At 33.9% G+C, this 72,089-nt stretch overlaps 3 protein-coding genes across 9 annotated transcripts; all 3 read right to left on the reverse strand.

Annotated features, from left to right (window-relative positions):
• Positions 1-228: 228 nt before the first annotated feature.
• Positions 229-19,267, reverse strand: LOC100853689 (histone-lysine N-methyltransferase ASHH1). Of its 4 annotated transcripts, none has more exons than XM_010666866.3 (12): positions 19,156-19,267; positions 18,493-18,521; positions 18,244-18,393; positions 16,598-16,662; positions 14,654-14,810; positions 11,358-11,444; positions 6,276-6,360; positions 6,097-6,190; positions 5,766-5,964; positions 4,390-4,424; positions 2,454-2,961; positions 229-716 (listed from the first exon to the last, which is right to left on the reverse strand). In XM_010666866.3, the coding sequence occupies exons 3-12, from the start codon at positions 18,244-18,246 to the stop codon at positions 444-446; spliced, it is 1,506 nt and encodes a 501-aa protein (XP_010665168.1). In that variant the 5' UTR covers positions 18,247-18,393; positions 18,493-18,521; positions 19,156-19,267; the 3' UTR covers positions 229-443. The 4 variants fall into 4 exon arrangements, with proteins under 4 accessions (XP_010665168.1, XP_059590711.1, XP_059590712.1 ...); XM_059734728.1 differs by having other exon boundaries at positions 229-1,067; XM_059734729.1 differs by lacking the exon at positions 18,493-18,521 and having other exon boundaries at positions 229-1,067; positions 19,090-19,193.
• A 778-nt stretch (positions 19,268-20,045) lies between these two features.
• Positions 20,046-36,586, reverse strand: LOC100853651 (histone-lysine N-methyltransferase ASHH1). Of its 3 annotated transcripts, XM_019216750.2 has the most exons (11): positions 33,434-33,771; positions 32,600-32,664; positions 27,826-27,882; positions 26,377-26,533; positions 24,834-24,920; positions 23,902-23,986; positions 23,725-23,818; positions 23,402-23,600; positions 23,235-23,266; positions 22,170-22,347; positions 20,046-20,801 (listed from the first exon to the last, which is right to left on the reverse strand). In XM_019216750.2, the coding sequence occupies exons 1-11, from the start codon at positions 33,524-33,526 to the stop codon at positions 20,550-20,552; spliced, it is 1,299 nt and encodes a 432-aa protein (XP_019072295.1). In that variant the 5' UTR covers positions 33,527-33,771; the 3' UTR covers positions 20,046-20,549. The 3 variants fall into 3 exon arrangements, with proteins under 3 accessions (XP_019072295.1, XP_003634539.1, XP_019072296.1); XM_003634491.4 differs by lacking the exon at positions 27,826-27,882 and having other exon boundaries at positions 33,434-36,586; XM_019216751.2 differs by lacking the exon at positions 22,170-22,347 and having other exon boundaries at positions 33,434-33,793.
• Positions 36,587-39,206: 2,620 nt separating this feature from the next.
• On the reverse strand, positions 39,207-55,315 carry LOC100853610 (histone-lysine N-methyltransferase ASHH1). 2 transcript variants are annotated; one of them, XM_003634490.4, is made up of 10 exons: positions 53,657-55,314; positions 52,890-52,954; positions 47,855-48,011; positions 47,419-47,505; positions 46,152-46,236; positions 45,974-46,067; positions 45,653-45,851; positions 41,298-41,332; positions 40,245-40,410; positions 39,207-39,631 (listed from the first exon to the last, which is right to left on the reverse strand). In XM_003634490.4, exons 1-10 carry the CDS (start codon positions 53,750-53,752, stop codon positions 39,374-39,376), a joined length of 1,242 nt encoding a protein of 413 aa, XP_003634538.1. In that variant the 5' UTR covers positions 53,753-55,314; the 3' UTR covers positions 39,207-39,373. The 2 variants fall into 2 exon arrangements, with proteins under 2 accessions (XP_003634538.1, XP_019072297.1); XM_019216752.2 differs by lacking the exon at positions 47,419-47,505 and having other exon boundaries at positions 53,657-55,315.
• Positions 55,316-72,089: the final 16,774 nt, after the last annotated feature.

The raw sequence follows: 72,089 nt of genomic DNA on the forward strand, positions 1-72,089 counted from the left end.
AACCCATTTTGCAGTTCATCCACTAGCTTTGACATCCCCAAAACCTGAGATAAGAACTCATTTGACCTCAATCCACAGATCATGAAGTCACTTCAATACCACATAATACACTTTCCACCAAGCTGGAATCATGCTGACTTCCCTTCTTTATATTATAGTAATTGTAAAACCATTTCCTGCTTACATGTATATGTATAAGCAAAATGTTCCACAAATAGTAGAAAAAGGTAAACAATTTCAGACCAAGACATTTGAATTATGAAAACCCCAAGTATCAATGGTTATACATGAGAGTTGGGCAAATAACCTAACCTACAAAAGTTAGATAGCTAAGAAAAATGGAATTTTGGATCAATGATCAGTTCACTTGTTTGGATAACATACTTTGGGATCCCTTCAAGCTATGAAAAATTCAAATCACCTATACAGCCCATACAGGCATGTTAGGTTATCAAATCCTTTGTTTCATTCTCATTGTCTCCTCCTTCAGAAGCTTTTGCTTCACCTTGTGGTTTTCGGGGATTACAGACAATGTTTCTGATGATAGAGGAGTAAAGATTAAAGTCTGCCTTCATTTTACTGCAGTTGGCCCCTATCCACTTCCTAGCTACCTCAGTTGGGACACTATCTTGACTATCTCTCTCATGTTCTTCAATTGCAGGTCGAATTTCATCATATATGGAGTCAAGACGTGAAGAGGCCTGATTCTTTTCTTCCTGCATGATGAACAAAAATTTTCAACTTGGGTAATGGGTTGCAAAAATTAAATTAGACGATTCTCAAGAAACTGACACAAAGAAACCTGACAAGTTTTGAAGACTAAAGTTATGCAGGAAACAAAGACAAGAAAGGAGCATTTTCCAGGAAGTAATGCATCAAAAGAGATAAAGCTTGCATAGCAAGATTATTTTCTGGAAATGACATCTCACAATAAACTATTTTTTTCATTTTGCACAACCATGGAATTTGCTTTTCAACCATGTATTCTCCCTCTTGTGCTTCAAACATGACATGCAGCAGTCCTGGAAAAACAGTTCCCACATTTCCTTTTCCATAGCACTAAACACCTAATACCATAGAAAGAGTCAAATGGAAAATTATACAGGACAGGTAACTGATCTAACAGATTAGAAATGGATGGAGGCATATTTCTTATGGATAAAAACTTTAACAAGAAAAAATATACATGGAAGCAGAAAAGAAAAAAAGATTGAAACAAAACAGTTGTTTGTTTAATGCCGCGTTCAGTTTTTACTTTGAATTTGTTTCTTCAATTGTTAGTTCAGACAACTGAGCATTAACACAGATAACTGTAAAGTTCAACCAGATGGTATATTTACCAAGACGTTCGAAAATATTTCAACAATAGATAATTGGGGAATTACTAACAGCGACAAAATAGTATAATTTTGTAGCATTTTATGCATTACGTGCAGGTTACAAAAATTGGGAACTATAATGAGAAATATAAGGTCCAAAATTTTAGGAAGCATTCTTTCAATTTGCATAGCCAAATTATACCAAGGCAGGCTATAGTACACCATAACAAACACAACTTTCCTAGTTGATAATTTTTTATTCAACTCAATCCAACAAAGCCTTGTATCTAACATTACAACTACTTGGGATCAGCTGTGACAAAAAATATGGTCCAGAACAAAAATTTCAAGAGAAGAAAATGATTAAGCAAACACTAAGTTATGTTTGGTTCCAGAAAATTTGAGAGAATATGTGATGGAAAGAAAATAGAGAGGAAAAGAAGAAAGAAAATAGAGAAGAAAAGAAGAAAGAAAAAATTAAGGAAAATAAAAAATATATTTCAAGTCAATAAATTATTTTTATATGTTACTTTAATCTCATTTCACTTATTTTTCTTCTTCTATGTAAGGATTAAATAGTTTTAAAATGCATAAATTTTAAACTTATTTAATTATATTTGACTTTCTTTCGTATTTTCCATAGTGAACCAAAAATGAGAAAATAATTTTTCTTAACATTTTTTTTCTTCCCTTGGTACTTTTCGAGAAACAAACATAGTATAAAAGAAAATTGAAAGGCCAAACAAGCACTTGGAGAATAATACAAGATAAGATTGCCCTTTCACTAGGAGGGATGTCCCCAGTATGAAAAATTGGGTGTATCCAAATTAAGCCCCAGAACATGACTCAATTCGTGAACCCAAGGGCACTCCTTGTCATAGTTAACTCACATGAACCTTAACAAGCCTATCCACGTCAAGACAAACAAACAAACACCCATGCCACAAGCCAACCGAACCAAACCCATCCCATCCAAGCTTAACACAGAAAAGAAATATAAAGAGGGAAAGAGGAAAAAACAAAAATTGAAAGCCTCAGAAGGAGCCTTCAAGAAAATCATGCTGATGGACACCCAAAATGATCTTATCTTAGTTTTCATGCACCACTGAAATTACAGAAAAATGCAGATCATACCTCATATTTGAAGACCTCCTCACGAGCCTCCTCTGATCCTAAGAATTGGGCAACAAATTTTGCATCAACTTGCTTTTGGGCCACAGGTTTTGACCTTCCATTAGGAAAATGTTTCGATCTCTTTTTTGCCACATGCCCTGGCCCAATGTGATTGTTCTGGCTTGCACTATTACTTTGGATGTGAGGTATCATTGCATTCTTTTGAGGAAAGGCCTGTTGAGTACCATCGGTAAACAATTTTGTCTCTTCACTTACTTCAGTTTTTATCTCATTTATGACCAAGTCTACTGGAACTGAATCAACTGCCTCAACAACAAGTTCAGTGGATTCCAATTGATGCTCGTATCGCACACTTGTATCATATTCCACACTAGCATCCACTGCTGTGGTGTATTCAACTTTCCCATGAGAAATAAATTCAGGTTTAGAGTAATCCATGACTCTGGGGAGCTTGGAGGAAGGCTCATCCTCTGCAGAATCATAGAGTGGGATTTTCTCAACTGAGTATCTGTAAAAAAAAAAAACAGCATACAGACAGGTTTGAATCCAAAAAACTAAATACAAAATTGTACGAAATATATGTAGTAACAAGAATCATCACATGGCTAACAAAAAGTCGCAATGCAACAAAAGCATAACCTGGATAGTAGACTCAAGGGTGTAGTCTACCCAAGTTGACCACACATCAAATTGACCTACACAAATGATGAAGTGCCATAATAGAGGAGAGTGAGGGATGGGGAGGGTGGGAGATGGGGCATGGGGAATGCAAGGAGCGTCCATGTTGTGGAGTAGATCAAGTGTATCTAGAGAAATAAAGTTCCTCAAAAAATAATTCAGAAATAAGCATAGTAAGAAACAAAGATAGAACTATAGTTATGATAGCCACAATGGGAATCCATTCAATCATCACAGCCACAAATACTAAGCATATTAATTTACACCATGTATATTCCAATGAACATTTAAGAAAAAAGTAATTAAAAATCATTTGAGGTGTTAAAACTATAAGATGCATTTGTTTCATGGGTGTCTTAATTTGAAAATGAGTACCCTATTTCCCAATATAAGATTACTATGTTTGGTGTCAACATGCCTTAGGACTGTTGATATAGATAATATCTCCTCAAAATTGAAAAGTTCTCTTACCAAAGTAGGACTATATTAATTCTTCTAATTCGTAGAAATGAAAATAAAGGAAAAGTCGACAGTTCTCAATCAAAAAATAATTTTTGAACACAGTTCTCAATTGTTTTCAAAAAATAAATAAATAAATTCTGTTTAGGAACTCAAATATAAAAAACAATTTTCTGGCTTATTCTTTGTGAAGATACTGTGCACTCACGTACACTGCAAAAGTTCTCAAAGCATTCTCCATATTTTTAATTGTTTCTATAATACTCTACCAAAATACTAGAATATACCTCTACGTTGTTTCACATAACAACCTCTTTCAACAAAAATTTATCAAATGTGTTTTACAAGTTACAAAACTGTTTTTTGTTCTAATGAACAGAAAATCATTTTCAAGAACAGTTTCCAAATAGATCAATAATTTCCATTTCGAAGTTTAAATATTGGTGAACCAAACACACTCATAGAGTGTATATGTCCAATAAAGAATTAGATGAAGGGTTGAATGATAGTGTTTGTAGATTTGTGATTAAGTTCGCAATCAAAATCACAGGAAATTTCATTAGTCTCTTGAAGGCTTAGGTTACACATCACTATGCAGCCAGGTAATGGATCATTATATAACTAACTATGCTGGACTAGATTTGATATCTATAAAATGAACCCCAGATAAAGATGGAGTTGCCCCTAATGTGTATTTCAATTGCCACCAACATCCGAAACGTCCTCCAATAAACCAATACTAATTAGGAAACGGCAAAACTTCAAGCTGCATATGAGAATAATGTATGCATAACATTACCTGTCATCGCCATCCTCCCAAAGATAAGTATCCTCCTGCCAAAACAAAGTTGCACAATATAAGCAAGAAGGAATATAAGAACTATATAATAGACGAGAATTACATCACAAATAAAACAAGAAACACAATCTCAACAAACAAGGAAGTCAACTAAAGTTGAAATTGCAGAAGTAATAGAGAAACAGGAAATTCCTGGAACATCAATTATGGTTAGACAAGAAAACTGCATTTGATCAGATTAAAGTTGAAAAAAGAAATCTGTCAACAACACAGAAATCAAAAATTGGAAGACAGTATCCAACTTCATTAGCAAAGACACCATTATAGTTAGTGTTTTATTCCACCTTATTAAATACAAGATTGGAGAAACTTTAGGGAATTCCTTAAGTGCACGTTAGATATCAAATAGCTCTTAGTAACTCAGAACCAGGAAGTCTAAGAAAACAATTGGTTAAAGTAAGTTGTTAAGGCTACCTCCATAGCAGCACTTTTTAATCCTACATAGGCACTGTTGATTCAGATTAAGAGACCCCTGGTTGGTATCAACTTAATTGGATAGCATACTAAATCCTACCTAACTTTTTGACCTTTATTATTTCTTCATTCTTTATATACTTTCTAGTCCTAAATCATTGGGTCATATAAGACAGTCACAGACAGCCTGTTCAGCCTGTGATGGGACAAACTTAACGTTCAAATTGAGACAAAGTTTTCTTATAAGGAATAAACATTTGGTGAGGACTTATATTAGGCAAGGCAGGGGAGCTTGTTTATGCATGAAGGCCCCTGGACAAGCAGGGAGCAAAACTTGTCATTTAGTAAGTCTCATGGCTAAGTAAAAAGGCCAGTTGGAAACTATAACTTAAGAGGTTCCAGCAATATTATCAAGTATTCTGGATATGACAGGTTTTTATCTCTCTCAGTGCATGATCTGCCACAAACTTTAGAGACCTATCACAAATGTGCTCATGATCCCATCATGGGAAAAATATAAGATACAGCAAGCAAAAGGCCGACCTCTGGATAAACCAATATGCCATCTATTGCCATACAAAGACAGTTCCAACATCCAAAGGAAGATTCTTTTTTTTTTTTTCTTTTTTTTTTTATGTGAAGTACCAAAGGAAGATTCTTTAAACAGCAAGGAGAGTGAGAATCATGGGAGAGAGGAGAGGAGTTGGTTCAACAAAAAGGTTAAAAGGTGGGGGGGGAATCAAACTACCAAGAGCTATGCTGCATGTCAAAAACGATAAAAACCGTGCCGAAAGATCTAAAAAGCACAAACTCTTAGCAGTATTGAGGATATTCAATACATCCTTAAGCATGAATATATATGATATGTTTGATTGAAAATGGTGTAAGCATATGCTAATCACCTGGAATCCACGAGACTTTGCCCCAAGAAAACCAGAGCAGCTGATTGCCCCACAAAGGCAGCGAACCTTAGCCCCACCATACCATTCAAAATTATAATTATATGCAAGTTCTGTTCCAATAGATATGTCTTGCTTTGCAAATATGCCAACTCTAACTTCCCCCAAAACTGTCCACTTCCTTGTTTCACAATTAGGTTGGCTGAAAAGTTAAACAAAAGGAACTTAGTGGATGCCAATTAAGAGCAATTAAAATTGCATAATGAGCAACGGTAATAGAATTCCTAAATATCTCATTTTACATCAATTGCATTTGCCATCTGAAGTGGCCTACCATGAATGATTTATAAATCTGCCAAGGCTACCCTTTTTAGTGGCATCAATACATTCACTACCATTAAGAGAAATTATAAATGCATCCTTGAGACCTGCATCAAGCCAAACAAGAAGATAGTATGATTTCAGGAAAGTGGACTAGAGATTTATGATTTATCTAATAAGCATATACTTTACCTAGAGATGCATAAACTTGGGACCTTCCCCTTGCTTCTTTCCATGATATTACTTCTCCACAGTATTCAATAACAAATCGTCCAGCCTGTATCAGATAAAAATGAAAGAAAGTGCTTCCAGATAAGTGAGGACCAACAAATCATTACCTCTGATGCTGTGATGCATAAAATTAGGTAAAGAATGACCTTAAGGTCTAAGTTTTATACTTCATTCACAAATTCATCAACATTCAAGACTCTTAATAAAGTGGCTAATAAATTGGGCTTATACATGGGCTTAATAAATTGGACCCATAATACATATCATACACTCTAACACCCTCCCACACATGTAGCTGTTGTCTTCGGGCTTACATGTGGGCATAATAAATTGGGGAAATAAACATATAGTGAGGTCCAAACACATGACCTCCTGCCAAACAAGACTCTAATATCATGTGAGACAATCAATTTTTCTAAAATCTTAAGCTTGTAGGATTTAGGCCCAAAATGTATATCATGAATTCTAACCTCTTCCCTCACATGTAGTTACTTTGAGCTTACATGTGGACTTAATAAATTGGAGAAATAACCATGTGGTGAGATTTAAATACATGACCTCCTGCTAAATGAAGCTCCAATACTACATTGGACAAACAATTTTCTTAAAAGCTTAAGCTTGTAGGATTTGGAACCACAAGGTATATATCATGCCCTCTAACACCCTCCCTCATGTGTACTCTTAACACTAGTGTATAGGGACAAGAAAGGATTGTTAGAATTGTAGGGATTTTAGGAGAAACTGTAGAATTGTTGCTTGTGCTTCGAGGAGAAATGGCAAGAATTAGAGCCTGAGTTCGTTTCTTTCTCACAGCCAAACTTCCACTTTTTTGAAGGAAAAACTGGAGGTTACTGCAAAATCTGAGGATTACAGAGAAGCTGCTAGAATACACGATTCATTGAAATTCTTTGAGGAAGAGGAGACAGTTTTGCGTCTTCATGGATTGATTAAAGAGCCTTCAGTGATCAGAGGTTTGAGGATGCAGCTAGATACCATGATGAGCTAGAGGAAATTGCACCACATTCTCTCCTAAAATGTTCAAGTAACTCAACCATGGGGATCAGGGGTCAAGTTAGAAGTGTGCATTGACGGTCAAAGTCAGCCTTCAAAATGGTAGTTCATTTTTGCATATAGAATAAGAATTACCAACAACTCAGTCCATCCCATTCAACTTCTCAGAAGGCATTGGATTTTTATTTATTTTTTTCTCTTTCTCAGAAGGCATTGGATTATAACTGATGCAAATGGAAGAATCAAGAATGTCTAGAAGGTTGGAATCATAGGTGAAGAGCCAGTTATACTTCCTAGAACTGGTTTTGAATACTCATCTGCATGCCCATTAAGCACTCCAAATGGAAGAGTGGAGGCTGACTTTGAAATGAAACAATTGGCAAAGCGGGTTCTCAGACTTTCAATGTGGCAATTGCCTCATTTTCTCTGCCCACACTCAGAGATGAGTTTGATACATTTGAGATGTGAATCATGATAGAACAATGGAGAAGCAGAGGAGTTTCATCCTAAAGATACAGTAGAGTTTAGCCCAATATGGGCCCAAATCCTACAAGATTAAGCTTTTAAGAAAATTGGTTGTCCAACATGGTATCAGAGCTTCGTTTAGCAGGAGATCATGTGTAATCTCACTACATGTTTATTTCCCTACTTTATTAGGTCCATTGTGTAAAGCCCAAAGGAAGCTACACGTGAGGGTGTTAGAGTGTATGATATAGTCCAAATCATACAAATTTAAGATTTTAGGAAAATCAATTAGTCTAACAGAGTGGTTATGTTATGAAACTAATTTTTTTTTTGTTTGAACATAAAATATGTATTAAAAGTAACAGAAGGTACATTAGAAGGATGAAGGATCCTCCCCAAAAATACAAAAACTAATCAAAAAGCATATGATTGAACTCCACTATACTAAGTAGACCTCTATATCGGAATAGGAATATACAAATAAAGAATCTCATCACTCCATAAGCTTCATTGCATCTCTTTCCAATAGAGACATAATCAATGCTCCTCTCCTTGCTATCCATACAATTTTGTTCTGCACCAAGTTCCAATCAAGCTAAACAAATTTTAGAGGAATGCCTTTAAAAGCAGTGGTATAGGATGCCCAAAAAGAGGAATAGAAATTAATTAGGTTTCAGAGAGTTTCTAAAGTCCTCCACTTGTCCTCAAAAATGCTACTATTTCTTTTGCACCATACAATCCAAATCAAGATGCGGCAAGCTATTTTCCAAAGGACCTTGCCTCTCTTGGTACTCCCTAACCCCTATAAGAGATGGTTAATATGTTGCATATTACCCTTTAAGTCCCAATCCAAACTAGCAAGATTGAATAATCTGTGCCATATCCCCAAAGTCAACAAACAATATAGATCAATCGTCTCTACATTCTCTATTAATAAAATGCAACAATTAGAACTAAGGATTTGTAAGGTCTTCTTAACTGTAGCATGCATTGGTGTTTACCTTCTCATGTGCTACTAGCTAAGCAAAGGCCTTCACCTTAAATGAAGCTTTAGATTTCCAAAGAAATTTAGCAGGAAAGAAAGATACTATATTTAGTAGATCGGACAAGGCTCAAAGGAAAAACTTTAAAGTAAATAAGCATGACGAGAATAATGACCAAACTCTTGTATCTAGGTTAGATGGAGAAAGTATGCATGAAAGAAAGAGGACATGAGTCTTTTAAGGTCATCAATCTCCAAATAAATGACATTATGATGGAAATTAAGGCTTCAAGGAAAAAAGAAAAAAGAAAAAAAGAAAGAGAGGTGCCAAGGCTAAATGAATAGGGAGATTTTTAGTTGTGACAACTCTAAAAAAAATTGGGATATTGTGAACACAAAGGTTAGCCCCCCAACCACAAATATTCTCAAAAATGAATTCTTACCTTATCACCCATCACAAAGTGGGTGTGCCTAGAAAAATCTTTAAAAACCTGTGCAATGGATTTCCGGAGACTCAGATATGACCATCTAATTGTAATGTTTGCATCGTGCCTAGAAAAATCTTAAAAAACCTGTGCAATGGATTTCCAGAGACTCAGATATGACCATCTAATTGTAATGTTTGCATCCCAACCATTAGAATGTGTCTCATAAATACTCAAAATGACCTAATGCCAAAGAGCCGAAACTTTCCTAGGATACCTCCAAAGTCACTTCCCTAAGAGGGCTCGATTCATCAGAGAAATCTTCCCAAACCACAATCTCCCAACCTCCTTAAGCTTGCAAACTAGGTCCCAACTAATGAGGTGATCTCTCTTACCCTCACTAACCCTTGACCAAAGAACCCCTTGGCAATGTCTTAATCTTAGACACCATCACACCAGGAATCTTGAAAAGAGAGAGGAAATAGCTAAGAATGTGAGACAAACATGAATGAATTATAATTATTCTTCTAACCCCTAATGACAAAATGCTTTTTCCATCTATCCAATATTCGTGAGATTTTGTCAATCATTGGGTCCTAAAACACATTTGCCTTTGGGTTCTCCCCCAAAGAAAGACCCCGGTAGGTTAAACGACCAACCTAGTGAACTAACTCTAACTCATGTTGATACCTAAGACATCAACTGCAATGATGAAAAGAAACGAAGAGAGAGGATCTCCTTGTCTAAAACCTCTAGTTGCTTTAATCCATTCTTTCAGGATTCCATTCACTAATACCGCAAAACATATTGAGGACAAGCAACCCCTCATCCAAGACCTCCATCTTCCACTAAACCCCTTCATTCCGAGTGCATGGTCCAAAAAATCCTGATCCATATGAGCATTGGCCTTTTCAAAATCAATTTTGAAGAAAATCTTTCCTCTTTTGAACGTCTTTTCTCATCTACCACTTCATTGGCTATCAGAACTGCATCCAAAATTTGTCTTCCCTCAACAAAAGCTCCTTCGAAAGTATGAATGATTTCAGGAAGAACTCCTCTTATACACCTTGATAAAACTTTAGCAATGATCTTATATAGGCTAGCAATCAGAATTATAGGTCTGAAATCTGAGATCTTATTGGTCTGACTCTTTTTCAACACAAGAGCAATGAAGGTCGGATTTGTACTTTGATTTATTACTCCATGATTGTGAAACTCTAAGAAGACCCTTAGTAGATCCTCCCCAATCACATCCCAATACTCCTGAAATATTGCTATGGTGATGAATCCATTAGGTTTAAGAGTCTTTCCTTATCTAACTAAAAGACAACTTTGTGAATCTCCTATTCAAAAAAGGGGGTGGTCCAACTGTGTAGCACTCTATGTCAAGATAGCAGACAAATCCAATCCTTCTAACCTCCAAGAATCTCCAGGGCGGGGGAGCACAACTTTTCAAAAAGTGCATAATCTCCCCTAAAATGCTTTAAGAATTGCCCAAAATGGTCCCTTCTTCATTCACCAAGATTTGATGGGCTTCTTATTTCCCCTACCATTAGCACCCTATGGAAAAACTTACTGTAATCCCCTTCAATTGCCCTTTTCACCCTTGTTTTTTTTGCCTCCAATGCACCTCTTCCCTTAATAATAAATGCACCAGCTCCCCTTTCCTAAAGGCCTTCAACATTGAAAGCTCAAAAGACAATTCCCTTTTTTCTCACTTGCATCAATGCCAGCAATATCTGTAAGAATGTGTTTATTCTTCAGTTTTAAATCTTCAAAAGACACCCTTGTTTAACTCTTTCATTTTTTGTTTAACAAATTGTAACTTCTTCATAAATTTATGACCTTCCCACCCTTCAATCCGAAACTCTCCCTACCAAAAGCTAAATCTTTCCTTCAGATTTGGGTGGAGTAACCATATGTTCTCAAACATAAAAGGGGCTGCTCCCCATTTAAAGATCTGGTCATGATACTGATATTTTTCTCCTATAAATAAATATGAAGTGCAAAAAAGAAAAAAAAAAAACTAAACATCAAAATGCACACCACAGTCAATTTTAGTAGGAGTAAAGCACAATGAATATTAGGATAGTGCAGAAAGTAGGAAAGAAGTAACTCATGAAAGCTGGTTTTACAATTGAAAAGTTTCATAACCATTACCTTAATGTTTTCATCAGCTAGAAGACCCCATCCACGACCTTCCGTTCTGAACAACTTTGTTTTAGCATATTCACATTTCTGAAATCTCTTTAAATAGAAAAAACATGAAAAACCAAAATCAAAATATTAATATTAATACAAGGAATTTAAAGGTTAAAGATTCAATTAACATCATTAAGAGTCAATGTAGGCATTTAATTATCTCAATGACAAGGAAAAAAATAGTATAACTATTTTTTTTTTAAAATAAAACATCAAAACACAAAGGAGGAGAGAGAGTCCCTTAAATATAACAAGAGAGTCAAGGTAGAGAGTCCCAACTTCTTAACACAAAATTATGTTGTAATTGATTGAGCCACACACAGCTATCGACTTCTTGATCAATGGGTTGCCAAGCAAGACACACACACAGAGTCAAGGTCAAGAGAATCCAACTGCTCAACACAATATTATGTTCTACAACCATCAACTTCCTAATCAATGGATTAGAAAGTGACGAGGAACTGGAAATCATATCCAACTCACAACCATAGGAGAGAAAGGGAGCAAGTGAAGGAAACATAAGGGCCTGTTCGGTTGCAATTTTTGAAAACAGTTTCTAATGCTTTTAGAAACAAAATTGTGTTTGGGAACTAAATTCTAAAAAACAGTTTTTGTTCTCAAAAAAAAAAATCTCTATATATATATATATATTTAGTTAAGCTAATAAAAAAGGTTTTTTAGAACAAGTAAAACAAAAAAACATGTTTGGACTTTTTTTTTAAAATTTAGTGTTTTCTCCATAACTCCTCCCAATTTGTGGAAAAAGATATAAATAAAGAAAAGAACTTCAACAAAAGATAATAATAAGAGGGTGATGGATTTGAATGGGAAATCAAATTACATATTTTATTTTTTATTTTTTATTTTATTTTAAAATTTGATTTTGGTTTTTATTTTATTTTAATTATAATAAATAAGAAGATGGAATATTTTAATAATAAATAGTTAAACATCATACTAAATGGGGATTAACAATAAGATAATCCTTTTTAATAAATGGTTAGATTTTTTAATAAAAAAACAAATAAAAGGTTATAATTCAAATTTAAAACTTTTGTTAACACTCTAAATTGATTGTAAAAACATTGCATGAAAATATTTAAAGAAAATATTGACAATTATGTAAAATCAGGCATATTTTATTATTTTAAAAACTGGTGAGAAATATTATTTATTTAAGGATTTATGATTTATAAGGATATATTTATTTGAAATTTTCTTAACTATTTCTCCTCTTTTTCTCCTATTTTTTACCAAACCTTATCCTCCAACATCCTTTCTAATTATTCTAATTTTTAAAATAAAAATAATAAACATGTTTTAAACATAAAAATAATTTAACAATTATATTAATCTCAAAGTGTAAAGCCTTTTCAACATGTTTATTTTTTTATAAAATAATTTTTTTTAAATATATTTTTCTATCAACTTAATATTTTAAATATAAATAATTTTAGATAAATAATTTATATCCATTTTTCAATTAATTTTCATAATTTTAAAATTTTAAAAAAATATCCATTTTTTAATATAAAAATTGTTTTCTTTAAAATAACTTTTTTCTTTTCTATTTTTTTTAAACCTTTTGCATACCCACCCCTCACCCTGAAATTATTTTTTCATCTTGACCTAATTCTCCTTCCTCTAAGATCTCTCTCACGATCTCTCCCTCTCTTCTCATGGCTATTGCTGCTTCCACACTCCTCTCTCCCACTCTCCTCTCATCACCTCCATTTTCCCACTTTGTCTCTTCTCTCTCTCTCTCACACACACACACAAATTTACCCACCTTCGTTGCCCCATGTGAAGTTCGGATTGCAGTGTTGCCACCCCCACCATCCTCCACAACCAACACTGTCGCCAATCAATGTTCTCATTTAGAAAAGGAAATTGAAAAAAAATAAAAAATTTGAGGGTTTGTGAGTTTGTTCTCTGTGTTTGAATTTGAGATTTGGTTCAATTTTTTGTATGATGCATTTCTTGAGGGTTTGACAGTTTGTGATTTGTTCTCTGCGTGTGTTTTTCTGTGTTCTACATGTTTGTTTTTTTTAGTTCACAATGTAGAAAACAGGGAAACAACTTCATATTGTTCTCCAAAAAACATCAAATTGAGAACACGGAGAACAAATTTGAAAACAAAGGGAACAATTTCCAAACATGTTTTTGAGTGTTTTTTGTTCTCAAGAATAGAAAACGGTTTTCAAAAACAGCAATTAAACAAGCCCTAAGAGAGAGAAAAAGAGAAAGGGCAATATTATGCTCTAATTGGTGGGACTATATTCTACTGACATCAATTTCCTGTACCATGTGTTAGAAAGTGATAAGGAACTGGAACTTATATCCCACTGACAACTAGGGGAGAAAGTGAGAGAGGGAGAGAAGGAAGGAAAGATAAGGAGAGAATGCAAGAGAGAGGAAGAGAGTGAGAGAGGGAGGGGGGTTGAGAGAGAGAGAGATCCGCCTTAAGATAAGGGGAAAGTTGATGTTGAGAGGCCAATACAGATTTAAGGACATTGATCTTTTCTATTTGTATAGTTACAATTATGCCATAAAAACCTGAATAGCGTGACAATTGTATAGCGGTATCACACCGTATATGTATAGATATGACTTGACAGACACAAGGAGTAGAGGAGACCATCTTTTCTATTTCCATAGTATCTACAAGATATTAATAGCCTGAAGAGTATATGTGGGCACAATGCAGGTTGTGGCAACTTCCTAGTGCTTCATTGAGGTTGGCAATCCCTCTCTTTTAATTGCAGAAATACTGTGTTTCTTAAGCTCTTTTACAATGAAAGGAATAATAAACTTTTAATTTTAAAACAACCCTCTTTATTCCAGAAACTCTCTCTCACTCTTTCTCTCAGGTATTTTAATCATATAACTAGGTTCTGCCTTAAGATCCACTTCTAATAAAATTCAAAAGGGTAAGCTTGTAAATCACAAATTATGTTTCTTTCTCCCTCTTCCCTTCATTACTACCTTTTTCAACCCCAACATCTCCTGTCTGTCAATCTCTCTCTGTAAATAACCAGCTCCTCTGACATGCCCAAAATAAATATCTCCTTTGTCCGCAAATGAAAAACCTTTAATTTTATACTCTATATAAGCTAGGCTCCACCCTGAATAGGAGGAAAAAACTAGGTGCTTCTCTACAATGCACTTCTACTATGCACCAACATTAAATTTCAGTAGAAAATGTAAGTGTAACATAAACATATATGAATATATGAAAATGATCTTAGCTTTACCTGATTTTTGCAAAATAAACCGCAACGGCAATAACCAGGTGTGCACTCTGTGCTGGTTAGTACGTTCAAGCATGCTTCTCCACATGCACTATCAGGATCATTAGCATCATACTTGCATTCACATATTGCAATATCCTCCTCCTGCTGCTTTATATGTCTAAAAACACAATCGAAGGATTCCAACATGCATAAAATTTGCAAAAAGATAAGTCCATAAGCTATCATTGTTAATATAGTAATTAATATAAGAAATATTGGCACTGATTTAGCTGCCCACTATGGTTCCCTTCCCACCCTTCCAACATGCCAATTATAAGAAACCTCCAGTTATGAGTAGCAACTAATAATTATCAAACACATATAGCATTGGTTGAAAGTCCAGTGAAATTCTATACACACGTCAAGAAAAATCACAATACTGGCAGTGCAATAAATTATATTCACAAATTAATTTCCTTCAGTTTTAGCATGTAACTATGGTTGTTTCCAAAGAACTGCAGAACTTAACGTCTAAATTTCTAACATCAATTTTACTAAAACCTGATTGTTATCCAAACGGTACACATTCTTAATGAAGAAGCAAACAACAACTGAATCACTTGGAATGGAACCTTGAATTTACCAGGATAACCATCACTATTTTTAAACAACTAAAAACTTCAAAATGGAGTTCTGTTTCAAATTGAAGAAATCCTCAAAATTTTAAATTCTATGGATGCTCTTCATACACCAAGCTGATCCAGCATAAAAACCTGTCAACTATCAAGAAGGCAAATTTTTATTTATTCATCCATTTATTTTTTGATAGGTAAATTTCTGTCCCCATTGGGACTTGAACCTGGAACCTCCCACAAACCCTCCCCATCCCTTTACCACTTGAGCCAAATCTCAAGGGCAAAGATTGGCTTGAGTCTATCATACAACCGTGCAACCATCTCAGTCAAGCTAGCTCGCTGAGAATGATCCTCTACAGCTCAGACTGACCAAGGGCAGTCAAGCCATTAATCACACTGACTCCAAGCCTTCTGCTTGGGAGTTGAGCAAGGAGCCTAGATAATAAAAGTTGGAGCTCCTTTAGTGGAATGAACTAGGCAAAAGAATATTGACCATTCCAAATCTAAAAGTACTTTAACAGCATAACTGAAAAATCTAGGAAATTTCAATCTCTACCTTTGATAGATAGTCCATAACACAGACCAGATTAAAAGCAGCAAGGGCACTGAAGTGCATGAAAACAACCTGAAGGCACATTTTGAAGTATATGCAGCCAAGACTTGCAGCTCATGATCATATTTACTAAGAACTTATAATATTGTCATAGTTTCTTTTAAACCTATGGTTAATGACTAGTAGAGACTTAAAACCTTTGGCATAACATATTTATTAGGGGGATGATCAGAGCCTGGCACTTAAGTTTGTAGTTAAAAGTTTGATTGAAAAGCAATCTTATGATGAACAAATATATTGAAAACATCAGATTACATATCAGATTTCATTAGCACTCCACTGCTCAATGATCTCATACATGTGGCTAGATGAATGCCTATAGCTGCTTCTTTGAACCTTGCATTGAATTAAAATGATGAAACAAGGTCTTAAAACATCATATTTAATTATTTCACTAAAGCTCTAGTGTTCAATGATGAGCATCAAAATATCATATTTTATTTTTTATGCTTAAATTACCACTTTGGGATGCAGAGAGATAATTTTATTCTCTTTCTATACCTTATTAATTCTATTGGAGTGATAACAGTAAACTATTACAAGAAAATACAATGTATCCTCAAAAAACAATCACCCCTTTGAGAAAAAAGACTGCTTCATTCAATTTGTTGAAGATAGCATGGACATAAAGATCCAATATTATTTTGTAAATGTCACTGATCAAGATGTAATTTCAGCAAAGACAAACTCTGATATAAGAAGGGAAGAACCTCTTACTTTCTATAAGAGAAATCATTTCGATTAATATGTATGTACTCCGGTAATCCTTCAATTTGTTGATCCTTCAAACAGAATATTTTTCCTTGTTACTTGATTTGCACAAATAATGTATCACTATATGAATAAAATAACCACATAGGTCTTTATACCTGTCCTCCATGAAATGGAGCATGAAAATCAAAGATCAAAATCATTATGGAGTTTCCACTCACCGAAGCAAAAAAATATTTATACATTATCACTTAAAGGAACTATGTGGAAGAACATAAAGAAAATATGCTTCCAATCCTCACACAAACACAACACCAAGCCACACCGCCTGCCCACCCCCCACCAAAAAACAGGCATCTGAAAAGCCCCAAAAAAGAAAAAAAAAAAAAAAACCTATATTATAAAAATACTTGAAACAAAATATACATGTATAGCGAACATATGATCATAAGCAAATCATGAAACACCATTAGGAATGGCAATGTGGCAGTTTTGAAACAGGTCGCCCCTCTCCTGTCTCCACCCTTAGAAGACTAACCAAGGGAAAATGAGACATAGTAACGGCTAGTTTAAATTCATGGAATTTGATCAGCTTCCATTTTGTTCACTTGCTCCAATGAACAAATGTTTCTTATATCTCCAGGGAAAACAAGCGAAATGAAAATAATGAAGAGAGAACTGACAGTTGGGCCATGAGGGACAACATGATGACATGAGGCAACACGCTGGTGATTGGTGATATGCCAACAACTGGTGGTTTGTCATATTTATGGCGCTTGGAGGGACATTGGTGACAGATGACTGGTGGTACGCAGCATGCATCAAACAGCCAGTGCTTGGGAGAGGGACATTGGTGCCCTCTGACTTAGAGTTAGGGCTAGATTGTGAAGGACAACGGCTGAGCTTATGAAATGGACATATGACACTTGAAAAAGTTTTCCTTTTATTGGTGTATAATATGTATCTAGAGCAGGGAAGTATAAACCATGCCTAGTTCAAACCCAACTCAGGTGTTAAAATAATTCCCTGAGCCCGCCCCTACCATGCTCATGCCTTCCCTGAAATCACCTGCCCCTTTGTCATTCCTAAGGAACATTAGTATAAGTGAGGGAGGTGGAGTGGGCCACAAAAGTTCACATGAATCTCCTTTATTATTTTTGTATTTATGAGAAGTCCAAATGAAAAGAGCATGACAGCAAACCAACCACTCCACCCCCATCCCACACCCCATAAGACTATATAGATTGAATTATAGCCCAAAGGATAATTTAGTATGTGGACTGGGCTCCTTGAGGAAATTTCAGTGAATGATTCCAGATGCACTTAAGATGTATTGAACCACATATATATCCATTCAGTTATCCAATAATGTGTACAGGTCTTTTATACAGGTGTACATTTGAACATGTTCTATACATTTGTGATGTTCAAGAACAGCTAGATAAATTTAAAGGCCTGAATCCTTATGCTTCATTGTTACAGTTAGTGACTACTGAGTTCATGCTGTCAAACATGGTGTCATTAGAGTTATATGAAATGCAAATGAAACAAACTCTTCATATTTCCCTTCCATCATTCATTGGAAGCATGTCTAAAAAGCGCAACAACCTTACACTATATACCAACACTTACAGTGAAAACCCAGAGCTTACCATTTGAGATTATAATTATTTTCTCCAGATAAATGAACTGCAAGACTGGTCAAAAAAATGCAGAACAAATAGTTGTTCTCAGTATCGTGATTGTGCTGCTAAATGTCCGCAAAGCAGGAAAGCCCTTACAAGTTTTCTACTCCAATCAATCTGCCACATTGGAATATGGAACCAACAAACAGAGTTACCATCTACAATTACTGAAAACCAGCAGGTTGATTACCCTTCAAATGAAATTCAGGCACTAACCCAAGCATGTCCGTAACATGTCCATATACCTATAATAATCATGTTATTGTTAATCAAAGATGCAGTCTTGGATAAACCCATCCCAATTCCCCATCTCATATAACCCTCAATTCTTCTGCATATACATAAATGCATACATTATATACATGCAGATACATAACATGCATAAATTCATAAACAAAAAAAACACATACATTATACATGCACAACAGCATATTATAGGTATGTGTTGAGGAATGTATGTCCAGCACTGGATGAATGCAATCAATTAACATTCAGTATATACCTATGAACATGTGGGTCTGTATAAATGTGTCTATTGAATATACTACATCATAAACCCTAATGATGCAGCCCTAGGGATGCCGAACAATTCTAGAGTAATAATGGATAATTATATGGGCATTGGATAAGGCCCAAGCACTGATGAAAACGAGTAAGAATAATCTTACAAAGAAACACAATGAATCAAAGCACGTAATGAAGGCAAAGTTACAGTGATTACGTGCAGATGAAATGAAATGAATTCAAGAGAAAATCTTAAAATTCCCAAGTACACAAGATATATATGTGTATGAGAGAGAACCCAATTAAAACCTGAGATTGTTTAGGGTTTTAGCAGGTAAAGATTTATAATCGGGGGAGAGAGAATGGAGAGCATACTGTTCTTCGGTACACTGTTGCGGTTGATTGGAAAAGTGGGGCTTGGGAATGCCGGGGAGCTCGACGACATGGGAGAATAACTCCAAACGAAACGACGTCGTCTGATCTGCCCACGATGGGGTTCCAGTCGGTCTAATCGGAACCGTAGTTTCAGAGACAACAAAATTAAAAGGTATTTTTACGGAAATGAGGAAAAAAATAATAAGGGGTTAAATTTCTAAAATTAGATTTTTAATGTCCTTTTTAATCAAATAAATCTTAATTGTGGATAAAAAAAAATAGTAATTTTGAAAAATATTTTTGTAAAAAATAGTAATTTCAAAAATATTTTCAAAATCTATCATAATTAAAAAAAATCAAATTAAATTTGTCTTTTAAAATAATAATCTCAATTTAGATTAAAATCGTTCATTTAAAAGATAATTTTCTATTGATATCTCAAAAAATACCATAAATTTTAAACTAGTTCGAAAATATCATATTTAAAAATTATATTCTATAGTAATGGGATAAAAGTATCATAAATTTAATTTTTTTATCATTTTTTTTAAAACTCATTTTACAAAATAAATTTTTTATTATAAATTATAGTTATGATTAAAAAGAAAAAACTAAAAAAATATTTATAAAATAATATTAATATATGATATATAAATTATTTTTGTATATTAAATAATATAATATTTAAATATTTTAATGATGAATATTATTAAATATAAGATAAATTTCATTTTTCTTAAAATATATCTCCGTGGGATATACTACCTTAAAATATCCATATGCATATTCAATAATATTATATACTATTAGAATTATATCTTAAGATATTTAATTCATATCCAATAAGATATAATATTCTAAGATATAGATAATCCATCTAATAGGATATGATATTCGGACATTCATATCATATACCGCCAACCAAACGTAGCCTTAAAGAATTAAGAAGGATAAGGCATCCTTCCACAATGTACAAATTTAGATCAAACCAATAAATTAAATATTCATACATAGATGTCTATAACTTAACAAACAGGAGATTACAAAAAGTGAACCAACAATCAAACCAAACATTAGATAGACTCAGAAAAGTACATAATCCAAACAAACCTTATTTTTTTCAAGAAAGCTTTTCAGGTGAAAAGGGTCATTTTCCAGGAAAGCAAGGATCATTTTCTAAACATCCCCGTTTCCAAAATGTAAATTCAGAGAGAGAAACAACTTCAACTAAGAAATTTGAATTATAAAAGACCCTTGAATACCAGCTCTGCGCATCACAGCGTTTGGATCTATCATCAAAGTTCACAAACTTGTGAAAAAAGCCATTACAAAGAGATGTGGTGCATGGTTGAGAAAGAATCAAACACTTCATCTCATTCTCAATGTCTCTTCCTTCAAGGCTTGGGTTCTCCTTCAGAAGGTTGTGCTTCATCCGGTGCTCTTTGAGGTGTGCAGGCAATATTTCTGATAATGGAGGAATGAAGATTAAACTCTGCCTTGAGTTTCATGCAGCTAGCCCTTATCCATTTCTCAGCCACACTGGCTGGCACACCATCTATACCATATATTTCATTTTCTTTTATGGAAGGTTCAACTTCATCCTTGTATAACAAGTGGAGATGGGATGAGGCCTCCTCCCTTTGTTCCTGCATGGTGAATTGAAAAAAAAAATGTCAAAATGGGTGATGGACTAAAAGTCGGCTAAAAACAATGCCGGGAAATGGAGTTTTCCAAAAGCTGGGGATGAGGTGCAATATCACTCTGATCAAAATTATGGTATGCAACCAGCATTTACGTACTGCACGAAATGATACAAGGAAATGAAATTCCACAAAGATGATGGCAATTTTCATTCTAACAATGTATCATCCTTATGCTTAAAAGCATAACAAGCAGGGAAAAACCAGTTCCCAGATTTCCTTTCCATGGCAGAAACACCTAATAATGTAGAAAGCGCCAAATGGAAAATGAGGCAGAATATATTTATAACAAAGAACTTCAAACGTGGAAAATATACTCAGAAGCAGAAAAAAAGGAATTGACTGAAATAAAACAGCAGTTCTCCATGCTATAATTGGGTAATCACAGCCTTGATATATGATGCAAACTTGAAATCTCAGCCAGATGATATATCATTTAGCAGGTTTTTCACAAATGTTTTAATTATTAGTAGTATAATTGCACAATTACAAGTGGTGAACAAACAATATTGTTTCATAGCCTTAAGCATTACATGCTACTTGGAAAACTTTGATTGGAAATGATGGAAGCCAAATTTTTAGGACTCATTGATTCCACTTACATAGACAAATCATATTCCCAGTCAGATGACACTAAACATAGCATACAGAATGTTCCTAGTTATTCTTGTCCATATCAGGACACCTGCTTTGTATAAGCTTTCATTAAAGGCATTTTTCATAATGAGAAAAAGAAAGATCATTCAACTTGATTCAACAAAGCTTCGATGCCCAACCACCGGGGATTGTCTATTAGAATGAATATCTTTCTAGAACAAAAATCATAATAGATTAGAAGGTTATAACAACACCAAAAAAGTTGAAAAGTCAGAAGGCCCTTAATATAGGACGTAACAAATATAGAAACAAGAAGATTACTCTTTTACTATGGAGGGGATATCCCCAGCAATCTAAATTGGTGCCTCAACACCTGTACCCAACACCCATGGTAGGCTCAGACTAATGCTTTAATCAGACACTTGAGAGCCTAATTGAGTTTGAACTCAAACCGTGATAAACCTAAACCAAGATGCTCTCAACTCAACTTGTGCAACATGCATTCATGCACATATATGCAAGTGCACTCCTAATCATAGTTAACTTGGGTTAATCTTACCAAGCCTATCCACAGAGAAGACAGCTGCCCCACCCACCCCACCCCCCCAACAACCTCAACCAACACCAACCCACTCTGAACGAAAACCATAGACATCCAAGATGATTCAATTTTAGTTTGTATACACTACTATAATTACAGAAAAATCCAAATTATACCTCATATTTTAGGATCTCCTCTTGAGCTTCCTTTGATGCTAAGAATTGGGCAACAAATTTAGCATCAACTTGCTCTCTGTTGAGAGGTCTTGATGGTCCATTATGATTATTTTTTGACCTTTTCTTTGGCATGGACTCTGGTCGCATGGATAAGGAAGGTTTATCTTCCAGTGAGCATCTGTAAACAAACACCACACAGATAGGTCTGAGTCCAAATCACTAAATACATTATTATATGTAACATTTTTAGTAACAAAGGTCATCACTTGGCTAGCTAAAGTCACAATTCACTGAAAGCATAGAATTCAGGGTGTCATCTGCCCAAGTTGGGCACCCATCAAATTAGCCTACATATTTAATAAAGCCCCATAATGGGGGGAACAGAGGAGGGAGAGGGATGGGGAGGAAAGTCAGAAGTGTTCATGTTGCAGGCTAATTAATGTACCTGTTGAAACATACAGAAAGAAACAAAGATGAAAACTAGTCCTATACCCACACTGGGAATCCACTCAATCATCCCCAGTGTACAAGCATATCATTGATGTATAACAAACATTGCAGGCACGTGTGCACATAAATGAAAGAAAAAAGCAGTTAAGAAATTAGACGATGCAAGGCTAAAGCATAGTGTTAGTGTATCTGTGGTTAGGTTCACCGTCAAACTCACACAAGATCCTATTAGAATCTCTTGAAGCCTTGGCTTACAACATTTCAACAAAAACAAAGATGGCTTACCACTCATTCACCCACCAGGGTCACACTGGGTCCCACTCAAATCTCCCAGTTCAGATGAGTTATACCTAGGTTTTAACCTCAGAACATCCACTTTAAGGCCAAACTCAACTTTGCAGCCAGGTTATGGATCATCGTCTGACTAACTATGCTCATCTATACTGCAATTCAATAACTATAACCTGAACTCCAAAGACAGATGGACTAACTACTAATGAAGAGATTTAAGTAGCACCAACATATGAAATGTAATTCAATACACCAATACTGATTAGGGAAGATTGAAAACTACAAGCTAAATATGAATGCATAGTTGTAGGCATAAACCATTACCTTTCATCAATGTCCTCCCATACATCGGTATCCTGTCAAAAAAATTGCACAACATGGGAAAGAAAGAAAAATAAGAACAGCCTTAATTGAAGATGATTGTATCACTAATGCAACAATAATATACATCATATGGCTTAATGAAAATGGCATAACAATATGCTAGTCACCTGGAATCCACGAGACTTCGCCCCAAGAAAACCACAGCAGCTGGTGGCACCACAGAGACAATGAACCTTGGCACCACCATACCATTGAAAGTTATAATCATAAGTCAGTTCCGTTCCAATGGATATATCTCTCATTGCAAATATGCCAATTCTAACTTCCCCCAAAACTGACCACTTCCTTGTCTCACAATTTGGTTCACTGCAACAAAAGAAATTAGTGAATGCCATTAAGGATACACAGAATTAGACAAGAAGCAAAGCCATTCAGAATTTCCAAATATCTAATTTTTCATCAACCGCATATTTCATCTGAAGTGGCTTACCATGAATGGTTTATAAATCTAGCCTGGCTTCCACTTTTGGTGGCATCAATGCATTCCCTGGCATTCAGAGAAATTATATACGCATCGTTGATGCCTGCATCAATCCATAAGAAGATACAGCATTTCAGGGAAAGTGAATTAGATAGTTGTCATTTGTCTAATAAGTACAGATTTTACCTTGAGATGCATAAGCTAGGGACCTTTCCCTTGCTTCATTCCATGAAATTACCTCCCCACAGTACTCAATAATAAATCTTCCTGCCTATATCAGGTAAAAATGAACGAAAATGTTTTCAGATAAGCAAGGATTGACATATCATCACTGTTGATGCTGTGGTGACAAATTAAATTAGGTGAAGGATGATCTTAAGGTTTGAGATTCATAATCTAGTGACAAAAGTATCATCAAACTTCAAGACTTGATGGATTCAAATAATATGGAATAGTTATATAATATAGACTACAAACTGATAATGTTTTTGTTCTTAAAAATAAATATGGTGCATAAAAAAACAATAAATAAAAAAATGCATTTCACACTATACTATTAGCGGGAATAAAATAAGCAGGGAGAACTGTCATCTCTTGTCCTTGAACAAGGAATAGTCAGAGCCATAACGATCAACTCGTTAATTGTGTCATTGTCTCATAAATCTAATCATAAGAGTGTGGGAATGGCATTGAAAGTATAGACCAAGGCCCTATTTGGAAATGGTTCTTGAAAACAATTCTTTGAAGATTATTTTCTGAAAACGGATTATTTTCTGAAAATGGGTTATTTTTTAGAACAAATTTTAAGTGTTTTTAGTTGTTTTTTGTACAATATTCTGAGCAACAATTGAAAATATGGAGAATCCTTTGGAAATTTTGACATTGTATATAAGAGTGTGGTACCTTTATGAAGCACAAGCCAATAAAATTATTTTTCGTTTGTAATTTCTCAAAGAGAATTTTGTTCCTAAAAATAATTGAAACAATTTTTAAGAATTATTTTCAAAAACTGTTTTTGAGAACTATTTTCGCATTTGTACCTAAATAGGATCCAAGTTCCAACTAACTCAAGAAGTCTTGATTTATAAAAAGGTTCATGGCATATTTTTAAGAATTACCTTAATGTCCTCATTGGCAAGAAGACCCCACCCTCGGCCTTCAGTCCTGAACAACTTTGTCTTAGCATATTCATGCTTCTGAAATCTCTGTATATAGCAAACACGGAAACACCACAGTAAAAATATTTTCATAATATTGATACAAGGAATTCAAAGATTCTATTAATATTATTAATAGTTACTCTAAACATATAATTGTTCTAGAAAAATAAGGAAAAAATCATAAACTATTGTTAAAGAAATGTACAACACAGAGGAGATGAGAAAAACAGAGTCCATTTATATTTAGCAAGCACTATTGCATGAGTGAGAGATTGAAACTCAAAACTGAAATGACTGAAATTTATGTCAGAAAATCCAATTTTTGAACACAACATTATGTGCTAATTGGCTGAGACTATCTGCAGTCTGCTCTCATGGGGTTAATGAGTTTGGAAAGTGAAAAAAGAGCAGTTCAACAAGACTGAAACTCGTATCTAATTGACAGCCTTTTTTTTCCAGTTAAGGGAGGAGGGGAAGACGGGGAGGGTATTTGTCTAATATAAGGAGAGAGTCCAGAGACAAGGAGGTCAGAAGAATATCCATCTAACTATTTGTCAATTCTATTCTACGAAAACATGAATAGCATGAAAATTGAAAAGTATATGGTGGTATGTACATAAGGAAAGATGGAAGAGACATAAGGACTTAAGTTACTATTATGCCATACAAGACAGGATTAACATGCTAGTATATGAGAGTAAAGTCCAGAATACGTGTGTTGTCTCTGCATGTGGTTATGCCAACATCCAAACTAGTGTACTCTGGTGTACTCTTTTCTTTTTCCATATCTATACATCTTTTATTGCCTATCAACAAAAAAAATGCCAACATCCAAACCATTTATTGTTGGTGGGCTTTCCTCTTTTTAGTTGACCTAAACACTCCATTTGATGGATGGCTTCAACAAGTTTTTTATGTCGTTGTAAAGCTGGAGTGTTCTTTTTGTTGGGCACCTCACTTAGCCAATCAAGGAGCAAAACCTTTGGTGTTTCTGGTTTGTCCTTGGATTTTTTTTGTTTCTTCCTCAGCATGCAACTTGTATTGCTCTCTTTTTGGAGTTTTTCTTCTTGTTTTTAGGTTAGATTTGTAAACTTTATCTCCTCTTCCCCTTGGCCACCGCTCCCTCTCCCCCTCCCCCACACACAAAGAGAGGCATAGTCAAAGAACTAGGTCCTGCCTTTCACTCTCTTGTCTGCCTTATAGTGCAATTCCAATATGATTCAAAAGAATAGAATTCTAATTCTAGAACTATTTTTTCTTCCTCCCTTTTCTCTTTCCTAATACCTTTGCCTGCTCATTGACCCCACTAAACTACCAGCTTCCCTAATACGCCTATAAGCTGCAGCACCTATGACTTTTCACTACTTGGCCCCACCTTCTGTAAGAGATAATGACTGCATTTCACATTATGACATTATAATGCACTCCTGTTGTACATCACCATTAAATTTCAATAGAAAATTTGTGTAACATAAACATGTGTTTGTGATCTCATGTTTACCTGATTTTTGCAATGCACACTGCAAGGACAATAGTGAGGCGTGCACTCTATGCTAGTTAATACATTCAAGCACCTCTCTCCACATGCACTATCTGGATCATTGGTGTTGTACTTGCATTCACAAATAGTGATATCATCCTCCTCCTGCTTTATGTGTCTAGGAACACAACAAAAGAATTCCACATTGCATAAGATTTTTTACTTACAAAAAAGTTCATAAGCCATTATTGTTAATATGGCAATTAATATAAAAATTATCAGCACTGATATGGATGCCGCCATGCCCCTACCCAGCCTCCCAACTCCCAAAAAATTGGATTCAGAAAAATACAATACGGACTTTGAAATAAATGGACTGCCACTTCTGATGAAAAAGGGGCAAAAAATCAGTGGCCAAGCATAAGAAACCTACAGTTATGGGGGTACATATAAATAATCATCAAACATCAATTGAAAAACCAGTCAAAGTTCATATGCACTAAACCAGAAGATGAAAAATTATAATACCATTTATGTACAAATAAATGTTCCCAAATTAATATTTTCAGTCTTCATGTGAAACTATAGTTGCTGGCCAAGAAACACCCCTGAAGTTTGACACCGAACTGTTATAAAACAGCAAAGTCCTTAACAAGCAAACAACACAGTAAACCCCCTGGGAACAAAATCTTATTAGTTACCTAGATAAGCTCACTACTATTTTTTTGTACATGTTAACAGAATTTCATTCAAATTTATCTCTAAATACAAGAAGGACAAGACAGTCCATCCAAAAAATACAAAAAAGAAAAACTGATAAAAAATATAAGAACAAGTCTGAAACCCTCCTAAAGATAATTTTAGATAAGTTCCAGAGCCGAGAGAGAAGAGGAAAATGCCTGCAAATGAAATCTACATGAGTTGGGTGGGTTAAAAGTCCCCTGCAAAAGGAAGTTTCCATCATTTATTTTCTAAAACATCAACATCATATTTGACTAAGTGTGGACCCAAAAAAAAAGAGCATATCGAGTTTTGAGCAATATCGACAATTTCGCAAAGCCACCAATCATACTTCCATGGACCTCTTTCCTTATTAGCTACCTACAAGATTACAACAACAGAATTACCCTCAAGCCAATGATCAGATACTCAATGTCTTGGCTTGCAACAAATCCTCCAAAAACACTAGCATCCCTATCCCTTCTTCAGTAGAGATCTAGAAAAAGCTCTCGACACCATATCCTTATGATCTCTAAGCACTCCTCCTAGCCCTAGCTGTCTTAGATTACTCAACGAGCACAAAAGTTTTAACTTAAAAGAACCCATAGGAGGCAGTCTTCAGTGAGGATGTATCTCCCCAACAATCTTCTTGGAATAGCAAGCTATGCACCAAGTTAGGAACAAAGAACTCAAGGTGTGCCCTTAAAAGCTTTGGTGAGAGAAACTCATAGGCAAGCAAGGAAAGCATACCGGATAAGAAAAATCCTCCAATATCCTCCATCTGCACTCAAAAATCCCAACAGTCCTCTGTCATTGGTTAATTCATGTCAAAGTGTGGTTAGCTCCATGTCAAAGAACCCCACCTTTCAGATGATCCCAAACAACTCCAGCATTTCTGGATAATTTATGTCATAGCTCCAATACAATACCGAGCAGTCTAAAATGGTTATCAATCAACAAGTACATTGCTTTTGAAGTAGTGGATAATTAAATATGAATTCTGCTTCAAATCAAAGAAACGCTCAAATTTTGTAACTGTTATGGACAATATATTCCATCCAAGCCAATCCAGCAAAAAAAAACTATCAAGCATCAACAAGGGAATATTATTCTCACCTCTCCAGTCTTCTGCTTGGGGGTTGCTCAAAAAGCATACATGACAACGCCTTATTTGAAAGAGCTTTTTAAACAAAGCAACATTTGAAGGTTAAGTGTAACATTTTGAGAGTGTTTCTATAAAACTATCACCCATGAGCCTCACACTTCCCAACATGACTGATCTACGATTCCATGTTTTGCAGAAGCAAGAAAATTCACGCTTTTTCTCAAACACTATGTAAGAATATATTTTTATCCAACTAAAATTTTTAAAAATGTCAAAATTATCCTTATCTTTAATACACAGTTATTGAACATAAAATTCAATCAGGAACCAATAGTAACTACTTCAATTTCCTCTCCTTCTATTGCTAAAGGCAGAAGTCAAACGCTATCCAAAACCATTGATGGAGATAAAGATGCTAAATTATGTAATTATGTTAGGCTTAAATATAGCAACTGATAGATTTTATTATTCATTATTTATTTTAGGGTTATTATTTTATAGTGATAAAGTTTTATTGTAGTTCGGATTATTAAAATTATTTTCCTATTAGAGTTAGGGTATATACTTTAGATTTTTTTATTATAAACACTACTAGAGTTCAGATTGTCAATCTATATACTTTAGATTTTTTTATTAATAATGATTATAATTTCTTTAGAATATTGATCAAAATAAAACTAAACATCTCCACCATTGTTAAAGGCCACCTAAGGATAAACAAAGGTAAAATCTCCTCAAAATTGGACTCAACTCCTCTCATTGTTATCCACCCCATTTGATTTACAAATTGAAAGCCAACCAAGTTGAATAACATTAAGTCAAATGCCTTTAAAGGCAATAGTCCAAGAGACCTACAGGGAGGAATGAAAGTAAAGTAAATCCCACAACATCTCTTCCATTCTCCACTTTTCCTCAAAGATCCTATCATTTCACTCTTGCCACACAATCTAAAAAGAGTGAGTTAAGCAATTTTCCAAAGGGTCTTTCTTTTGATGAAACTCCCCAAACCCGTAAATGAGATGGTCATCATGTTGGCAAAACCCAATCCATCTTGGCTAGGCTAAATAGCTTGTGCCAAAGCCCCAATGTTAACGACAATATAGAAAGAGATGGTTGATCAATTCTCCACTTCCCATGCATAAGATACGTCAATGAGAACTAAGGAATTTTTTTTTATTTTTTATATTTTGATAGATAAAAAGATGTATATATAATGATAAGAGGAAGCACCAAAAGCAGTGCCCTCAGAGTATACAGGGAGTATACAAAAGAAGCCCAAAGGCTCAAATCGAAGGGGAAGGGATAAAAACAAAAAACATCACCTACCCTTACTTAGAGCCTAACCAATCAAAGAAACTTACAAGAGAAGAAAGGCTCAAAACTATAGACACCCTAACCCAAAGATTACATACAAAAGAATTTTTCAATCTTTGAAGTGAAAGCTCATCATTACCAAATGCTAACAAATTCCTTTCCTTCCAGACTGACCAAAATATACATAAGGGGACCATTTGCCAAGCCTTTTTACGAGCTTTCCCCAGAAACGCCCCATGCCACCCAAGAAGAGTTTCCTTCACTGAATAAGAGAGAATCCAGGCCACACCAAAGAGGGAGAAAAGAAGATTCCACAGAACCCGAGTCTTTACACAATGAAGTAAAAGGTGATCCACCGTCTCTACTTCAGAGAGGCATAGAAAACACCTATTTTCCAAAGAGTGCCCCCTCCTTTGAAATTGATCCAAAATTAAGACCTTACCCCTAGAAGTCGCCCAAGCAAAGAAAGAGAAAATTAAGACCTTGGCAGCAATTGCCATTATGGTAATGTTTAAAAAGTATTTCAAAGGTTAAAATATCAAGAGAGAGAAAGAGAGAATAATCTGTACATGAAAACATTGGACACTAGTATTTGGAGACACTTATTGGAGATCGAAGCTTAAGTGTAATTATTATTCCATGCATTTTTTAAGAAACAACAGTATAGTATATTGAAGTAAATAAAAATTAAGTACAAAGAAGGATGAGAAATCCTCCAAAAAGTACACAAAAGAAAGCAAAAAATCAAGTTCAAGAATGTATACAACTATGAGATTCCGCAAACTATGTCCCAAGTGGGAATATACCAGAGTAATCTATCCTTGCTAGCCCACACCCTTGGAACTAGACACCAACAACTAATCAAGTTGGATCAAATTAAGGGGAACACTCTTAAACATTGTGGTGCATGAAGCCCAAAAGGAGGCTAAGAAATGAATTGTGTCCTAGAGGCCTTCTGAAGTTCTCACCTTATCTTACAAAATCCTAGCATTTCTCTCCCACCACACAACCCACATTAAAGCAAGACAAGCAAACTACCACAGCACCTTGTCTCCACTGGAATTTCCCAATCTTTTATATGAAATAAGCATCATGTCACATATACTCCTAGGAGAAACCCAATCCATATGAACCAAGCTAAATGGTATGTGCCAAAGCCCCAAACTCAATGGGCAATGTAAGAAGATATGATCTACCATTTCACCACTCTCCACACACAACAAACAAACATAAGGACTAATGGCTTTGAAGAATCTTCTCAGTTGTAGCATGTCATTGGTGTTTACCTTCTTGAGTGTCACTAACCAAGCAAAGGATTTGATCTTAAATAGGGCTAGTGATTTCCAAACAAAATTAATAGGAAATGATGGAGTTGGATAGGACCGAAAAGAACAACTTTACTATGAATAAACTTGGAGAAGACGGGGACCAAGCTCTCGAGTCATGACCCAATGGAGATAAGTGCAAGTGTGAAAGAGAGGACATGAGCCTTTCAAGAACTTCTATCTCAAGATCCAAAAGATTGCGATGGAAGTTTAGATTTCAAGAGAAAGAAAGAATTAGTGAACCCAAGAATTGATGACATAGTGAGGTTTTTAACTGTGACAATTCTGAATAAACTGGGAATTGAGAGCACAAAGGTTGATCCGCCCATCACAAGTCTTCCCATAATTGAATTTTTGACCCATCTCCCACCACCAGTTGAGTGCATTTGGAAAAATCTGGGAAGACCTATGCAATGGCCTTTTCAGGACAACGATGTAATCACCTAACTATCATGTTGGCATCCCACCCATTAGTACGTGTCCGATAAATGGTTAGGGTAACCTGATGCCAAAGAGTGTACCTTTCCTCAGGAAACCTCCATAGCCATTTTCCTAATAAAGCGCGATTCCTTACTAAAGTCTTCCCAAACCCTAATCCCCCTTCCCCTTTAGCTTTACACACTAAGTCCCAACTAACAATATGGTCTCTCTTATGCTCCTCAAATCCTGGCCATAGAAAAGCCCTTTTGTAATTTCTCAATTTTTAGCACCACTAAAGAAATAATTTTGAACAAGGGAAGAAAGTAATTGGGAATATGAGATAAGCACAAATGGAGAAGAGTAATCCTCCCACCTAAAGACAAATAGGTTTTTTTCCACCCATCCAACCTTCGCAAAACTCTCTCAATCACCAAATCTGGGAATGCACCTACCTTTGGGTTCCACTCCAATGGAAGCCCAAAATATGGAATAGGCCAATCCGACACCCCGCAATCAAGGGCCACTACTAACCTATCTAGTTGATCTAGATCAACGTTGATGCCAAAGAGGGTACTCTTTTCTAGATTGACTTTAAGTCTAGAAATATGCCCAAACACTACCCAAATTATCTTAAGAGTTTCCAAATCTTCCAGAGAAGCTCTTGAAAAAAAGATGGTGTTGTCTAAGCACAATTATTATTCCATGCATTAGCTATGGCCATTTGAGCAAACTGCATATGCTATTCAAATGCTTTTATAGAGTTGACCTTGTGAATGATGATGAGTAAAGGATGAAAGCTTAGACTTAATACAACAGCTAGTTTTATTTTTTTTTCCTTTTTGGGGTAGTTGAACTTGAGTGAGAGTTTTAAAAATGGCAAATAATCACATAAACATCAAATTCTTTTAATAAGCATTATTATGACACATCAAATATAGTTATACTTGTACGTGAACATAGTTTCTTTTAGGTATAATGTTAATGACTGGTAGGAACTTTGAACTTTTGGCATAATATATTTGTTATGGGGCTGGCTGAAACTTAGAACTTAAACTTGTAATTAAAATTTTGATTATTTGAGGATCTTATGATGAAATAATGCATTGAAACATCATATCATTTCCTGCACATGATATTGATGATTGTCTATATTTACCCTTATAACTTTACAATGCATTAAAATGATGAAACAATTCACTAAAATGCCATATTTTAATAATTTCATCAAAGCTCTAGTGCTCAATCATGCAACAGATGCATGAACATAAAGATCCAATAATATTTTGTAGTTATCATTTGTCAAAATATCAAGTTCAAAAAAAGAAAAAGTCAAACATATTAAGAAGAGAAGAGATCTTACTCTCGATATGAGAAATCATTTTTATTGATGTGTATGTAGACTCGTACACCTTCAATTTGTTGATCCTTCAAACAGAATTTCCTTGTCACTTAATTTACACAAATAATGTTTTGCCATATAAATAGAAGGGGCGTATAGGTATATAAAAAGCTTTCCTCCACGAAATGGAGCTTATAGGTGAAATAACAAAATCATTATGGAGTATCTACTCATTGAAATAAAATATAGAGAAAAAAATGAAAAATTGTAAAGGATGGCAATGGAGAAAATTGGGGATGGACCATCCCTCTCTTGTCTCCATCTTTAAAAGGCTAACGAAAAAGAGAGAGGTGGAGAGAGAGAGAGAGAGTAATTGCTAGAATTAAATTGATGGAATTGATCAGCTGCCATTTTGATCACTTACTCCAGTGAACAAAATGTTGCCCTACAATGCCAGCTAACTACACACTCCATATGAGGGAAATAGATCTCCTATAAAGATATATAAAATCTAGATTTGTCGTATTGAAATAATGGTGCACCATTATTTACATCCTATGTACTCTCATGCACTAGTTGCTTTTTTAATACATTCTCTTCTTTATCAAAAATAAAATAAAATAAAATAAAATAAAATAATGGTGCAGATATGAGTAGTACTCTCTACAGAAGAAATAAGTCATTATACTATAAAAATGGCTAGTTTGAAGCCAAGTTGTGTATGATTTTCAAAAAGTAAAATAGTTGGGATTGTTCAAATACCAATGGACAAAACTGACAGGAAATTTCCTATCATATAAACAATTGGACCTCAAGAAAAGCGATGAAAAGGAAAATAACGAAGAGAGAACCTACAAATCGACCATGAGGATCAATGCGACAAGCTGATGAGGCAACATGTTGGCGACTGTGGGTGCGCCGGACTGCTGGTGCTTGGGACTGGGACATTGGGACTTGATGACTTAGGGTTAGGGCTACACCGTCAAGGAAGAAGGTTGTGTTTGTGACAAGTGAGTATGAGATATGGAAAACATTTTGCTTTTATAGGTGGGTTCTGGGCAACTAAGTGATTCTTTGGGGGTGTAAATGTAACTTTAATACATAATCAGGGTGCACTAGTATAAAACCCTACATAACTCCAACCCAACTCGTGCTTAAGAAATAAAATTCTTGAACCCTCCCCTATTTAGACTGCACTTTCCCCAAGTCAATCCTAAAGGGGAAAGCCAGGTCACCTAAAAAAGCCCACCTCATTATCATCCTTAATTAGCATTGAGAGGACCAAATGAATTTTCATGAATCCCCCTTATTAATTTTAGTATTTACAATTTTCAAATGAAGATGGTACAATAGCTCCCCTACCCTCCCAAAACCACCACCCTCCACCTTTTTTCCTCCTTTCACCAAGCCCCAACAGAGGGGAAAAAATTGATGCTGAATGATAGTACTAACATTAAAGTATTAATCATTTTTGCTAGCATAGTTATTAAAAACTTAAAATGCATACTACAATGTAAGACATGATATTTGTTTTATGTAAAATATTACACATCCTGATATGTACCATATCTTAAGTTTATCATAACATACAAGACACGCTCCAAAGTACACTCCACACTATGTTTAATACTTTTTGAGAAAAATTAAATTTCAAAACAAAAAATCATTAATGAAATTATTATATTTCTTTAAATGCACTTTAGGATTACAAATTACTGATAAAAGGGAAAAAGAGAGGTACAACAATTCTACATGGAAACACTACATAGTTGTGCTCAGAAATAGATTTTTTTAATAGGCAAAGATAAATCTATTAACAAGGTGGGTGCAACCCAAGTGTCTGGGAAGTGTACAAAGAGCACATAGAGGAAAAAGAAAAGGAAAACCAGCATCCTCTTATCAATAAGAGCTTATTTCAATTAATGAAACATAGCATAGACAGATCTTGCATGAAGAGACTTTCTTGACCAGAAGGAAGGGGACATTTGAATAAGTTTTTTCAGTGCTTGAACTATTTACTCCACGTCTTCAAAGCACTCCTGCCAATTAATCCAAAATAAACACAATAGCATAGATCTCTGTATCTTCCCCTGCTTTTTGCCCACAAAATTCTCATTCTAACCCAATCAGGCCTCTCAAACTGAAGAAGGAACCACCCCGATAATACCAAAAATAGAGGGAAAAAAAAAATCTCATAGGGTCCTTGTTGCTTTTAAAATGTAAGAGAACATGAGAAGTTGATTCTTCTTCAACTTTTGCAAAGAATGCATCAATTTCCAAAACAACAACCCCTCCTTTTAAACTAATCTAAAGTGAGAATCTTAGTCCAAACTGCATCCCAACCGAAAAATTAACTTTTTATGAGCACCAACAAATCCTAAACCTCTTTCTTAAGAAACACAACACCATCATCCAACTCTGAAAAGGAAAGATTTAATTGAGAATTTACCATCTTTGGAGCCCCTACAAACTAAAATATCCCTACGATTCCTTAGCATCCCTCCCTCTAGAAAGCCTTGAAAAGACAGACCCTATGCTTTCTATTCCAAATCAAGGAATTGTCTTTGGAATCAAGGGTTCTAATAACCCCTCTCATCCACAACATCTCAAACATCTACAACCCAGGCATTTTTTAACATAACTACAGAATACACAAGGGAGAGAGATACACAGAAATGTGTACCTATCAAGAAAAAAATACACAAAAGGGTGATTCATCACACAAATCATTCTTCCAAAATTTAACTCTTTAGCCCCCTTTCTCGTGAAAATTTTAACCACCACCTTGCCAAGCAATGCTTTATAAAGAGAAGATCAGGCTTTAATTCCAAGCCCCTTTTGTCATTTTCCCTGTAGATCATCGACCACTTCACCAAATGCAATTTTCTCTCAAGTGAACACCATCAGAGGAAATCCCTTTGGAGCTTTTCTAGTCTTAGAGGCAACATTCTTTCTCGTGAAAATTTCAAACACCACCTTGCCAAGCAATACAATATAAAGAGAAGATAAGGCTTTAATTCCAAGCCCCTTTACTCTTTTTCCTTGTAAATCGTCAATCACTTCACCAGTTGCAACTTGCCTCAAGTAAACACCCCCTCAAAGTAAATCCCCCTAGAACTTTTCTAGTCTCAAATGCAACATCATTGGAATCATAAGTGAAAAGATTGAATTAAGAATATTTATTCTTGTAGCAAATACTAAGGAGTAGATATTTGAGTGATTAAATGTTGAACTTGAATATGATGTTGAAATCAAACTCCTTTTTTTTTTTTCTTTTTTTCATTTTTTCTTCTCTTTGAGAAAGGAAATAATAATGAATTTAGAAAGCCAAAACTTTGAAGGTGGCACATAAACTCATACATATCAACCATACATACACATATACATGACTAATTAGACACTCAAACTTAAAATTATTATTATTATTCTTATAATTATTATAATTATAATTATTACCATTGTTATTATTATTATAATAATTATTATTATCATGATGCTTTGATAGACAAAAAGAGATTAGATATGTAAGGATGAAAATAAACAGCCATACAAAAACCTAATATCATTTACTTAAGCCATCAACGAAATCTAACAAAGAGCAATAAACCATTCCCAAGAAATTTGATCAAAGTCTCCTTCAATCCTTGTTCAAAAACCTCCACCTCATTGAAAGACCAATTGTTATGCTCTTTCCACAAGCATCAAAAAAAGAAAGCAGGAGTCATACACAACACTTTCCTCAACCATTTATTCACATCCCAAGCCTTCTAACCTAATAAAAAAACTACATTTGAATCGCAAAAATAGCAAATAATATATAACATAGCAACCAGACTTTATCATAGTGAACTAAAATATGGTTTGTTGATTCTAAATTAGTTTTTCAAAGACTACACCAATTTACCAAAGACCATCCTAACCTCATTATTTGGACTAGAAAATCTTCTCACAAGTTGCTTCTTAAGAAGGAAAATATAAAAATAAAAATAAAGATTTTTTTTTAAAAAAAAAAAAAAAAAGCCCTCAAAGGTGCACAAGAAAACATACCTCATTTTCAAGGAAAAGAGTAAGCTAAGCATATCAAATTGTTTTGAAAAAAAAAAATCCTCAAAAGGAGAACAAGAAAACATACCTCTTTTGCAAGGAAAAGTGTAAGCTTCCCTAAGCATATCAAATTGTTAAAAAACCTCACTAGGAATCTCCTCTTCTTCCCTCCACTCCATAAGAGGTAATCCTCTCTTTCCCCTATCAATTTCATATATGAATACTCTCCATAAACCTATCCACGGCCTCTAGCTCCCTATCCTGACAAGGCCTTCTAAAATAGTGGCTCTAATGACCTTGACCTCTCTCAATCACCCAAAGATCCACCACTCTTACAAATTTGGTAGTACCACAACTATAGAGAGAAAGGAATGAATCTTTCAAGGAACTCTCCTCAACCCACCTATCCAGATGATTTTATAATAAATCTACGCATTAAAAATGTCCCTTTTTGTTATGTTGAATTTAGCAAAATCTGAAAATCAATTTCATATGCATTAATAATTTGATATTGATGAATGCTTGTGTTTTATATCTTCTCATTTTACTATCTTGCAAAAAAATTGTTATAGCATGCATATCTTTTTTTTTTTTTTTGATCGTGTAAAAAAATTAGGATACATAATAAGATTTGATAAGATACACAACATAGCAAATAGAAAGACGATACAAGATAAAATTACTAAGCCCCTTGAGGCAAATCTAAATGACAACATTTCAACATGCATTAATAGACATATTAAACCACATAAACCCATACGGTTAGCTAGTAACGTGCAGATTTTTTTATACCAAATATACATACAGATATGTTCATTAAATATTTGTACTATTCAAGAGAACAACTAGATAATTTAAAGGAGCAAATTTTTATGCTTCAGTGTTGCAGTCTGTGACAACTAAATTCATGCCATCAAACATGCTCATTAAAGTTAAAAGGAAGAGCATACAGTTTGAGATTCTAACCAAGTTCTCCTGCTAATTGCATTGTAAGGCTGATCAAGAAAAATGCAGAACAAGAAGTCGATCCCACCATCATAAATATCTTATTAAAATGTTCTTGCAGAAAACAATTGCAAGTTGTTTCCTATTCCAGTCAATCTGCCACATCAGAACCAGCAAACAGTTACCATTTAAATTACAAAAAATATGCAGTTCAATTAAGCATCAAATCAGATTCCACACTAACCCAAGCATGCACACAACATGTCCATATACCTATAGTATCATTTTATTTCTAATCAAAGCCGGACCCATGAATGAACCCATCCCCTTATTCTATAATGCCCCAAATTCTGCTACATGTACATTAAATAGATATTTATATACATAATACATAAATAAATACATGCATATATAAATACATAAAATAACATAAACACATATACAACATATGCATGATGACATGTTATACATGTATATGTATATGTATATGAACATGCTATAGTGTATGAGTGCCATCAATTATGTGAAGGCATACATACATAGATACCTACAGTACATGCATGTGTTAATGCATTTATCAATTAATATCATACCTCAAAACCCTAATGATTCAGCCCTAGGGTTGCTGAGTGATTTTGGGGTGTTTTGGAGAATTGTATGCCAGCTTGACAAGGCTCTAGCATTTGGAAAAGGACGAACAAGAATCATCTTCCACCGAAATACATTCAACAAACGCAAAGATACAGTGATAGTGTGAAGAGAAAATTAATTGAAAAGAGAATCTTACCCCAACTACACTAGATGTGTGTGTGTGTGTATATATATATAAGAAGATCAAATAGAATTCAGGAGTTTTCCAGGATTTTATCAGCATAAGAATTATGAGAGAAATACGCTTACTGTTTTTCACTCTTGAGGCGGTTTGATAAAACATTGGGGGAACCAACTGAAAGACAGTGTTTCGGACAAAACGACGTCGTCTGATGTAGAATTTGTTGGGCTGACAAAATAGCATTGGAATAGGTTGATGGTGGAACTTCTTCCAAGAAAAGGTATGTTAAAAATTAAAAGATATTTTTTTAAGATTAACTTAATTAAAATAAATTATATAAAAAATAATATGTTATATATTATATATTTTAAAATAAATGACACTTTTACCCTCACTTAAACACGTCACATGAAGAATATATATGTCTTCGATCCAATACAGATAACACCATCATTCAAAAAATGTACATTCCATATAATTATAAAATATGAATGATACATTGCTCAATTTTAAACTCGAAAGAGCAATGTGAAAAACATGAGTTGGGGGCAAAGTGTAATAAACCTAATTAATTTTATACCCACCGTTATTACTATATTAATAAGATATTTTAGAAGTTTTATCATTTTCATTTAATTTTAAATTTGTTTTCATTTAATTAATCATAATATAAATAATAATAATAATAATAATAGCAAACCATTTTCTCATCAAATATTTTTGTAAAATTACTCCTTCAAAACCATTTTTCTCTATTAAAGCATTAATGTTTTTCTTTTTTATTTTCGAAAAAATTAAAAAACTAAAATTATAGAAGATTTATTCTTATATATATTTTCTATAATGTAGGTTAGATTCAGAAAGTAATTATTCAAAACTTAAAGCATCAATTAGACATTTGAAGTTTGATCAGAGCAAATGTTTCACAACAAAACAAATAAATGGCAGGAACCAGCTAAAGAAAATAATAATCTTCAATTAAAACAACCAAGCTTCTAAAGGGCTAACAAAATTGAAAATTTTGGTCTTTTCAATCACTTGATTTCATGATCAGGGTCTCCTGCTGAGGGCTTTGCATCTTCTGGTGCTCTTTGAGGTGGGCAGATAAGATTTCTGATGATAGAGGAATGAAGGTTAAACTCTGCCTTCAGTTTCCGGCAGCTGGCCCCTATCCATTGCTCTGCCACATCAGTTAGCACATTGGCTGGACCATACATATCATGATCTTCTATAGCAGGCTCAATCTCCCTGTACACAGAGGCCAGATGGGACAAGGCCTCCTTCCTTTCTTCCTGCATGGTGATTGAAATTTGCTCAACAAAACTTTGCATCCCAACCACTAGAGCTTGGCTACTCCAACGAATATCGCTCCACAACAAAATTTACAAGAGAACAAATGGTTATGCAGACACCAAAAAAAATTGAAATGCCAAACATGCCCTTAGTCTAGGGCATAACCGTTGTGGAAAGGAGAAGATAGCTTTTTACTAGGAAGGGTATGTCCTGCATGAGAATTTGAGTTATCCAGATTGATGCCCCAACACATGTATGAACACCACTAGTCGGCTCAAGCTGAACCTTTAACAATCCTGATCAGACACTTAGAAGCCTCACCGACTTTGAACTCAAACCAAGATACTCTGAACTCAATTTGTGTAAAACGCATGCATGCTCAAGAATGCAAGCACACTCCTAATCATGGTTAAAGCAGGTAAATCTTCTTAGCAAGCCAATCCACAGAGAGACAAATAAACCCACACCACAACCACCCCAATCCCCAGACTGTCCATGCCTGCCTGATAACTCAGTTCAAAAGAAAACCATGCTGGCAAGCGGCAGATACCCAAGATAAATCAATCTTATTTTGCATACACCACTATATTACAGGAAAATACAAAATTGTACCTCATTTTTTAAGACCTCCTCTTGAGCATCCTTTGATGCTAAGAATTGGGCAACATATTTTGCATCAACTTGCTTTCCTGGGAGGGGTCTTGACCCTCCATTATGATCATGTTTTAATCTTTTTTTTGGCCCCAGCGAAGAAGAAGGTTTATCCCCCCCTGAGTATCTGTAAACAAGCACCACATGGACAGGTTTGAATCCAAATAACTAAATCCAGAATTTTGTGGAATTAAATTTAGTGACAGAACTTGTGGCTAACAAAGTCAAACCAAAAGCACAATCCAATTGTATAATCAATGGTGTTGTCTGTTCAAGTTGACAACCCATCAAATTAACCTACATATTCTCATAATGGGTGGATGCGGGAGCAAGAGGGAGGGAGATGAACATCAGGACCATTCATGTTGCAGACGAATTAAGTGCATGTAATGAAATATAGAGTAAGAAACAAATAGGAAAACTAGAGTTATTATACCAATGCTGGGAATCCACTCAATCAATCATCCCAACTACAAATTACAAGCATAACATTTTATAGATGTATAATATACATCATGCATGTATGTGCATGTAAATGAAAGAAAAACAGTTCAACAAGACATGGGCTAAAACATAGTATTTGTAGATCTGCAGTTATGTTCATCATTAAACTCATAAGAGATCTCATTAGGATGTCTTTAAACCTGGGCATGAAACATTCTAACAAAAATAAAGATGGTTCACTGCTCATCCACCCACTATGGTCACACTGTTTCCCCCTCAAAATCTCCCAGTCCAAAAGTGCTACCAGTTTTTTCAATCCTAAATTATCTACTTTAAGGCCAAAATGAACTTTGTAGCCAGGGAATGGACCATCGTTAGACTAATTGTACTCGTCTAGACTCTAGATTCAATAACCATAAATCAAACTCCGGATAAAGATGGACTTGCTACTAATGTAGATAGTCAAGAGGCACCAACATCTGAAATATAATTCAATACATGAATACTGACTAGGAAATATGAGAACTTCTAGCTTCATATGAATGCATAGTTGTATGCATAAAGCACTACCTCTCATTGTTCTTCTCCCATGCAAACGAATCCTCCTGTCAAAAAAGTTGCACAACATGAGAAAGAATGAAAATGAGAACTGCTTTAATTGAAGAAAATTATATAATTTGTAAAATAAGAAAGTCAATCTCAAAGAGCAAGGGAGTAAGCCAAATTAACAAATTTCTGATATTTCTAGCCAAATTAGAAATTTCTGATATTTCTAGCACTTAAACATCATCTGAGGTTTGGAAAATAATAGTGACTCCCTTTAACTCATGTTAACTTTCACAAACCTCCCCTCCATAAGGTGAATATCAACTCCAGAATGGAAGATGCCAATACAGAAAATCTTTTATTCCAAAAAAGACTGACCTCTTGGAAGAAACAATATGTGTCTAAAGAGGGAAGATTAACCCTTTTAAAGAGTACCCTATCAAGCCTTCCAATTGACTACATATCCCTTAATTCAATTCCCAAGAGAGTGAAGATCAGATTGAAAAAGAGGAAAAATTCAAAGAGATTTCCAATGAGGTAGCCACTTGGAAGGAAAGTGCATATAATGAGTTGGAGGATCATTTGCAAGGATAAGAAGCATGGTGGTTTAGGAATAAAGAGGTTGAAGGTTTTAAACTAGGCCTTGCTAGGCAAACAGTTTGGAGGTTTGCCCATGAACACAATAATATGTGGAGGAAGATCATCCAGGCCAAATATGGGAAAATGGATGGGGCATTGAGCACCCTCGAGATGAAAGAATCTTTTGGAGTAAATTCATGAAAACCTTCAGAAGAGGATGGAATGATTTCACTATCAAGACAGCTATTAGGGTTAGAAATTGTACAAGAACTAAATTCTGGTGGGACAGAAGGGCAGATGAGAGTCCTTTGAAGAAAGTGAAAGGGGCAACAAGCAATGTCAGAAACCTCCACTTTGAAAGTAAGAGGAAATGAAATTAGGAAAAAGAGGAGGAAACAGAAAAAAAATAAAATTATGCATAATAATTTCAAGTTCCATATAAACTCCATCATTGACACCTGCTCCATCATCTTCAACATTTCATTATATACCCCACATAGCCATCAACACCAGAATCTACTGCAAACATTATCACCCTACCCAGACCTTCGTTTTGTAAATACACAAGTCTTTTATCAACATTTCAATTGCCACCAAAAAACCCCATTTGAGAAATGTTAAACACTAATCACCCCTGTAAATACTTCATTCTACACCCAGTTTCCATCAATACAAACTTTATATATGAGCACTACCACTTGTTTGATCAGCTTAACATTGTCCAAATCCCATATTCTTCATCACAAGACCATTCACTATTAATCCTTAATAAAATTATTGAATGATCTTTGATCCTAAAGATTTATGGTAGTGGTGCATGGCCCAGCTGTTAGGGAAGTGATATCCATGAAGATAGTAGTGGATGGTGGGAGAAGAATTGATGTGTGTTAAGCGTTGTGATGTTGGAATGATGGAAATTTTGGCAATTGCAGCAAAGCTAGGGGCGAGAAACCTAACACAATGGATGGGGAAAGTAACATTGGCAGACATGAACAAAGGAACTTGCAAAGAGGATCAACCATGAGAGCTATGAAAATCTAAGGACAGAAAATGAAGGAAAAAAGAGAAGACTGAACAGGATGAGTAAGAAGAGGGAGGGGAGAGAGAGAGAGAGGCATGAGACTGTGAGGGTATTAGGGTAATAAGCCATCTTCCGTTAACAGTCAACTAATATAGAGAAATGTGTATAATTTTGGTAAATCAGAGGAAAAGTCAGTCATTTCTAAATATTAATAACTAATAATTTAATTGATTCAATGTTAGAAGGGGAAATCCAAGGGCAGTTCGTAAGTTTCACATGGAAAAGGCATGCTATGTTGTTGATCATCAACTTCCCATATTTGATCAATAGAGTATGATTTGAATAGAAGTGGAATCCATGGACATAAAGTGCATTTTTTTCCTCTTTGCTCAGTTTTGATTAGCCTCCAAAGTTCTATGGTGGACATAAAATGACCCTCTTTTCTCTTTCCATCCATCTAGATAGTAACGCTCCAAGTAGTCAAAGGTGAAACAAGATCATTTTTAAAGGTGTTTTTCCACAAGCAATGAAGAACTGCAATCAAAGAATACTCATCTTGAGTTTGCATATGAGACACCGTATTTTGCATTGCACACAACCATCAATTTTAGGTGATAAAAGGTATCTTGATGTGTTTCAAGAACTCTTTGATTAATCCATCATAGGAGTAAGCATAAATAGTGGAAGACATCATTCATTTTATTGCCTGCCCCTTCTAAATCATAACCTTAATTTAGAGATAGGCTACCTGCTTGGGGTGAACTCACTGAGATCTTCCATGTTATTGTTTAAAAGTCATTGAAGTCATTTGACCAAGAATAGTAGCCTTACCCTTATCAATGACTACTCTTCATCCCTTAATAACCTAGTCTTCTTTCCACCTTGGTGACAAAAAGATTGAAGATACTTTAGATAATTCTTTCAACATGCTTAGATATCAAATAGCTCTTGGTGGCTCAGAATAAGAGTGGGGAAGAGAATAACCGATTCAAGTTAGGTATTAAGGCTATCTATATCAAGCATTTTTAATCCTACAATGAACCTAATGATTCGGCCTATCAACTTGGATTGCATATTAAACAATAAAAAACATTACATTTTGGACATAGATGACCTACTTCAAAATATTTTTATCAAGTTACACTATTTTTTAACAATTAAAGTTTTCCTACCTAACCTACTCGTTTACTTTTCTTTCATTTTTTTTATACTTTAGTACTAAACTATTGTGTCACAACCTGCTCAAATGACTCTCCCCTTGAGCTTATATGGGAGAGTAGGAAGCTTCTAAAAGCTCCTGCAGCAATCTACACTTGGCTACTAGTGGAGGAGTGTGAAAGATTTGAGAGGCCTAAAGGCGTCAACACATCTCTACACAAAGGCTAGAAGACAAGGGAAGTGTGTAGCTTGTTTTAGAGAGTTTTAAAGAACTCTTGTATATAGCCTTGTACATAGCTTTTATGTAGCCTTTCAAGAGAATTAGAAAGATGTAAGGAACCTTTATGGGTTCTAGAGAGTTCCTCGGTTGCCTATAAATAGAAGGTGGCCTCATTTGGCCAAAACACCAAGCAAGTTGAGAGATTCCTAACATTGTAAAGCTTCCTTGTGCCACACAAAGCTTCCTTTATTAAGTGTTGCCTTTGTTGCGCATCCTAGCTACCAAGTCGCATAACATTGCTTAGCATAGCTAGCTAAGTATGAGAGGATGGCTAACTTAGCAACATCAAGTGTCTTGAGTTGTTAAGTGCCGCACATGAGCATAAGAAAGGCCTAAGTCTGTGCAATTGGGTTAAATAGGAAAGCCAACTTGTTCAACCTTTGAACAGACATTTTAATTTTCAAAATAGGTTAAGTCTCTAGAAGAATGACTACTTTAGGACTTCAATACATAAGAAAGGCAGAGGAGTTTGTTAATGTACAACCCTGGACAAGAAAGAAGTAAAACTTGTGCTTTGGAAACTATCATGGTTCAACAAAAAGGGCAATTAAGATCTATATAAGTAAGATTAGTAGGTATATTATTAAGGACCCCGAACTGTTATCCTGTATGTATGATCTGCCACAACCTTAGAGGCCTATCACAAATAAACCTAAGAAGGATCATGTGACAAAGAAGACATCAAGCTGGGAAAAGATGGACCTCCGATTACATACACGACCACCTATTGTGATCTAAATGTTCTTCCTTACGGCATACACACCCACACATATAAATGTGTGTAATATAAACATGTGTAACACAATTTACCCAACTCACAAGTGGCCCGATGGCCACACCCCTCTTTGTTAACCTAGGCACCCATGGCTCAAATCCCATTGTCGCAAAGAAACTTTGTAATTTCTCTAACCTTTAGAACCTATCCCATCCCACATCGGCTACTAATGAAAAAAACAAGGTCCTTATAAATCTCAAGTGTAATGAATGCATTAATAGCCCATGAAAGGATATGGGGCCGATGAACCAAGACCCCAATACTTGGGCCATAGACTGGCATACTCCTTTTGGGCTGCCAAACATGACGTTACTTTAGGCCGCCCGGTTTCCACATTATGGGCTTGTTCATTCCGACCAATGGTTGAATTGCTGGTTCAAGTGGTTTGCAACTAGTTCGATAGGAAAATAAGTTAAAAGGAAGAACCAGACTGGAAAGATGTCCAATTGACAGTCCATCAATCTGGTCTAGTTTTCAAAACATTGGTTATTAGTATTAAGGATATTGGATACATTTTTAAAAGAGATGGTATCGCAGAACAAAATGGATAGGCATATGCTAATCACCTGGAATCCACAAGGCTTCCCCCCAAGAAAACCTGAGCATCTGGTTGCCCCACAAAGGCAGCGAACCTTGGCACCACTATACCATTCAAAGTTGTAACTGTAAGTCAGTTCCGTTCCAACTGATATATTTCTCAATGCAAAAATGCCAACTCTATCTTCCCCCAAAACTGACCACTTCATTGTCTCACAATTTGGTTGGCTGCAACAAAAGGAATTAGTGAATGCCATTAAGGAGACAGGATTAAACAAGGAGCAAAGCTATTCAGAATCCCCAAATATCGCATTCTTCATCAAATGCATATTCTATCTTAAGTGGCTTACCATGAGTGGTTTATAAACCTAGCCAGGTTTCCTTTTTTGGTTGCATCAATGCATTCCCTAGCATTCAGAGGAATTATATATACATCCTTAAGGCCTGCATCAATCCATACAAGAAAGTACAACATTTTTAGGGAAAGTGAACTAGATATTATGATTTGTCTAATAATTATATATTTACCTTGTGATACATAAACTTGGGACCTTCCCCTTGCTTCTGTCCGTGAAATCACTTCTCCACAGTACTCCATAACAAATTCTCCAGCCTGTATGGTATAAAAATGAAAGAAAATGCTTCCACATAAGAATGGATTAACAAATCAACCCTGTGTGTTTTTATTTTATTTTTTTTGTTGATAGGCAACAAATCATCATTGTTAAGGTTGGTATCACAATAAAGTTAGGCAAAGAATGATATTAGGGAAAGTAAACTTATGGTGTATTTATTGAAAGGGAATCGGATAAGGGAAAGAAAAAGAATGAAAGGAAAGGGAATCAAAATCAGAAATTCCATTGAAGTGTTTACTAACTATAAAGGAAACGGAATGAAATGTATCCTTTCCCTTATGTACATTATTTTCACCATATCATTAGAGATAAAATTAAAAATTAAAAATTCCTATTTAAATGGAATTGAAAATGAATAAAAATTATTTTTCTAACATTTGCATTTTTAATTCCTTTTAAAAAAATTCTCCAATAGGCAAATATTTATTTTAATGATCTTAATATTTATTTTAAATATTTAAATATTTATAAATTTATTTTATAATATTTAAATCTCTTTATTTTACAATATTTAGGATAAGTGGGCGAGGCATTTAGGTATTTTGGGATGGAGAAAATTTGATTACCCAACTCTTGGAATCCATTTCTTGCTTTTGGAGAAGAATCCCATTGCTCCATTTGGAGCCTCAAATATTGGTGGAGCCCACTCCTACATTTTGATTCCCGAAGTGCTAAAAAATGCAAGTAAATAAAGGAAAGAGAAGACTCCCTTTCCTTTGATTCTAGAGAATGAACTAAATGGGCCATTAAGGTTAAAGTTCTATAATTCAGTCCCAAAAGTATCATCCAATTTCAAGGCCCTTGATAAGTTTGAATATTATGGAGTGGCCATCTACTGAAAAATGATAATTTTAATTCTTAGAAGAAATATGGTGCCCAAAAATAATAGAAATGGTCCAAAAAAAAATATATCAAAATGCAATCATAATATAACATTAGCAGTAATAGAATAAGCAGAACCGTCATTTCTTTTCCTTGAACAAGGAATAATGAAAGGCATAGTCATCAACTCATAAATCGTATAGGTATCTTGTAAATCGCATATCTACCTCGTAAATTTAACACTGTGAGTCTTGGAATAGTACAGAGAGTAGCAACAAGTAATTCATGAAGGCTTGCTTTGTAATTGAAAAGGTCCATGGTATGTTTTTAACTTTTACCTTAATGTTCTCTGTAGCCAAAAGACCCCACCCACGGCCTTCAGCCCTGAACAACTTCGTTTTAGCATATTCACGTTTCTGAAATCTCTGTGAACGGCAAACACAATGTAATTCAAAAGGACAAAATTCTAAACTATTTTTCTTCCTCCCTTTATCTTCCCTAATACCTGTGCAAACCCAGTGCCCCCTCTCATGCTCTCTCTAAACTACCAGCCACCCTACATAACCAAAATAAATATTTTCATGGTCATCTCCAATAGGTCCTTTAAGATGTGAACCCTTGATTTTCACTTTATAAACTAGCCTACAGCATGTGTAAGGGAAAGAGACTAGGTTCCACACTTCAGTGCACTTTTATAGGACATCACCATTAACTCAGTAGAAAATATATGTAACATTAAGATATATGAATATATCTAAATGATCTCATGTTTACCTGATTCTTGCAATGGATGCTGCATGGACAATAGCGAGGCGTGCACTCTATGCTAGTTAATACATTCCAGCACCTCTCTCCACATGCACTATCTGGATCATTGGCTTTGTACTTGCATTCACAGATGGCAATATCATTTTCCTTCTGCTTTATGTGTCTAGAACACAACAAAAGCATTCCACATTGCATAAGACTTTACCAAAAAAAAAAGTTCATAATATCATTATTGATATTGTAATTAATATAAAAAAAATATCAAAACTGATTTAAATGCCCGGTACAGTTCCCTTCCCACCTGCCAAGCCCAAAAAAATTGGTCTCAGAAAACAATATGTTCTTTGAATTAGATGGATTACTATGTATATTGAGAAGGGGTATCCAGATCAGTGGCCTAGTTTCAAGAACCCCCAGCTATAACGGCTACAAGTAATCATCAAGCACATGTATGTTCTTAAATTGTTATTTGATAAAAAATCCAATCAATATTCATACATACTGAATCACAAGACAAACAATTATAATACTGGTTGTGCATAAAACATATGTTCTTAAATTAGAGTTGTCAGTCTTAACCATTGTTGCTGCCAAAGAAGAACTCCTCAATTTTCAACACCTAATAAATATTAACATCAAATTGTTAATCTTTACCTACAGAAAAGTACTTATCAAGCAAAGAACAATTGACAGAAACAAAAAATTTATTGAAATAAATTAGCAATAGAATGAAGGACGAATGAGATGTCTTTCCAAAAAATACAAAAAGAAAAGATAAAAAATGTAAGAACAAGACCAAAACACTCCAAAAGATAATCGAGATAAGCTACAAAGCTAAGAGACAAAAGAAAATAGACATTGCCTACAAGCAATTTACATGATTCGTGAAAGTAGAAGTCTCTTGCAAAAAGGAAGTTAGATACTTCTCTCCCTAATTTTGCTGAAGGATCCACATCATGGTTGGCAAAGTGTGGACCCTAAGAGAAAGAGTATCTCCAGTCTTGAGAACAATTTCATGAAGCCACCAATGGTACTTCCATGGACCTCTTTCCTTAATAGCTATCCATGAGATCATAATAACAAAATAATCCTCAACCTAGGGATTAGAGAGACTCAAGGTCTTGGCTTGTAATAGACCCCCAAAAGTGCTGTATCTCTGCCTTACTAGCTACAGCTTCTTCAGTAGATTTAGAGAAAGTACTCCTTTTGATAGGCAAAAAAATTATTGACAGCACCTATCAAAAAAACACACCAAAGTACACAAAGCATATACAGTTGGCAACAAGAAACAAAGAGAGACAAAAGACATCCTTAGCTAGTCCCTAACCAATCTACAAAATATGTCATGGACTTAGAATTCCCATCTATATACCTCTTAACCTACATAAAAGGATTACAAAGAAACAATGATTTTAGTGCTTAATAGTTTTAGAAAAGGTTCCTTTTTTTTTTCTTTTTTTTTTCTTTTTTGAAAAACATATATTAACATAAAAGAAGCACCAAAAAAGCACCCCAAAGTACACAAGGAGCATACAATGGGCATCTAAAAGCACCACCAAAAAACAAAGAGGGACAACAAAAAATGGAACCCCTTTACAAGATCTCATCCAATCCACAAAATCTACAATAGAAAAAGGGCCAAGAGCTCTAAACAATTTGGACCACGACCAAAGATTAGAAAAAAAATAAAGTTTAATCCCTTGTACAGAATGTTCTTCATTATTGAAAATCTTACCGCTCCTCTCCTTCCAAATTGTCTAAAAAAGACACAAAGGAGTAGTCCACTACACCTTTTTCCTTTTTTTTACCCACAAAAGGCCAATACCAACTTAAAAGCATCTCCTTTACTGATGAGATAAGCATCCATGACACACCAAATGGTGAAAACAAAAGATGTCATACAAGCCTTGCCTTGTTACAGTGAATGAGGATGTGATCAACTGATTCCTCTTTGTACGACAAAGGAAACATTTATTTGCCAAGGACCACCCTCTCCTCTAAATGTGATCTAAAGTTAAAACTTTATTCCAAGTAGCCTCCCATGCAAAGAAGCTCATCTTGGGCGACACCCAAGAGTTCCAAATAACCTTTGTTGGGAAAGCAGCATGGTTTCCTGGTTCCAAGGCATTGTAAAGGGTTTCAATAGAAAATTTTTCATTCTTTGGCCCTGTCCACAACAACTTATCCTCTTCATCCCTACACACCCTCCACCCTTGTAACCTCAAGAGGAAGCACTCCACAATCTCCACCTCCCAATCATTAAGCCACCTAGAGAAACAAGGTGCCCAACAATCCCCATCAGCTGAGGAGTTCCAAACATCCTCCACCTAAGCCTCCTTAGGATTAGCTAAAGCAAATAAAGAGGGGGAAAGAGATGCTTAGTGGTTCGTCTTCGCACCACTTGTCCTTCCAAAATTTCACCCTCCTCCCATTACCCACTGAAAAAGCAACTCTGCTATTCACAATGTCTCAATCCTTTCTAATGGATTTCCATAAACCTACTCCATACCCGTCTCTCACTTTGCAGGAACGCCACCCTCCTTCATCTTCCCCATATTTTCCGCTGAATATTTTATACTAAAAGGCGTTTAGAAAAGGTTCTCAACACCACATCATTATGATTTCTAAACACTCTTCTAAATCGTAGCTATCAAAGATTACCTAATGAGCATCCATCAAAATTTAAGTTCAGAGAACCTATAGATTCTAATTTAGCAACAGAACATTAAAAGATGTGTCCTTAAAAGCTTTGGTGACAGAAACCCATAGGGAAGAATAATAAGTGTACCGAATCCAAAATAGCCTTCACTATCCTCCATCCATTCTTGGAAATCCTAGCATTCCTCGTTTGCCACTTAATCCATATCAAAGTAAGGCTAGTAACAAGCCAAGGAACCTTGACTCTTAAATGTCCCAAAACCCCTAAAAGATTTGACCAATCTATTTGCCACACTTTAATGGGAATCCAAACAATTCTAGTACTTTCGGATAACTTATGTCATAGCCCCAAGAAGTGAAGAAAAAGATGATCAATCAATAAACCCAATTCTATTTTGAAGTCACCAATAAGTTGAATACAGAATTCTACTTCAAATCAAACAAACCCTCGTATTTTTAAACTTTTGTGGACACTATATACATACAAAGCTGACCTGGTATAAGAAAACTGCGAAGTGTCAAGAAGGCAATGCTATTCTCACCTTCAAGCCTTTTGCTTCAAAGTTGCTCAAAGAGCCTAAATAATAAACATTGGTGGTCATTCAGCAGTGCAATGAAAATGTGGCACATTCCAAACCTTACTGAAGGTACTTCAATCAGTGTAACTGAACAAGCTAAGAAATTTCAACTCTGATTTTCATAGCCCATCAAAACAGACTAGTTTCTTGAAAGCAGCAACATCAGACACTAAACTCCAACAAACAACCTAAACGAATCTATCAGAGAACATGATAAATATTTAAAAACTGACTGAAATATAAATGCATATTCTATCAGTAGTTTGGGATATCATCAGGCAAACAATCACAAAAGATTTTTTAAGTTTATACAATAATTGCAAACTCCCTATGTGTACAAGCCTTTTCCATAGACACCTATGCACCATGATCCAAACAAAATATGCAAGCTACATCAATACTTCATGACAATAGTTGTTTATGACTTACTATAAGTTTTCAAGCAAAATGGGACCTTAGGATACATATAAGATAAAAAATATTTTTCTCTTAATAGCAAAAGAAAGAAAACATACCTACAAGTTCCAATAAAAAAGAAGGGTGCATCCCCAATACACGGAGTATACAAAGGTGCCAAAAGGATATATATGAAGAAAAATTGAAAATCATATAATTGTTTTTCTTCAAAATATTATTATAGAATAATTTGAAGGTACTTTGAAAGTTAAAAATGGACAAAAAAAAAAGGTGAGAAAGATAGTCAGAGAGAGAGAGAGAATAACCCTTTGTAAAAATATTGTGCACTAGTAATGGAACACACTTATTAAAGATCAAAGCTTAAGTAGAATTATCATTTGATGCATCAGAAAGTTGTCACCTAGGGAAACATATGCTATTCAAATACTTCAAATGTTGACCTTGTGAACAATGATGAATAGAATCTGAATGCTTTAACTTAATACAGTAGTTTGTTTTAAATTTTTTTTTCTTTGTACAGAGTATAGCTAAACGCTTGATCTTGAGTGAGAATTTTAAACACAGTAGATAACCACACACACATCAATTTTTTTAACAGGCATAACCACACTTACATCAAATATGGTTATACTTGTATATAATCATAGTTTCTTTTAAGTTAATGGTTTATGACCAGTAGGAACTTAAAACTTTTGGCATAATATATTTATTAGGGGATCGTCAAAAATTGAAACTTAAACCTGTGGCTTAAAAGTTAATTATTTGCAGATCTCATAGTGAAACAATACATTCATGTTCAGTTGGTTTCATAAACGGTAGTGTTCAATCAATACATATACATGATATTAATGAATATCCATATTTACCTCCTTGAACATCACAATGCATTAAATATCATATTTTAATGATTTCATCAAATCTCTAGTTTTTAATGATGCAACACTGCCTTAAATTACAATATTTTGCTCTTTATCCTTATTACCACTTTAGAATGCATAGACATAGTTTTGGTCTCTTTCTATGCCATACTTACTTCTATTGCAGCAATAAACAGTAAACTATTATAAGAACATCACCATGTTTCCTTCATTAATCAATCATTTCTTACAGAAAAAGGATGCTTCATTCATTCTCTTAGGATAACATGGCCATAAATATCCACTGATATTTTGTAAATACGGTTTATCAAGATATCAAGTTCAGAAAAGAAAAGCTCTAATATATCAAGAAGAAAAAAGATGGTGTGCCACAGTACATAGGATGTATACAATGAGCGCCTAATGGTGCAACTAAAAAGAAAGAACACAAAAAACAACTCCCTCTTTTAGCAAGAAACCAACCAATCTACAAAATCAAATAAAAACAAGAAAAAGAGAAGGAACTCTTACTTTCTATATGAGAAATCATTCCTATTGATATGTATGAACTCTGGTACTCCTTCAATTTGTTGATCCTTCAAACAAAATAATTTCCTTGTTACTTGATTCACACAAATAATGTATAACCATGTGAATAAAACAGTTTTTTAGGTAGGTGAAAAGCTATCCTTCATGAATTGAAGCTTGGACATTTAAGAATAAAAATCATTATCAAGTTTCTACTCATTAGAATAAAATATAAACCTACCAAAAAAAAAGTTATTATAAGCAGAAAAATGAATGACCATTAGGGAAGCCAACTGAGCTACTTGCAATGAGGATCAAACCCCTCCCCCCCCACCCCACACCCAGTGATGGGGATCGTCCTTAAAAGGCTAACTAAAAAATTGTGAGACATGGTAATGGCTAGTTTATATCTGCGGAATCAAACTAGCAGAATGTTCACTCACTCCAATGAATAAAAGATCATCTTACATTGCAAACTAACTATACACTCCATTTAATGGAAACAAATCTCCCTTAAAAGATGGAAAAAATCTATACCAGTCATATTGAAATAATGGTGTAAATATGGGTGCACGCTACAAAAGTAACTAGTTGTTATCTTACAACAATGGCTAGCTTTTAAGACAAGTTGCGCATAGTTTTCAACAAGTGAAATAGTTGGGATTGTGCAAGGATCAACAGATGAACGTGATAGGCAATTCTCTACTATATAAACAATTTGGATCTCAAGAAAAAACTAGGGAAAGGAAAACAATGAAGGGAGGACTTACAGATTGACCTTGAGGGTCAATGTGACAAAGTGATGAGGCAACACGTCCGCGATTGAGGGTGCGCCGAGCAGCTGGTGCTTGGGAGGAGGACGACATTGGCACTATGTGACTTAGGGTTAGGGCTAGACCGTGAAGGAGGAAGGTTGTGTTTGTGAAATGAGAGTATGAGATTAGGAAAACATTTTCCTTTTATAGCCGGTTCTTTTGCAACAAAGGGATTCTTTAAGGGCATAAATGTAAATAAATATATGAGATGGGATGTTATAAAATTTAATTAGATAGAAACCAACTCTAGCTTAAGGGGAAAAAATCTTGAACCGACCCTTACCTAGATTTTGCCTTTCCCAAACCACTCCTGAAGGGGCATCGACTCCATTGTCATCCTTACCATATGGATTTTCATGAACCCCCCTAATTGTTTTTAACAACCACAATACTAGCCCTTATCCTCTTCCCTCACCAAGAAAAAAGAAAAAAATGTAAAAAAATACCCAAAAAATTTCTGAACAATCCCAACTTCAAGGTAATATTTATGTTAATTGGAATAATTGTTAAAAACTTAAAATGCACAAAACAAAACAAAACAATGACATGAACATTTTTTTATGTAAAACATCATGTTTTACTAATACATGCCTTATTTCAAGGGGTAACTACGTGTGTCTTATCTCCAATATATCTCATGTTACACAACATCATCCATGGTACAATGATCCAACAATACAAGTATCTTTAACTATTTTTAATAGTTTCGATCAAAAATCAAATTTGAGAAAGAACATATTTAATTAATTATCATATTAATTCTTTAAAATGTAGTTTAAGGTTAGGAATTAGAGAATGAAAATGCTACATACTTCATAGTCAAAGACACATGAAAACATTGAACTTTAAGTAGATTTATTCTTATAACAAAAATTGAGGAGTTGAAAGCTGTATGGTTGATGTTGAACTTGAACATGATGATGAAATAGAACTCTTGATTAATATATTTGCGTTTTTATCTTTTAGGAAAGGAAATAATTGTGAGTTTAGAACCTAAAACTTTGAAGGTATCACATAAACTCATAGATATCAACAATAAATACAAGTATATATGGTTAATGGAACTGTTAAGTTAAATAAACAGAATGCAATAATAGGCACCTAGCAAGAAACTAAGGGTGCAACCCAAGTAATATATGACTAACGAGACTTTGGAACTGAATATATAGTTGAAAATTATAAAAATAAAAATAAAAAAATAAAATAAAAATAAAAATTGAGAGAGAGAGAGAGGGAGAGAGAGATCTTGTAGATTTTATAATGGACATGCATTAAAATGTCCATTTATTAAGTTGAATTTGCTAAAAAGCTACTAACAATTTGATTTTTTTTTTTTTTTTGATAAGTATATACTGATAATTTGATATTGAAGAATGTGTGTCTATTAACTAAACATTTGCAATTCAAAAACAGATTAGATAAATTTAAAGGCACTAATCGGTATGCTTTATCGTTGTGGCTTGTGACTACTGAATTCATGCTTATCCAAAATACAAATGAAACGTACTCTTCATAGTTCCCTGCCTCAGTTATTTAAAAATGTTTCAAAGAGTGTGCCTGACCTTACTAGCTACCAAACTGAATAAAAGTCCATTGTATAGCGAAAAAGCAGAGCATTCAGACTAACCAATTTCTCCTGATAAATACATAGTAAGGTGGATCATAAAAAATGCAGAACAACAAGTTGCTCCCGGCATCTTAAATATCTTGCTAAATATCTTCATGCAAGACATCCTTCACAAATCGTCCTCTGTTCCCGTCAATCTGCCACATTGGGGACCAACAGATACAGTTACCATTTAAACTACTGAAGAATAGGCAATGTAATTATGCTCCAAATGAAATTTGCCAACTAACCCAAACATACAGACAACATATCCATATCCCTAAAGTAATCATGTGACTGTCAATCACAGCAGGTTCTTCAATGAACCCAGTCTCATCTTCTTCTGCTACATATACATAATTACATTACATACATAAATACATAAGTGCATAAACACATAAATACATGGGTACACAATATATACATATATAGACAACATAATACATACATAAAAACATAAAGACACAAATTCATATATCCACATATGTATATATAACCTATGCATAACGGCAAGTATGGATGTGAATATGTGTGCGCGAGTGGGTGGATGCAAAATTATGCATACATACATGCATACGAACATGTGTGTATACGGTAGATTGGGATGCGAGTATTTGAATATAATACACCAAAACCCTAAAGATGCAGTCCTAGGCTTACTGAGTGGTTTTGGAGCGTTCTGAAGAATTGAAAACGGGTTGAATAATGCCCTAGCATTCAGAAAAACGAATATGAATCATCTTTCATTGAATCACAGAGAACCAAATATGAATGCTGAGTTACAGTGATTACGAGGAGATAAAAAATTGAAATCCCTATAGACAGAAGATATATATACAAGAAGGCCAAATCAAGCTCTGGAAATTTCTAGGGTTTTGGCAGTGTAAGGTTTTGAGAAAACGAGGGAGAGAGCTGCTTATAGTTTTTACAGTTCAGACGGTTGGAAAAATTGGGGTAGCAACAGGAGTAGAATCGCAAATATAAAACGACGTCGTTTTAAACAGGTGGTTTTACAATCGTATGTGAAAAAAAATATTTTTTTCTTCAGTAAATTTAAATGGATTATATTAAAGTGTACAAATTATATAATTAAACTTGTATCAAATTAAAAAAAAAATTATAATTATAAGGCATATATCACTTTACCCATAGTTGGAGTTGGGTTTGGGTCTCTAAGTGGGCTAACATGTCCCAACCCAACCTAATAAATGGAATAAATAAGGGATGTAGTTTGTGGGTGTTTTAGAGTGTGTTTGGAAATAATTTTAGAAAGCGTTTATAATATTTTTAACACTTGAATGATAAAAATTTTCAAGTATTACAAATATTAAAAGCACTTCCTAAAATCATTATCAAATGAACTCTTTTAATCCATTTTAATTTGAGTATTTTAAAATTACCCATTAAAACACCCACCGACTACTACTATTAAATAAAATAAAATAAAAGTTTTTTTCTTTCTTTTAGAGAACTATTTCTCCTTGAAAAAAAAAAAAACAATAGAGATAAAGAATATAAATTTTTTTCTCTTCCTTTCTTGAATACAAAAGAAACATACATTTTTTTGGAAAAAAAATAATAATTTCTCGAAGTTTTGCTTATTTTTCTTTGTGAAAACAAAAGTCAAGGCTCTTGTACTGTAATAAAATAATGGTTCTCCTATTCATAATTCCATTTATGACTTACAAAAAAAAAATTAATTAATGAAATAACCAATTGGGATTCTTGGGTATTTCAAAAGGTAACCAAAAGGCTTATTTTTCATCACCAATATATTCACTTTACATTTTACACATAAACTAGAGTTAAGTATTGGTACATACAAATTTCCTTTTAAGTTAGGTGAATCTCGATTATAGATTTGCATCGAGAGGAAGAAATAAGTGTGAGTTCAATTGATGATTATAATTTAACCCTTATTTTCCTTTTCTATGTTTTTTAGAACTATTATCTCCCAAATATTTCAAAATATGTAAACCATGTTATTAACAATCTCCAAATCAAAACTTCGACATAGTAATTAATAAGCTAAAGTGCTCAACTCTTAAAGTTCAATACTCTCCTAACATAGCACACTAAATGATATTTAAACTTACAATAATGTCATGAAATTTCTTGAAGAGATAAAAAATTATAGGTCAATTGGAATAAAAAAATCTCGGATGAAAAAATAGAGTAAAAGTTTTACATAGTTTAATACCTTCAATTTACTCTTAAATAACTTATTTACTACTCAAGAAGACGGGCTTTGTTTGGAACTATTTTTTAGAATAGTTTTTTTGTTTTTCAAAATAAAAACACAAAAAACATATTTGACAACAAAAAAAAAACTGTTTTTTTGTTTTCTGTTTTTAATAATAGAAAATAGAGTGTTTTCAAAAAAGACCTCTTAGTTGTTTTTTATTGTTTTCACTTGTATTTGTGAGGGTTGTTTTAAAAAACAATTATACAAACATGTATAATTGACCGATCTTCTATGTTGTCCAAAATATTAAGCATTTTACGTAACAACTCTGATCAAGAAAAATCAGATAAAGAGTCACTAAGGTTTGTGTAGTACTCCGGGTATCGTCCTCACACTAGCTTACGGAAGTTGTCGGTACTAGAATAAATGAATTACTTTTGTTTGAATCCTAAAGTGAAAAAAAAAAATGTATGAAGTATTTTTATGAAGTGAAACTAAGTAAAAGAAACTAAATTAATAATAAAATGAATATTGATTTTTAATTTAATTGATTTAAGTCTAGGGTTTTCCACAATATAACTTAAGGTATGGAAATAGAGAGAACAAAGGTTTCTTAAAAAAAGTGATCTTAAGGTTTTAGGGTCCTTGGTCATTCAAGATCAACTTGAATTCTATGACTCAAAACTGCATTTGAAACCTGATTTTTCCTTTTTAAAACATATTTCTAAAATCATCAAATGAATTAGATTGATTATTGGTTTAAGATTTGACTTTTTAACCTTTCATACTCCTTATAGCTTTGTTTTTGGACAAATAATAATAGGAAAGACCGAGATAACTAATGATCAAGAGTTACCAAGAATCACTAGTATCAAGTAATAACCCACTATATCATTCCCTAAACTAATTCATAAGGATAGGATAAAAAAATTGATAAATTGTAATTCAACCCAATAATTAATCTCATTGTTATAATGATTTACCCATTGTCCCTATAGGTTTCCTAACCCTTAGGTTTTCATGCTTCAAGCCCCAAGTTAGCTTTTTAGCCTCTCATGGGAGTGATATCACAATCACAATTCATAATAGGGTCAAAATCCATAATTTGAATCAAAATAAACTAAAAACAATATATTCAATAAAGAAGAAAACAAAACAAACCAAAGTTCTCGTCTTCTTCTGCACAAAATTGTCAAACTCTTAGAAAATGATCCTAAATCCCTAAAACCTATAACTAAGAGGGTTTATATAGTATCATCAATGACCTAACATGTGACACACTCTCATTGGCCACTTATTACAAGGAAAAGTCATAAACAACCTAAAAAGCTTCAAAAATTATGAGTTTTACATGAGTGCAAAGTGTTTTGAATTGGATGGAGGCATTTGGAACTTGTGTCGACGTGTCTCCAAGCTCAAACTCGATCTCCAATGGCTGAGTTGGAAATTTAGGTGAGTTCCAAATCAATTTCGAACTCAGAAGTGGAAAGGAAAAACTTAGTTCAAAATTAGAATAATGAGTTCGAAATTCACAGGCAATTTTGAACTCACCCACTGCCCACCCAAAAACTCAATGTTTTCAGGTTTGAATTGCATGCCTCTTGCTTGAAATAAGTAATAGGATTTGAACTTAGCCTTTGCCAAAAGTTTCCTTGCATTCCTTTGAGTTTTAAATGGCCAAAAACCATTTCAAACTTAAGTTGTCAATTTCGAACTCAACTTTCCTCTTTGACCGGTTTGCTTCAACTGTACATAACTTCCTTATTTCAGCTATGATTTGCACACCGTTTAAAGTATTAGATTCTTGACTTCTAGATTTTCGAAACGATATATAGCTTGCTAAAATGGACTTCAGAAAGTACTCTAAATGTTGCCTCAAAGTCAAAGTACATGTTACCACTAGATTTTGAGTACCAAATTTCCATGCAAACTTGATGAATCTTGATCCATGCCTCATTGTCCATGTTTATGTGTCTTCTTTCTTACTTCATAATGATCAATTCTCATCTCCCAAACTTGTGACATCCTCGTCATGCATTTCCTTAAACTCCATGAGTCTTGACTCGCTTAATTTTTCATTTAATCTTTTCTTGATCTTCCAAACTCTAACATGGTTTCAACTTGTGCCCTTTTCTTCCCTTAAACTTGAAATATATCTCCAAAATAAAAGTTGAACTCATGGCTAGGGCATCAGCATCAATTTAGGTCAAGTTAGGTGATTTGAGTGTTCTTTGGTGCACAAATCATATTGAATATGTGTCATTAGAGCACATATTTTGAATTCAATCAATAATAATTAAAAATAAAACATTAGATATAAAAATTATTTTTAAAACATATTAAAAATTGGTTTAAAAAATTTTAGATTTCCAAACAAATTTTTGTTTTACAAAAATTAGAGAACAATTTTCCAAAATTGTTATCAAAAATTATTTTTTAGAATAGTTTTTTAAAGCAATTATGAAACAGGGTCCAAATTGTTGTTTTCATTTTTCTCATTTTTTGATTTCTATAAAAATAAAAATGGAAAGATTACATATAAACATGTTTTTGAATATGATTTATGTTTTCTTTGAAAATGAAAGTAGAACAGAATATAAAACCACATAAGCTTCGCAAGTACTAGGGAAGTGGCTTTGGAGTTGATTGAAAGCATTTAATTAGGTTAGGGACTTTTATATGATTTTATTAATTTTTCATTTTATTATTTTTAAAAAATTATTTCAATTTTCTTAATAAAATTTTCAAAATAACAATGGTTTCACATTTGTTTTAAAAAAAAAAATTAAAGAAACAGGATCTAAGGGCCTACTTGGTAATTGTTTTTTAAAACAATTCAAAAAATAGTTTTTCAGAGCAGTTTTTGAAAATTGTTCTTTAATTTTTGTAAAATAATAAAATGAAAAATGAATGTTGAAATAAGTGAGTCATGGGCATGAAATACTAGCAGTGAATATTATGGAGTGAGATAAATGGCAAGCAACCATGACGAAGGAGATTGGAAGCAAATGCAATCAAGATTAAAATAGAATTTGAAACTCAAACTTTTTAGTAACACATATCCTGATTTTAGCATGTTTTTTAAAGTACTTGTCATGATTTTTTTGGGGTAAGCCATAAATGGTTTTGAAACTCAAGAAGTTAATAATCTAACCCTTTAAATCGTGTGCAAATCGGAGTTGAAGCAAAGAAGTTATGACCATTCGAAGACAATTGTGTAAAGTTAAAGGATTATTTCCAAATAAATTTGAAATTCAACTTATGAATTTGACATGATATTTAAAATACTTTCTATGATATATTTGGAACAAGCCACATATGGTTTTGAAGCTAAAGAAGTCAAGAATCCAACGCTTCAAACGGTGTACAAATCAAAAGCGAAGCAAAGAAGTGATGGTCATTTGAAGATAATTGTGAAAAGCTAAAGGATCATCTCAAAACGGTTTCAAAATTTAGCTTATGATTTCAAAATGACCCCAATTTCGAAGACACATTACCACATTGATGTTTCACCTCTTCCATCTTGAGCACTCCATCCGCTTTAAGTGGACCCTACACAATTAGAAATCATTATTTTATTATTTTTTAGTCATTTTTAGGCAATTATAATAGGAATATGTTATGTGTTGGGTTTTTGTGGAAACTAAAAATACTCAATTTTTAGGTTTTTTAGGGAGTTCTTGATTTGGAAAAAAACATAGAGAAGGAAACCGATCTCTTCTCTTGAAATTTTTAATAAAGTTTTAGGTTTTTGTTTGTTTTCTTTTTATCTTTCTTTTTCAATCTTTCTATTTTCTTTCTTAGCAACCAAACATGGATTGTAAGGAGAAATCCTCAACCATGCTTGACTAACTTGATTGATCCGAAGATGCCAACATGAAGTTGAGGAATCCAAAGAAAAGTAGCAAGAGCATGATAAAGTTATGGTCTTCTTTATGTTTTCAAGATTTAATTGATAGGAATAAATCCTCTATGTAAGATCACTCTGGATATTTATAAAGGATTCTTATCAAAATACTAGTGAATGATGAGAAAACCTTGATCACTAGTTATTGTAATTTGATCATATTGTTAACAAATCTAAGGGTCAAATCTATAAAGATGGATATAAGGTTTGATTGAATAAATTAAAAACCAAAATTAACCATCACTTATCCTTCTGAGTTGTATTAGAGAATGATACAATAGATTATTAGTCATGATTCTTGATAAATCTTCAAATCAAAGTTATCATAAGTGACATGATGATAAAAATTAATTAGTTTTTATAAGTTGAGAAAATAAACCATTGTTTTTTTTTTTTTTTGTCAAGATGTTTCTAACGATTATTATGACACCCCAAAACTCAATTTAGGGGTAAAATCATAATTTAAAGATAAAAAAATAAGTTAAATAAATTTAAAAATGTTAGAAAGGTCATTTTGCATTTAAAAGTTTTTGGTATAATTTACAAAAAAATCATTTTACATAGAGATTAGAGATATTAGAGAATGTAAGGCAACATAGGATAGAAGTTTTAAGGGTTCAGGATTTGAAATTGAGTTTTCAAGTAAGATTTTGACCTTTAATTAGTATTTTTTTAAATAGTTTTAAATACTTTTAAAGATCTTAATCTAGATTGGAGTTTGTTTATTTAATTTTTTTAATTCAAAAAATTTGAAAATTTATGAATATAGGTAGATTTATTGTAAAGGTAAGAAATTCTGAATTTTTTTTTAGTAGATCTAAACCAAAAAAAAAATAGATAAAAATATAAATCTTACATCTTGATGTGGAAAAACTTTTAAAAAAGAAAAAAATAATAATAAAAAATAAAATAAAATAAGATAGAAAATCTCATGGTTGTCGGTGCGATGGTTTCGAGTGACTATGGGTGGAAGAAAGGAAATTAAAAGAGTGGTCGTGATGTGTGTTGTGTGGAGTTTGGAAGTTAAAAAGGAAAAAAGCGAGAGAAATAAAAGAAAAGAAAAAATTAATAATAATACTAATAATAGATGGAAGACAATAGGATGTTGACGAGACAGAATGAGCTAAAAAAAAGAAAACTATGTTAGACATAAATTATCTAAACATACTCGTAACAATCCTTAAATAACAATTAGATTATAAGCGGAATTGAAAACATATTGAAAATGTACCTCCCGCCATTGCCATTCTTACAAGTTAAAAACAGTGTCTTCAATTTTTTAGGTTTTAGGTGCTTCTAAACCTTTCTCAACCTCTTCTTAGATGGTTTTTTTAAGACTGAAAAAGATTGAAGGCTTAGGGGACCCGACCCATTAGTGCTCTACCCCTTTTTAAAGACTCTCCATCACTTAGTCTGCTTCGAGTGTGCACAGAACATGTGGTAGTGATGCGAACGTGGTTTCGAACGTTAATTTCCATTCCTAAATTGATGGAATAAATGTGGACCACATTTCGAATAACGTCTTCTCGACCATTAGTGTTTTGCCCCCATTTTTAAAGACTCTCTCCATCATCGAGTCTGCTTCGAGCGTGCACAAAACATAGGGTAGTGATGCGAACGTGGTTCCGAACGTTAATCCTCGTTCCTAAATTGATGGAATGAATGTAGACCACATTCCGAATCACGTTTTCGGTTTGTTACCGAAGATCCAAGATAAACAAAATCCCAACATTCTCCCACTTGGTCTATATATTCCATCATTCACCACAACAAGAAAAAAAACACATGAATCATGGTGATAAGTCCTCTAAAATCGAGTATTATCTTCCATGTATTGCAATGCATCATGTCTCTTAAACACTAGCCCATATAACTTAATGAATAAACCCTATGTTTATTCTAGGTCCAAACATTAATGATATTTCTCAAAAAATGAATAAAAGTGTACACAAAGAAAATCAAATATGAGAAAACATCATAAATAGAGTTTCATTGAAAATAACATTCGTTCTTACAACGAAAATCACACAAAGGAACCAAGTCACAATCTATCTACATGATCCTTAAATTTCAACGGTGGCATGCCTTTAGTCAAAGGATCAACAATCATCAATTTAATGCTAATGTGTTCAATAACCACTGTTTTCTTTTTAACACATTCTCTTATGGCTAAATACTTGATGTGCTTGTTTCGACTAATGTTTTTGTTGTTCTTAGCCATAAAAATTGCAACTGAATTGTCACAATATATTCTTAATGGCCTAGAAATTGAATCCACAACTCTAAGCCCAGAAAAGAAACTTTTTAACCATACACCATGCGAGGTAGCCTCAAAACAAGACACGAACTTAGCCTCCATAGTGGAAATTGCAATCAAAGTCTCTTTTATGCTTCTCCAAGAAACAGTTCCACCGGCTAGAATAAAGACATATCCTAAAGTTGATTTTCACGAATCAATGCAGCCAACGTAGTTCGAATCACAGTAGCTAATCACTTCCAAATTATCAGTCTGTCTATACATAACATGTAGTCTTTGGTCACCCTGAAGATACCTCATCACCTTCTTTGCAGTTTTCTAGTGGTCTATACCTGGATTACTCTGATATCTTCCTAACATCCCAACAACAAATGTCAGGTATTATGCAGACCTAAGCATACATCAAGCTTCCAACATCAGAAACATAAGGAATGTTCTTCATTTGTTCTCGCTCAAGATCATTCTTCGGGCACTGGTCCAAATTGAACCTATCGCTCTTCACAATGGGAGAGCTGTACTTGGTGAACAATCCTTCATCCGAAATCTCTCTAAAACCTTGTTTATATAGATCTCTTGAGACAAACCCAAAAGGCCTAGAAAATTGTCTCTATGTATCTTAATGCCAATGACATAAGTCGCATCACCCATATCCTTCATGTCAAAGTTTCAAAGAGAAATTGTTTTACCTCATGTGGCAAACCCTTATCATTGGTTGCAAGTAAAATGTCATCCACATACAGAACAAGGAAACAAATCTTACTCCCACTGACTTTCTGATATATACATTGATCCGTAATGTTCTCCACAAAACCAAATGAAGAGATAACATCATGAAACTTCAAATACCACTGACGTGATGCTTGTTTCAATCCATATATGGATTTTTTAAGCTTGCATACCAGATGCTCACCACCACTAGAGGAAAATCATTCTAGTTGTTTCGTGTAAACCTCTTCCTTTAGATTTCCATTGAGATAGACCGTTTTCACATCCATTTGTTGCAACTCTAAGTCAAAATGTGCAACTAATGTCATAATGATACGAAGAGAATATTTCTTAGATTTAGGAGAAAAAGTCTTCTTGTAGTCAATTCCTTCCTTTTGAGTAAATATTTTAGCAAACGAGTCTTGCTTTATACATTTCAATGTTGCCTAATGAATCCTTCTTTGTCTTGAAGACCCATTTACATCCAATGGCTTTTGCACCATCAGGCAATTCAACAAGATTCCAAACTCCGTTAGATGCCATAGAATTCATCTCATCTTTCATAGCATCATACCATAAATTTGACTTTTTGCAACTTATAGCTTGTGAAAACATTTCAGGATCATTTTCGGCTTCGATGTTGTAGTCCGATTCTTACAGATACACAACATAATCACTATGTATTGCTGTTTTTCTTGCTTTGGTAGATGTCCTTAATGTTGTATCAACATTTTCCTGAGGATCATGTTGCTCAACTGGTTGTTCAACAATTTCTGGCGAATCTTAAACAACTTGATCTACTGGATTGTCATCAGCTGTTTGTGGAACTTCAATGATTGGTTGTCTATCACCTGTTTGAACTTGAGGGGCGTTGTGAATGACAATCAATCTATCACTTGAAGTAGATGGTCGAGTATCAATATGATCTTTTTTAGAAGCAATGTCCTGAAATCGATATTTCCCACTAATCAAGTCATTCTCAAGAAACTTAGCATTTCTTGAATCTACAACCCTAGTGTTGTGAGATGGACAATAGAATCTATACCTTTATATCTTTTGGCATATCCAATGAAATACACACTAATGGTTCTTGGGTTTAGTTTCTTCTTTTGTGGGTTGTAAACTCTTACTTCAGACAAGCATCCCCAAACATGTATATGTCACAAACTTGGTTTCCAACTTTTCCATAATTCAAATGGCATCTTGGGAACAACCTTTGTTGGAACTCAATTCAATATATACACTATCGTTTTAAGAGCTTTAGGGACACAAGGATTCAAGAAGCTTGGAGTTGCTACGCATGCTCCTAACCATGTCCATTAATGTTCAATTTCTTCTTTCAGCCACACCATTCTGGTCTGGGGAACCAAGCATGGTGTATTGAGCAACTATCCCATGCTCTTGAAGAAACTTCGCAAAGAGACTAGGTGCTTGTCCATCCTTAGTATATCTACCATAATATTCTTCACCTCTATTCATTCTCACATTCTTTATTTTCTTTCCACATTGTTTCTCTACTTCAACCTTAAAAACTTTAAAGGCACCCGGTGCTTCGTTCTTGTTATAAGCAAGTAGATATACATGTATCGTGCATAGAACATGGGGTAGTGATGCGAACGTGGTTCCGAACATTAATCCTCGTTCCTAAATTGATGGAATGAATGTGAACTACATTTTGAATCATGTCTTCAGTTTGTTATCGAAGATCCAGGATAAACAAAATCCCAACAAACTATTCATGATTAAAATGATTAAAAAAACTTTTAATGAAAATAAATAATCTTAATACATTTAATTTAGATAAAATAAGGAAAAAGAAATAGATTTTAGGGAATAGATATTTGGAAAGGACATAAGTTTTATGAAAATTTGAAAATTCTTTAATTAAAATATTATTGATTAGGAAATTGAAATTAATATAGGTGATAATAAAATTAATGTAAGAAATTATTAGGATTCTCAAACTTATAATTTTAGATAAATATTAATAATAATAGTTGTCTTTCTTATGTTATGTTAAGTGAATGGTAGATTCTTTGGGGAAAATTCTTTAAGGATTCTAAATGTTTTTTGAGATAAGGAAAATTAATACGAATTTTGTAATATATATTTGAATTATGAAAAATTCTATTTTTATTCTATACATGGATCAAATATATATTTTGTATGAAAGATATATTAGAGGCATTTCCTTTGTTTGTAAAAAAAAATTGAAAATTGTGGACATTTGATATTTTTGTTTTGTAAGTTTGAATTAATGAAACAAGTGTTTGACTCAAATTTATTTTTTTACTTTAGTCAACAAATTATAATTGTTGACATTTTCAGTTCTAGTCAAAGGGTTATAATTATTGATATTTTCGGTCCTAGTCAATGGATTGTAATAGTTGATTTTATGGTCCTAGTCGATGAATTCTAATTATTGACCTCTAGTTTCATCTACCTTAAAAGGAATAAATTTGAGACTTGTTACTCATTTGTAAAGTCTCACATAACTGGACACTATTTGTTATTCAATAAACATAATAAAAATATTTTGAATCCATTTGATTTGGATTTGATATGAAAGTATTTTAATATAAATATAAATATGTTTTGTTAAAAAGTTTTGGATGCTTTAGCATATTGAATTCGAAAGTTTTTATGAAAATGATTATACATCATATCTCCTATTTGCAAGCATAATTGAAACTGTTTGATTCATGAAACTATATTAATGTTCCTCAATGGTTTTGTGTTCATTCCTCTTTATTGACAATTTTCCAAATACTCTTAGTTTGGGCAAGGAGAGGCGATTAGGACAGAAGTTTGACATTATTAGGACCTTTGGTTTAAATTAACTTTATTTTTTGAACATTATTTAGAAGTTAGAATTTAATAATTGTTTGAATTATTGGTTAATGTATTAGTATTAAGTTGAGATTCGAGGATTATAGAATTTTGTTTAATTATTCTGAATAAGAATTTGGTTTTTGGTATTTGGTAATTGATAATTTTTCAATTATAAGAGGATTGTTTGGGTCAATTCATACTTTGAGTCTTTGATCTTGAGATGTGAAAAGATTGTCACACCCTTATGGTTGGTCTTGGGGTGTGACAATTATCCAAAAAGTTGGAAAATCAACTTTCATAGTAGCACCCCATTTTGAACTATAGAATTGTAGCTTTAAATAACTAGGCTATAAAATAAATCATTTTTTTCAAAAGACGGATTTCCATGTAAAAATATATTTTGAAATATTGCATTTAAATAAAAGAATAAACATAATATAATCTAATGGGATGAGTCCGTAATAAATAAATTTATATTACATATTTTTATAATAAATTCATATTCATATATCTATAATAAATGTATAGTCATGTATTTACAATAATTTTATAGTCATGTATCTTTGATTTTCCTTTGAATACTAATATTAGTATTCATACTTGTCATACTATTAAAATATAAGTTCTATTTTGAATTTATCTCATATGTTTACATTATCTTAATACTTGTTAGATGTAAAATGCTAATATTATGTATCGAGGTGAAACTCGAGATTTTGGTTAGGACGGGCAAGGTTTAAATATGCACAATCATAATATATATAAACACTTAGATTTTAATTCAAAAGAATTTTTAAAAAAGACTAGAAAATGGTAAGAATTATGACTATAAAATTTTCAATGATTTTAATAATTCTTATAACAAATAAACTTAAAATTTTTCAAGGCATTTAATAATTTTGTCTAATATATTTTTTTCAAATAAACAATACCCTATTTAGAAAGTGTTTTCAAAAGAAGTTTTTGAAAATTGTTCTCTCAAATTTTGTAGAGCAAAAGTTTATTTAGCATTTTAAAATATTCTTAACCTATTTTCTACGTTTCTAAATATTTTTAAAAATAACTTTTATATACCATGTTTTATTTTTAATCATTTTACATATTTATAAAATTATTTTTTTTAAATAACACTTACAAACACAAGAAACAAGTGAAAACAACTAAAAGATGTTTTTTGAAACATCCTATTTTCTTGTTGTGAAATATGTTTTTGTATTTGTTTTTTTTAAGAACAAAAAATTATTTTTAAAAATTGTTACTAAACAAAATATAAATATGAAGTCAACTAAAAGTAATGGAAATTCTTTCCTTAAAATTTTCTATGATATGATAGCATTAGAATGACACTATTAGCAAAATAAAATTGGGAAAGTTAGGTTTTGGGCTATTGATGTGAAAAATATATGATTTTGATAACCCAAATATACAAAGTATGAGATCCAACTATTGATATGTAAAGTAATATCCAAAACGTGCACTATCTACTGTTTATTTTTCCTCTTCCTAGATTGCCCCTAAATCTCTCCATGTCATCAGCAAATCCTCTCATGTCAACAAAACAATTTGAAACTTGAACTCATTCTCAAAGCATAAAGAAACCCGACCCGCACAACTTTCCCTACCAATATTGTGTGAATATCACCGTACCTTTGGCCCAGCATGTTGGCCAGCACCACTCTCATCTCCTGCAACTTCTCTGCTCTCCCATTCATTTCTCTTAAAACCCGTAACCCCAACTCCAGAATCTCATTTATCAGAACCCCAAACCCAAACCCTCCAATTCTCAGTAAACCCAAACACCCAATTTCTACATTTCTGAAAATGGGTGGCCTTCAAATTTGTCAGAGCTCCTTCAACACTCAGAATCCAGAAAACCCAACTGTTGAAAATTGAGCTAAATTGGAGAGTGAGAACGGAGATGGCAAAGATGGAGGAGACTGGACAACATCAACTTTGCTTTTCGTGTTGTGGGTTGGACTCATCTACTGTGTTTTCAACCTCACTCCTGACCAGACTCCAATACCATGGACTACAACCATTTCATACTAAAGAGAAGTGTTTTTGTTTTGCTTTTGTGTTTGTTTAATTTGATGGGATATGGTTTTCTTGTTGTTGTTGTTGTTGTGCTTATTTCATTAATTTGGAAAATCCTAATGAGCACTAGGGCTAGAAACCCATTTCAAATTCTAGTCATAGTTCTATGGTACCAATTATTTTATATGGGACATATTGAGGTATAATTGTCAAATGTATTCCACATTTTTATTCAATTGTGGAATGGTTTGAGATGTTTTCTTATGATCCCATGAATGTTATTGGTGAAAAATATGCATAAATCTCTTTGTCTTCATATTGATATTTTGGTGTTATTTTAGGTTTTAAAAAATAAAGGAAGTGGATGGGGTGATATGTGTTCGTTATTTTCTAAGAATGATTTTTGGTAAAACTGAAGTGAAATTGTCAACAACTGGATGAAGTACAAATATTTATCCCTTGCTACCCATATGGGTACAGGCTAATTTTGAAACATATACATATTGTTGAAACAAGAAGTTTTTCATGTTGTATATAATATCTTAGTCACCAAAATAATATGTTAAGCTTATTTTGCTTTCCATATTTGACACAATTACAAGTCACTATTTTTCTACATAAACAAAGGAATTGCTTATTCCTTAGTTGCTAAAAAGTGTATTCAATCTAGAAAATGTTTTTTGGTACTTAGTTGTTTCATCTCTTTGAAAGAGAACTTCTGAATTTTAGGAGTTCATTTATTTCAATGATGATTGATATGCAATGATGTAAGTCAGTTCTCATGACAGAAACTAGTTCAAGAAGCTAGCAAATATGTTAATAAGATTGCTTCCACTGGGGGAAAAAATATTTTTCTTGCCTACGTGTAGAATGTAGTATTAAAACATTGGTGTTGGATCTGTTGATAGTGTTGGAATGATATACGATGTTGGTACTTCCAAGATATTGTTGTCAAAAATGGTTTATAGATTTATGGACCAGTGGTAGAGTAAAATATTATAAGTTGTGATTATCGATTCCACCAAGAGCCACTTGAATGTAAGAAAATAATGAAAGTGGATGAGTTGAGATGTGCTAGTTTCTTTGTTTGAAAGATTTTTAGTATAATTATAGTGAAACAAAAGGTTTGAGAATCTAGTTTATAATATCTTATTGTATAAATATTATATTAGGCCTCTCATACTGTCCATTTCTCTGAAATGATCATTTAGGGTGTAATTTTCTTTCCATAAGCAAAGGAATGCCTTAATCTTTAGTTCTCAAACAAATAGATTTTACTTAGAAAAGTTCATTGAGTACTTGGATGTTTCATCTCTTTGAAAAAGATACGAAGAAATGAAGAAATGAAGAAAAGTTGGTATAGATGTTAGGATGCCAATTTTTTTGGAACAAAGAAACTGGAATATGGGCTTTGTTCATTAATGACCAAACTATTATTCTTTTTGTGCACTTAATACTACTTTGGTCAGTTAAACTTGAACTCTACCTCTCCCAAGCCTCGGGTCTTCCTTCGTCACCCTTAGACCATGCCATTATGTGGTTCTCTTGTGTGCTAAAGTGGTCCACCAATGGTTTTTTGGGACTGTACCTTAGGTACTACCTTAAGAGCCCTTAGGTACTACCTTAATGGCCTTTAGGTACTACCTTAAGGGACCTTGGGTACTACCTTAAGGGACCTTGGGTACTACCTTAGCTAAACTTGAACTCTACCTCTCCCAAGCCTCGAGCTTTCCTTTGTGACCCTTAGACCATGCCATTATATGGTTCTCTTGAGTGCTCAAGTGGTCCACTAATGGTTTTTGGGATTGTACCATAGGTACTACCTTAAGGGACTCTAGATACTACCATAGCTAAACTTGAATTCTACCTCTCCCAAGCCTCGGGTCTTCCTTTGTGACCCTTAGACCATGCCATTATGTGATTCTCTTGTGTGCTAAAGTGGTTCACCAAAAGTTTTTTGGGATTGTACCTTAGGTACTACCTTAAGAGCCCTTAGGCAGTACCTTAATGGCCTTTAGGTACTACCTTAAGGGACCCTAAGTACTACCTTAGCTAAAATCGAACTCTACCTCTCCCAAGCCTCGGGTTTTCCTTTGTGACCCTTAGACCATGCCATTATATGGTTCTCTTGTGTGCTAAAGTGCTCCACCAATGGTTTTTTTGGATTGTACCTTAGGTACTACCTTAAGGGACCCTAGGTACTACCATAGCTAAACTGGAACTCAACCTCTCCCAAGCCTCGAGCCTTCCTTTGTGACCCTTAGACCATGCCATTATGTGGTTCTCTTGAGTGCTCAAGTGGCCCACCAATGGTTTTTTGGGATTGTACCTTAGGTACTACCTTAAGGGACTCTAGGTACTACCGTAGCTAAACCTGAACTCAACCTCTCCCAAGCCTCGGGCTTTCCTTTGTGACCCTTATACTATGCCATTATATGGTTCTCTTGAGTGCTCAAGTGGTCCACCAATGGTTTTTTGGGATTGTACCTTAAGTACCACCTTAAGAGCCCTTAGGTACTACCTTAATGGCCTTTAGGTACTACCTTAAGGGACCCTAGGTACCTTAGCTAAACCTGAACTCAACCTTTCCCAAGCCTCGGGCCTTCCTATGTGACCTTTAGACCATGCCATTATGTGGTTCTCTTGAGTGCTCAAGTGGTCCACCAATGGTTTTTTGGGATTGTACCTTAGGTACCACCTTAAGAGCCTTTAGGTACTACCTTAAGGGACCCTAGGTACTACCTTAGCTAAACCTGAACTCAACTTCTCCCAAGCATCGGGTCTTCCTTTGTGACCCTTAGACCATGTCATTATGTGGTTCTCTTAAGTTCTCAAGTGGTCTAAAAAAGGTTTTTTGGGACT

Source organism: Vitis vinifera, chromosome 18, assembly GCF_030704535.1.
Source record: "Vitis vinifera cultivar Pinot Noir 40024 chromosome 18, ASM3070453v1".
Lineage (NCBI taxonomy): Eukaryota > Viridiplantae > Streptophyta > Magnoliopsida > Vitales > Vitaceae > Vitis > Vitis vinifera.

Coding starts and splice junctions, on each gene's coding strand:
- LOC100853689 (XM_010666866.3), bottom strand. Junction 4,425..5,765: donor CAAAGTCTCGTGGATTCCAG/GTGATTAGCATA, acceptor TTGTTTTGGCAG/GAGGATACTTATCTTTGGGA. Junction 2,962..4,389: donor TGGGAGGATGGCGATGACAG/GTAATGTTATGC, acceptor TTTTTTTTACAG/ATACTCAGTTGAGAAAATCC.
- LOC100853651 (XM_019216750.2), bottom strand. CDS start 33,526: ATGTCCCAGTCCCAAGCACCAGCAGTCCGGCGCACCCACAGTCGCCAA. Junction 23,987..24,833: donor TTGCCAATGAGGACATTAAG/GTAATTCTTAAA, acceptor TACCTGATATAG/GCAGGAAGATTTATTATTGA. Junction 23,601..23,724: donor AGATTTATAAACCATTCATG/GTAAGCCACTTC, acceptor CTTTTGTTGCAG/TGAACCAAATTGTGAGACAA.
- LOC100853610 (XM_003634490.4), bottom strand. CDS start 53,752: ATGTCGTCCTCCTCCCAAGCACCAGCTGCTCGGCGCACCCTCAATCGC. Junction 48,012..52,889: donor AATGATTTCTCATATAGAAA/GTAAGAGTTCCT, acceptor GTTGTGTTCTAG/ACACATAAAGCAGAAGGAAA. Junction 47,506..47,854: donor GCATCCATTGCAAGAATCAG/GTAAACATGAGA, acceptor TGCCGTTCACAG/AGATTTCAGAAACGTGAATA.